This window comes from Camelus bactrianus, chromosome X (assembly GCF_048773025.1).
Source record: "Camelus bactrianus isolate YW-2024 breed Bactrian camel chromosome X, ASM4877302v1, whole genome shotgun sequence".
Taxonomy (NCBI): domain Eukaryota; kingdom Metazoa; phylum Chordata; class Mammalia; order Artiodactyla; family Camelidae; genus Camelus; species Camelus bactrianus.
In genome coordinates this window covers 80,994,264-81,066,352 of record NC_133575.1, presented here as the reverse complement: position 1 = coordinate 81,066,352, position 72,089 = coordinate 80,994,264, and the positions used below count along the sequence as shown (strand labels likewise).

Here is a 72,089-nt window from a genome sequence, read left to right as displayed (position 1 = left end):
AGACTAAGTGAGATGTGGCTGTTTATATTCTTACAGGGCACTATCACAGACACCTGGGATTTCCACAGGGGACAATTGTTGTATTTGATGTTTTCAACCATTTTCTTCTCATAGTCAATTAAGAGCTCAATATACTGTATGATGCGTACATTGTTCTTTCACCAGTACAAAGTCAATTTCCCTTCCACTGGGACTATTCACCTCTGCACTTTAAAATAACACCCTGTACTCATGCCTTTTGCCAAATCATTTCTTTTCCTAGCTCCTGAAAATGGATTTTCTCGATGGGAGGGCAAAGATTGCTTTGTATCCAACTGTATTTGTTTTGAGGAAGTAATGGACAATACTTAATCTGGGTTTTGGTGCATCATCAATTTAGTGAGATTCAAGGGTTTTGTTCAAAGTATCCATGAGTATGAATGATGGCATCCTAATTTTGACCTCAGTTTGTATAGCTTGTGTTACCCATTGGCAAACATCTAATAAAGCATATTTTAATTGCAATACTTTAAAATTAAACTCTTTAATTTAGAGAAAACAAATCCTTTTTGAGAAACACATATTATTCCTAGATTTTGTCAATGATATTCTTAAAATTGTTAATTTATTTTTATTGACAAATGATATATAGTTTTCCTTCTCTGATAAAAAATGGTATCTGAGTAATATGGCTTAAAACAATAGAAATAAAAACAAAGAGTGTCTCAAATCATCACTGTAAGTTGAAACCAGCTTTCACATAGTTTTCAAATGTCAGTAAGGTAACCCAAATAGTTTAACTGTGTTTGCCAGTGTTTTGTAGTTTGCCTGTTATTTGCATTTTTCCCTCCAACCATGAATCTATTTTCCACATTATTTAAAATGAGTGCAAATTCCTATTATGGACATACTTGAAGCTTCACTTTATTGTGCTTCACAGATATTATGTTCTTTACAAACTGAATGTTTATAGCAATCCCCTGTGTCAACAAATCTATCAGTACCATTTTTCCAACTGCATTTGCTCACTTTGTGTCTCTATGTCACATTTTGGCAATTCTCACAATATTTCAAATTTTTAATTATTATTTTATTTATTATGGTGATCTGTGATAGACAATCTTTTATGTTACTATTGTAATTGTTTTGGGGCACCATGAATCTTGCCCACATAAGATGGTGGACTTAATCCAGAAATATTGTCTATGTTCATGCTACTCCACTGACAGGCCATTCCCCAATCTCTCGCCCTCTGCTCGGACCTCTCTATTCCCTGAGACATAACAACATTGAAATCAGGCCAATTAACAACCATACAATGGCCGCTAAATGTTCAAGTGAAAGAAAGAGTAGCACATCTCTCACTTTAAATCAAAAGCTAGAAATGATTAAATTTAGTGAGGAAGGCACGTTAAAAGGCGAGATAGACCAAAATCTAGGCCTCTTGCACCACACAGTTAGTGAAGCTGTGAATTTAAAAGAAGAGTTCTTGAAGGAAATGAAAAGTGCTACTCCAGTGAACATAGAAAGGATAAGAAAACAAAACAGTTATCGTTTTTTTTTTTCAATGGGGGGCGGTTCATGTGTCTTTCTTTAAATTTTTATTGAAATATAGTCAATTTACAATGTTGTGTCAATTTCTGGTTTACAGTGTAATGTTTTAGTCATACACATACATACATATATTCGTTTTCATATTTTCCATTATACGTTACTACAAGATATTGAATTCCCTGTGCTATACAGGAGAAATTTGTTGTTTCTCTATTTTATATACAATAGTGAGTATCTGGAGATCTTGAGCTCCCAATTTATTCCTCTACCCCTTTCCCCACTTAGTAACCTAGTAACCATAAATTTGTTTTCTATGTCTGTGAGCCTCTCTCTGCTTTGTAAATAAGTTCATTTGTGTCATTTTTTTTAAAGAGTCTACATGTAAGAGAGATCATAAGGCAATTTTCTTTCTCTTTCTGGCTTACTTCACTTAGAATGAAGATCTCCAGGTGCATCCATGTTGCTGCAGATGGCATTATTTCTTTCTTTTTTATGGCTGAGTAGTATTTGTTCTAGTTCTATTAAAATGTCCTGGGTAATTTGATAGGGATCGCATTAAATCTGTCAATTGTTTTGGGTACTATGGCCATTTTAACAATATTAATTCTTCCAATCCAAGAGTATGGGTTATCTTTCCATTTCTTTAAGTCATCTTTAATTTCCTTAATCAGTGTTTTGTAGTTCTTCACATATAAATCTTTCACCTACTTGGTCAGATTTTTTCTAAGTATTTAATTTTTTTGGATGCGATTTTAAAAGGGATTGTTTCTTTACTGTCTTCTTCTGATAGTTCATTGTTAATGTAAAGAAATGCAACTGATTTCTGTATGTTAACCTTATATCCTGCTACCTTGCCAAATTCTTTTATCAGCTCTAGTACTTTTTGTGTGAAGCTTTTAGGGTTTTCTATATACAGTATCATGTCATTTGCATATAGTGACAGTTTTACCTCTTCTCTTCTAATTTGGATCCCTTTTGTTTCTTTTTCTTGCCTGATTGTGATGGCTAGGCTTCCAATAATATGCTGAATTAAAGTGGTGACAGTGGGCACCCTTGTCTTGTTCCAGATTATAGTGGGAAGGCTTTTAACTTTTCACCATTGAGTATGATGCTGGCTGTGGGTTTGTCATAAATAGCTTTTATTTTGTTGAGACATGTTCCCTCTATACTCACTTTGGTAAGAGTTCTTAACCATAAGTGGGTATTGAATTTTGTCAAATGCTTTTTCTGCATCTATTGAGATGATCATATGATGTTTGGCCTTTCTTTCATTGATGTGGTGTATCACATTGATTGATTTGCATATGTTGAGCTATCTTTGTGTCCCTGAGATGGATCCAACTTGATCATAATGTACAATCTTTTTCAGGTGTTGTTGGAGTCTGTTTGCTAATATTTAGTTGAGGATTTTTGCATCTATGTTCATCAATGATATTGGCCTGTAATTTTCCTTTTTGGTAGTGTCTTTGGCTTTGGTATCAGGGTGATGGTGGCTTCATAGAATGAGTTTGGGAGTATTACCTCCTCTTCAATCTTTTGGAAGAGTTTGAGAAGGATTGGTATGAGCTCTTCCTTATGCGTTTGATAGAATTCCCCAGTGAATCCATCTGGTCCTGGACTTTCATTTGCAGAGAGATCTTTTATTGCTGATTCTATTTCACTTCTAGTGATCAGTCTGTTCAAGTGATTTATTTCTTCTTGATTCAGTTTTGGTGGACTGTATGTTTATAGAAACTTGTCTATTTCTTCTAAGTTGTCCAATGTGTTGCATATAGTTGTTCATAGTAATCTCTTATGTTTTTTTGAATATCTGTGGTGTTCAGTTGCAATTTCTCCATTTTCTTTTCTTACTTTGTTTTATTTGTGTTCTCTCTCTTTTCTTCTTGGTGAGCCTGGCCAGAGGTTTGTCAATTTTGTTTACTCTTTCAAAAAACCAGCTGTTGGTTTGATTGTTTTTTCCTACTGTTTTTTAAATATCTATTTTATTTATCTCCTCCCTTATCTTTATTATTTCTTTCCTTCTGATGACTTTAGGTTTTGTTTGTTCTTCTTTTTCTAATTCTTTTAGGTGTTAGGCTGGATTGTTTTTTTGAGGTTGTTCTTGTTTTTTTGAGGAAGGCCTGAATTGCTGTGAACTTCCTTTTTAAGACTGCTTTTGCTGCATCCAGTAGATTTTGTGTGGTTGTGTTTTCATTGTTGTTTGTCTCAAGGTATTTTTTAATTTCTTCTTTGACTTCATCATTGACCCATTGGTTTTTTAGTAGCATGTTGTTTAGTCTCCAGCAGTTACTTTTTTTCTCGAGTTTTATTTTTCACATAGTTGATTTCTAGTTTCATTCCACTGTGGTCAGAAAAGATGCTTGAAATAATTTCTATACTCTTTCATTTGTTGAGGCTTCTTTTGTGTCTGAGAATCTGGACACAAAAGTCTATCTTAGAGAATGTTCCATGCACATTTGAAAAGAATATACATTTTGTTTTGGGGGGATCTAATGTCCTAAAAATATCAACCAAGTCCTATTGTTCTATTGCATCATTTAGTATCTCTGTTGCCTTATTGATGTTCTGTCTGGAAGATCTGTCCAGTGATGTTAGTTGGGTGTTAAAGTCTCTTACTATTATTGTGTTCCCATCAATTTCTCCCTTTATGTCTGTTAGTATTTTTTTTATATATTTATGTGCTCCTATATTGGGTGCATATATGCTAATGAGTGTAATATTGTCTTCTTGTATTACTCCTTTGATCATTATGTAGTGTCCTTCTTTATTTTTTATAGTCTTTGTTTTAAAGTCTATTTTGTCTGATATGAATATTGCTACTCCTGCTTTCTTGTCATTTCCATTTGCATGAAATATTTTTTCCATCCTCTTACTTTCAATCTATGTGTGTCCTAAAGTGGGTCTCTAATAGGCAGCATATTGTAGGCTTTTGTTTTATTACCCAATCTGTCACTCTGTCTTTTGATTGGAGCATTTAGTCCATTGACATTTATGGTAATTATTGATAGATGTGTGTTTATTGCCATGTCAAACTTTGTTTACCAGTTGATTTGGTATTTCTTCTTTGTTCCTTTAGTTTTCTTTTTGTGATTTGATTTTTTCTTTTTGTATTAGCTTGGTTTCTTTTTTTTGTGTGTATGTGACTCTATTGTATGCTTTTGATTTGTGGTTACCTTGTTTTTCCAAGTATGTTAACTCATTACTATATCTGTTTGCTTTGGACTGGTAGTCATATAGACTCAAACACATCCTAAGAAAAACAAAAAGAAAAAAATCTACATTTTCTTCCTCCCCACTCCCACATTTTATGATTCTGATTTCCTCTCTTATATCTTCATGTTTATTCTCTTGCTGTTCATTATAGTTATCACAGTTCCAATTGTGGTTTTCTATTTTCTATGGATTCCTCCTTCTTTTCTATTTAGAGAAGACCTTTCAATATTTCTTTTACAATAGGTTTAGTACTGCTGAATTCTTCTAGCTTTTGCTTGACTGTGATTCTTTATTTCTCCTTCTATTCTAAAATATAATCTTGCTGGGTAGAGTATCCTAGGTTGCAGATTTCTCTCATTCAGGGCTTTGAATATATCTTGCCACTCCCCTCTGGCCAGCAGTGTTTGTGTAGAGAAATCAGCTGAAAGCCTTATGGGGATTCCCTTGTAACTAATTCTTTGTTTTTCTGTTGCTGCCTTTAGAATCTTTTCTTCATCTTTAACTTTGGCCAATATGTCTTGGTATAGGTCTATCTGGGTTCATCTTGTTTGGGATCTTCTATGCTTCCTGTACTTGGATATCAGCCATTGAGTCTTCTGATTTTAATTGGCTCCTCTTTATAGTTTCTATTTCCTTTTATAGTATTCTGCATTTCTATTGATAGTCTCTCTCATTTCCTTTAGTGTTGTTATCACCTCCTTTTTGAAGTCAGGATCTAGTAGACTGTCAGGGTCTATTTTATTGTTCATTCTTTCAGGGGACTTCTCTTGTTCTTTTAATTGAGAGTGGTTCCTCTGCTTTCTCATTTATTTATATTTCTCTGATTCTATAAATTTAGGAGTAACAGTTATCTACTGTGGCCTTGAAGGGCTGTTTTTCAAGAAAAATTTTAAAATGGGAGCTTTCCTGCATAGTCTGTGTGCATCTAATAATTTTGTCATGAAGGTTGTTTTTAGTATAGATGATTGGCAAGTTTTTCTTCCATGTGTGTTGGCTATTATCCCCTTGATTGGGTGTGTGGTTGGTGTTGTGACCAGAGCTTGCCCTGGTTGTAGAGTAGGGCTTCCTCTTTGCTCTGTGGTTGTCACAGCCCTGACAGGTTCTGGATCTGTTTCCCTGTTATTGGAATAGAGGCTTCCAGACCCATTTCTGAACTGCAGTGTGCAGTAGGTGGGATTGGAGTGCTTCCACTGGAAGAGGTGCCACTGAGTATTCCTCCACAGGAGATATCCACCAGTGAGTGCCCTCTGTGGTGTTGTTTGTCACTTGTTATGCAGGCTTACAGAGTACACTTTGTTGATGCTGCCCTTATCCATGCCTCAACTGTGAGAATATTGGTGACCTGCTCTGGTGTCCCCCAGATTCTGTGCCTGCAGAGCCATCAGAGCAGATCTGCTGATGTCAAGCACTAGGACCTGTTGCAGTGAGGATGCAGTCACACACCTGGATTTATCATGCACCACAAAGTCAGCCAAGTTCCCAGCCCTGTGTCCATGTACAGTATGCAGGCTTGCTGTTAACACTAAACCTGCCCCTTCACGTGCCAGAACACTACTTATTTGTCTCAGATGCAGAGGTCCACAAAGGCACCAGTGGAGCAAACCAGTCACTTCTGCCTGGGGCTAGGATCAAGTCTCAGTCCCACTTGCCAAGCTGCAGGACCCATCAATATGGATTCAGGTTTCAGCCCTACCTCTGCCCAGGAGCTGTGCACCAGCGATTGTGCCCCCCCAGAGCAAGCCAAGAAGATGGCTGCATCTGAATCCCACCTCTCTTCTAGCGAGAATGTGTGCCAACAATAGTGCCAAGCAATGCCCTCTGGGCTAGTGGAGACAGCTGCTATGGCCAGACTGCATTGCACCTCTCCTCCCACATGCACCAACAGTGGTGCTCTCTATGGAGAGACCTAGCCTGATCTTCACTCTCCCAGCTTCAGCCTGTACCACACTCCAGCCACCTGAGGCTGCCTCTAGGCAGTCAGTCCCAGTATTCTCCATCCTCTCCTTGGGTTCATCCACTGAAACCTGAGCTCCAGCAGCCAGTCCCAGCCTGACACTGCTGGCTTGTGTCTGGACTAGGGATCACAGGGACCCTCTGTGCTGGTTTCTTTCAGTTCTGTCTGCCAAGTGGATTCTGCTTTCTCCTCTGAGCATCTGAAGCTCCCTTTCTGTCCCGGCTAACTTTCCCCACTGGAAAGGGGGCTTCCCAGGGTAAGGGTGCTTTTCCTTCTTTGCCACTCCCTCCCCAGGGACAGGTCCTGCACTGATCTTTAAAAAATAATTATTTATTTATTTATTTATTTATTTATTTATAATTGAAGTACAGTCAGTTACAATGTGTCAATTTCTGGTATACAGCACAATATTCCAGTCATGCATATATTTGTTTACATATTTTTTCCATTAGAGGTTATTACAAGGTATTGAACATAGTTCCTGTGCTACACAGAAGAAACTTTATAGAATCTATTTTTATATACAGTGGCTAACATTTGTAAATCTTAAACTCCAGAATTTATCCCTTCCCACCCCTTTCCCCAGCAGCCATAAGATTGTTTACTAAGTCTGCGAGTCTATTTCTGTTTTGTAGATGAATTCATTGTGTCCTTTTTTTTAGATTCCACATATGACTGATATCATGTGATATTTTTCTTTTTCTTTCTGGCTTACTTCACTTAGAATGACATTCTCCAGGTCTATCCATATTGTTGCAAATGGCATTATTTTATTCTTTTTTATGGCAGAGTAGTATTCCATTGTGTAGATATACCAGTACTTCTTCATCCAGTCATCTGTTGATGAATATTTAGGTTGCTTCCATGTCTTGGCTATTCTACCCATTTTTGTGAGAATTCTTATATTTTCAAAGTAAGAGATACTCTGCCAAAGTTCAGTAGGTATTCTGGATGAATTGTTCTGTATGTAGATGTAGTTTTTGGTGTATTCATGGGAGAGAGTGAGTTAGTCATTCTTCAAGTTCATTATCTTTGCAATCTTAGAACAACCTTATTGTTGATATGAGAAAAGTTTTAGTGGTCTGGATAGAAGATGAAACTAGCCACAACATTCCCTTGAGCCAAAAGGTTAATCCAGAGCATGGCTCTAATTCTCTTCAATTCTATGAAGAGGTGAGGATGCTGCAGAAGAAAAGTTTCAAGCTAGAATAGGTTGGTATGCGGGGTTGAAGGAAAGAAGCTGTCTCCATAACATCAAAGTGCAAGGTGAAGCAGCAAGTGGTTATGTAGAAGCTGTCACAAGCTATGCAGAAAATCTAGCTAAGATCATTAGCAAAGGTGGCTACACTAAATAACAGACTTTTCAATGTAAACATAACAGCCTTATATTGGAAGAAGATGCTATCTAGGACTTTCACAGCCAGAGAGGAGAAGTCAATGCTTGGCTTCAAAGCTTCAAAGAACAGGCTGACTGACTCTTGTTCAGGGCTAATGCTGCTTGTAGCTTTAAGTTGAAGCCAATACTGATTTACCATTCCAAAAGTCCTAGTGTCTTTAAGAATTATGCTAAATCTACTCTACACATACTCCATAAATGGAGCAACAAAGACTAAATGACAGCACATCTGTTTACAACATGGCTTACTGAATGTTCTATGCCCACTGTTGAGACATATTGCTCAGAAAAAAAAAAAATCCCTTTCAAAGTACTACTGCTCATTGACAATGCACCTGGTCACCCAAGAGCTCTGATAGAGATGTATAGCAAGATTAATGTTTTCATTATATAGAATAGCTAAACAGGATTATACTGTATAGCACAGGGAAATATACACAAGATCTTGTGGTAGCTCATAGTGAAAAAGAATGTGAAAATGAATATATGTATGTTCATGTATAACTGAAAAATTGTGCTCTACACTGGAAATTGACACAACATTGTAAACTGACTATAACTCAATAAAAATGTTAAAAAATGTTTTCATGCCTGCTAACATTACATCCATTCTGCAGCCCATAGATCAAGGAGTAATTTCAACATTCAAGTGTTGTTATACATTTTATAAGGCTATAACTGTCATAGATAGTGATTCCTCTGATGGATCTGGGCAAAGAAATTAAAAACCTCCTGGGAAGGATTTACCATTCTAGATGCCATTAAGAACATTCTTGATTCATTGGAAGAGGTTAAAATGTCAACACTAACAGGAGTTTGAAAGAAGTTGATTCCAACTTTCATGGGTGACTTTGAGAGGTTCAGGACTTCAGTGGAGGAAGTAACTGCAAGAGAACTAGAATTAGAGGTGGAGCCTGAAGATGTGACTGAATTCCTGCAATCTCATGACAAAACTAATGGATGAGGAATTGCTTCTTATGGATGGGCAAAGAAAGTTGTTTCTTGAGACAGAATCTCTTCCTGGGGAAGATGCTATGAAGATTGTTGAAATGACAATCAAGGATTTAGAATATTACATAAACTTACTTGATAAAATAGTGGCAGGTTTTGACAAGATAGACCTCAATTTTGAGTGAACTTCTACTGTGGGTAAAATGTTATCAAACAACATCACATGCTATGGAGGAATCATTTGTGAAAGGAAGAGTTGGTTGATGCAACAAATGTCATTGTTATCTTATTTTAAGAAATTGTCACAGCCACCCCAACCTTCAGCAACCACCACACTAATCAGTCAGCAGCCATAAAAATTGACACAAGAACCAGCAAAAAAGATTATGGTTCACTGAAGTTTCAGAAAATTGTTAGCAATTTTTAGCAATAAAGTATTTTTAATCAAGGTTTGTACATTTTTTTATGGGAAAGCTCAAACACAGTTCCCCCACTACCACAAATTATGCAGTTGTTTCTCACACTTGGGGAAATCGCAGGGGTCAGCACATCCAGAGTGCAATGGATGAGCCTTGCCCTGGGAAAACCACCTTCATGATCATGCTATCTCCCCTGCCAGGTAAGTATGGGGTTTGTACATTTTTAAGACATAATGCTATTACACACTTAATAGACTATGGTATAGTGTAAACATAACTTTTATTTGCACTGAGAAACCAAAAAATTCATGTGACTCACGTTATTATGATATTTGCTATATTGCACTGGTCTGCAACGAAACTTACAATATTTCCAAGGTATACCTGTACCCATAACTAAGGCAAAGCTGAGTGAATCAGGAGGAAAAGTAACAGTTTCAGGTTCAGAAGACATGGGTTCCAGTCCGGAATTAGCCAAGGAGTAGGAGCATGACATGGGGCAGCGTGTGACCTTAAGGTCCCAAGCCTCAAGTTCACCATTCAGGAAGTGAGGATCTCTTCCCCATAGGGTCCTTGTCAGGACTTATTGAAATCACAAGGCAGGGAAGTCCACACAAATGCTTTAGTCCCAGGCAGGCCTGAAATTTGAAGCTCAGTTTCCTCATCTGTAAAGAATGAATCACAATGTGGAGCGGAGTTATAGCAAAAGGATTAAATGTTATATGATTAAAAGACAACCCAGTGTCATATTATGCACATGATTAATGAGAATATTAAAATGATGATATCTTATCAGGGATTAGTGGAACATTTTTCTTCCTTCGGATTTTATTTTTTTTTACTGTTTTCCAAATTCATGTAAATATTTTGAAATATATCTAAGAGTATCCACAAAGCAAATTATTTAGAAATGTCCAAACCTGCAATTCTACCTCTGGAAGGTTCATTTGGTCTTTGCCATGCAGAACTATGCACTAAAAATCAGAGTGTTACTGTACTACTCTCCTAGGTTCTTTTAGACGAGGGAGCATCAATCTGCAGCCTCTACAGTTTCTCTGAAGTACACACTCCAACTGCTGTCTGTGGAAAAACTCTGCAGTTTCATTGCTGAACTGACTCGTATCCCCAGTGCCCTGCTCATAGGTGGAAGAGAGAATTTTAGATGAATATTCAGATAAGATATTTGAAAACTTCAGTGTCTTCAGTCCATTGTGCGATGCTACAGCCTATGAAAAATTTTGAGCTCCCAGTCTTTGGTCCCCTTTCCCATGAAAAGTGTATCTGGAGATGGTAAAGGTGGTGGAGTTACTAGATGCCCAGTGGTAGTCAAACCAGTAGCGTATGCCTGAGATTTCTCACATGAAGTGAAGTTTCAGCTGAGATCTGAGGCTAAGTCAGCAGAAGAGGAGAGGGTGGACACTAGCCAGATGTAACAGGAAGGAAATACCCTGTACCTGGTTCATCCTTTTAGAGAATCCAGAGTGGAAATCCCTTACCCAGCAGTTTGTCCTGCTGGGAAAAGCTTTGTGAAAGTTATTGGGACAATTGTAGAATGGACCTGAACCCCTTCTGCCCTTGTTACTCTCACCTCAGGCCTATAATATCCTCCAGCCCTCTTAAAGGAGTCTAATATTATTACTATGATTTCTGTCTGTGAAACCATAGACAAGAAGAAAATCCCTAGCTAAAGCAATTTGGGCTTGATTTTATTTTACATGTTCTTTCTTTCATCGCTCGTAGTGCAAAGAAACTTTTAATAGATTTTTCTTTCCTTTTCCCAACTAACATTTTTCATAGGAGGAAATTCAGAAATTGGAGGTCTGGGACATCTGGTGAGCAAAGCTCGAATGGCAGCTTGGATATCGCTCAGCAGGAAGTGTTTGAAGGAGGAAGTGAGCAAGATGCCCATCAGATGGAAATTTCTGAAAATTTTTGTGGCAAATGAAGCATTAAGGGTGAGATAGAGCCCAAGTACATTCAATCTAGTGGCAAGAACTTTTCCTTAGTGCCCTGCTTCAATTATGACAGTAAAATTATATGTGTGTGAGTAAGAGACAAGAGTAATGTGAAAAAAAATATAGATTTAGATATATAGAGTTAAGCCACATACACAGATATTATTTTTGTAATGAAATTCCCAACTAGGTATATACTATAATGTTGTAAAAATTGACATCATTTATTTTTCTGATTTCAAATTAATATCTTTCTTTCTAAAATGAAAGAAGTGCAAGAATGTGCATATGTTACAGAAAATATTTTTCTGTGTAATTTTTTGTTACATAGCAAGATGTGCATCCTTGGTAATTAGTTTATATTCCCCAGTTATATTTTTCTGTGCACAGTACTATATAAGTAGGTTTATATGAACATATATATTCTTCCAGATTTTGCTCACAGTATGTATATACTATTTTCCGTTTGTTATATATGTATATTTATGTATATATGCAAGTATAAATATATGTACACTCATACATACATGCATGTATAATTGATTTTGTATTTGTTTAATCTTTATATGTTTGTGATTCATAGTTCTTATTTAAATGATTTCAACAGACTTAAAACAATGCTCTTTACTAATCAGATTTATTTGTATAATATTAACCATTTGCTTATAAAATATGTTCCAAATGTTTTCCCAATAATTCACATTCCTTTACATGTGACATTTATGTTTGAGATAGACAAAGGTTTTTTTCTAACTTCCCTTCAATTTCTCTTATTATGTTTGTAATAGAGTTAAAAGCTTTTCTTGGGTCACATATCTAGTTTTGGTTCCCCCAGTGTCAATGCCATGCTAACAGGGTACTCAAACAACCCTCTCCCCAATATCTTGGTCTTAACGTTTATGGTGGAGATGAAATCCACTGTCTTAAGCCTGGAGGCCTAGATATAGGGCCGCAGGGATTGAACTGTCTGGGGGCGGTTAATGTGGGTCTCAGCTGAAGCAGAGGAAATTAACCTCCATGGAGGGACAGAAATGATCACTTACAGAATTGATTTAGGCCAGAGGCACTTTATACGGTATCTCTTGTAAGCAAACACATATTCAAATATTTTCCACATTACTCACAAATGTAGAATTTGGTCTAAAGCCCTTTTCTATTGTGCCCTGAAGCCATCAAGGCTTTGAATCTTGAATTCCAGGTGGACTAGTATTTGATGCAATCTTATACATTATTCATTTTTTGTCATAACTGTACTATTTTTAAATTAAAAATCCATGAAAACTAAAGCAATTTCTGTACTGTGCAAAGAAAAAAATTAAAAGGTTGAAAATCTGGGGGACAGTATTTCAAACAATGTTGCAGATTTTGTGCTTATGTGCAAGGACAAGAGATATTTTTGTTAATCAGTAGAGAAAGGGACAAAAGATAACCACAAATAGTTCACCTAAAAAGCAAAATGCTTCTTCAATAAAGATCTGAAAGATGTCAAACCATAAACTGAAGAAGTCATAATAAGTAAAAAAAAAAAAATCTGTCTACAGAAAATTACTTATATAATTGGAAATTTTAAAAAGAATATATCTAGAACTGCATACCTACAAAAATTCTTTAAGGTATTCTACACATTACCTAAAGAGAAACACATCTGGAAAATGTGCACCTGTCCTTTTACATTGGATTTCTTGGATACCTATGAGTCATGATGAGGTGATCATATAACTGGAAGGTGCAGAATAATTTCACTTTGTAAGTGTACATTTTAAGTTTAAAATTTTGTGATTAGAATAATTTGTTGAGAGGTACACTTGAAAATGTCTAATACCCCACTTACAAAAAAGTTCACGTATATTTACCATGTTATCAAAATGTTCACATGATATTCTTTTATAAAAAGTCAAAAATGTCAACTTTTGACTTGACAGTATATCTATGTATTTATGTGCGTTTCTGTCTTACATTTCCCTTACCTCTGATGTTCACTCCGTCATTTGCAGATATTTCTTCACCTCTTTCAGACATCGGACTTCCTCTCTCTGAGCATAGAGATCTAGGAAGGGAAGGTGAGCAACGAGTGGAAGATTCCAGAAAGTAGTGGAAAATTCCAGAAAGTTCTGGCTCATGAACTGGAGCTCAGTTTCCTCCCTCCTTCTTTCCTTGGAAAGCCCTCTAATCTAAGACTTTCAGAGCTACAGTTCTGCCTCTAACCACTAGGGGATATCTGCCAACATTGACCACATTTTTTTTTTTTTAAAGAAAGGCTATGATTTGTAGTTTCTACTGTCACTACAGTGAACCACCAAACTCTGTTCGCTATTTCCTTTATATTTTCAAAGGTTTGTTGTTGTTGTTGTTGTTGTTGTTGTTTTTTCTGTATTATCTCTCTGGAATGAATTGGAGTTAATTCCAGCCATTTGACTCTTTTCAGAACATTTGGTTATTCTGCACAAACTTAAGAAAATCCCCCATATTGCATGAAGAATTTAGTAAAGCTATGCTTGGAGAATTCACCCTCATTCCGTGAAGCTCAATTCCAGTCTCTGTTCCTCTAGGTAGCATCTGAATGACCCTAAACAAGCTCTAACACCTCATTAATTCTCATCAGCCTTGAAAACTGGTGATTCTTTTTTTTTTAAACATTTTTTTGAGCTATAGTCATTTTACAATGTTGTGTCAAATTCCAGTGTAGAGCACAATTTTTCAGTTATACATGGACATACATATATTCATTGTAACATTTTGTTTTCGCTGTGAGCTACCACGAAAACTGGTGATTCTGATAGCCGAACACCTCATGAGAAATACATGAAAGAATAGATGTAATGTAGCAAATTCAGAGTCTATCCTACAGCTGGCACTCAAAGTTCTCTGGGTTTGTGGAATGAAGGAACACGATGTAATGTAGCTGATGCAGAGTTTGGTATAAAGAGATCCCTCTGTTTGTAGTCACAAGTTCCAAGATCTCCTAAGCCTCCTGGCTCTAATTTGCCTTCTCTGCAAGCGTAGTTCATTTGGAAAGAGTTCTGTGAGTGTTAGGCTGATAGCAAACTCAGGGGGCACTAATTACAGGAAGGTAAGTCTCCCCTGGTCCCCAGGGGCTCTCTTTTCTATTCCCTTGGGAAAGGGAATTCTTCTAAGGACTGTATCTTGCTTGTGTGGTTCTGACAAGGTGGTTAGGGGCCTGCTCTCACCATCCTCGGAAGCCCTCCTTGATATTCTTGAAACCTCCAGTTCCAGACCCCAAGGATTCTCTTCACAAGCAGCCTGTGAGGACAGTGGTGACAGGTCACTGCCTTCAGGCCACACCATGGGTGAGTTGGTCAGCATGATGTCTTGTCCTGATCCCCACAGGGCACGAGGGGTTCTGGGTTCCCTCCCCGACCCAAACCCTCAAGACACCCACTTACCCACCTCCCTTTAGAGAAGGGGTGGAGAGGGCCCAGGCTGACTACTTTTCACTCCCTTGAAGAAATGGGTCAGGTGGGCTCTGACACATTTATGCTGGTTCCACAAACCCACCCCCCAACCCCGCCCATCCCCACCATGGAAGTGGTCATGGGTGAGGTGAATTTTTGTCCTTGGTTAAGAACAGGCCTGAGTTATGTGATCTTCTCTGGCCTAGTGTGTGGAGAGTGGGGAGGGTTACCTAGGTGAGGGGTGGAGTTGGTGTAAACTAACAGTTTTTGGATTTGTACTAGAGGTGGGGGAGGGGCAGGAAACCCACTGTTACCATTGACTCTTACAGTAACTAGTCAGGATAAATTGTATTAGTCCACAGAGGCTTCCTAAGGCTTGGTTTATTGCCCGGCATACAATCTATTCTCGAATGTTTGATGAATAGTTGTTATTGTGCATTGTTCTATGTCAAATACACTTGTTAATTTATTTAACTCACATTTAAAAATGTCCCTCTGAGTTTCTGTCTGCCATTTTATGTGTCACTCAGTGAGCTGTCTTAAAATTTCCCACTGTGACTGTGGATTTGTCCATTCTCAATTTATTTCTGTCAGTTTTTCTTTGCCTATTTTGGCTCTGTTTTAAGATATGCATACAAATTTACAATTTTGTATTAATATCTTCCTATTGCATTGATCTTTTATCATAAGGAAACCTCTCTCTCTCATAATTTTTTTTCTTTAAAGTGTACCTTTCTTTCACTAATATGGTTATACCAGCTTTCTGTAGGTTAGTGTGGAAAAGATAGACATTTTGTGATTTTTTTAATTTTCAAATTTTCTAGATGATTTAATTTTGTCTGTCTCTTATTTTAAGCAGCATTTGACGGAAGGTTTCTTGTCCATCTGATAATATCTTTCTATTTGGAATATTTAGTCTGAAACTTTTAAAGTAAAAATAGGTGTAATTAGATTTACATATACTATATTACTGTATGTTAATTTTTACCTCTCCTAATTCCTTTTCCTTTCCTTTCTTTTGAAATGATTAGTATTTTGTAACTATTAAATTCTTACTTCATGTGGATAGATATTTAAACATTCTTTGCCATTCTGGTAGTGTTTACCCTTCAGATTTCAATGTACCTTTGTTTTTTCTCCATCTACTGTAAATTAGTTATTTAAAACTACTCAAACCTTTTAAGGGACCTTGAAACACTTTGATTCCATATACTCTCTCCAAATTTATTGTCTTGCATTTTAATTCTATACATATATATTTAAACTCCCAGAAGAAATTGCTTTCACTGTGTTATATAGTCAATACACATTTAAATTTGCCTACATATTCATAAATATCATTAGTCTTTCTTTCCTGTATCTGTGTGCCTACACCTGGGATCCTGTTTCTTCCGCTCAAAGAAGAACCTGTAATAATTTTTCAGTTTGAGTCCTCTGGTCACAAATATTCCTCGTGTTTGTTACATGATGATGAAATGAATGTCTTTTCTTTAGGAATATTTTTCCTTCAAGTATATTTTTTCTCCTACTAATATTGTTATACCGACTTGATTTCTTTTACTTTTGGAAACTTCTCCACCACAATTTCTTCTAATACCTCTTCTCCACTGTTCCCTCTTCTTTCCTGGACTCACATTAACCACGTGTTAAGTATGTTCACTACATCTCCTTTAATTCTCTTCCCCTCACCTTTGGTATTCTCCATTTATGTCTCTCCAGGCTTCATTCTGCATCTTTTTGTCAGACTTCTCTTTCATTTCTGTAATTCTTTCATTAGGCAGGGAAATCACCTTTGACCCTTGAACTATCACACCAGGGTAGATTTCAGGGTAGATTTTATTGTCCTAGAACAAAGCAGAGAAGTGAAAGTTAAAGATGAAAAACGACTTGTCCCAGATCACCTAGCCTAAACAGGGCAGAGCAGGGATGAACATCACAGATTACACCCTAGATCTAAACCCTTTCCTCTATGCTTGTTTTCTTCTTGGCTGTGAATGCTCCCTTCCTCTCTTCTCCTGAGAAATGGAATCACAGTGGAGTCTCTCAGCCTTTTTAGCACTGTGATACATTTCTATTTATAGATTATAAAAATCAGTGACATTTCTTCATTAGCCATGTTATTATTTCCCCAGGGTTTCTTCTGGTTCTGAGACCACTGATGTGTTGTTCTCAATTTCAGGGCACAGTAACCAAATTACCTCCTTACAAAGAAAAGCAAGATGCTGGGGTACATACCGAAGGAGACATAACAATTTGTCTGAACAAGTTGGTTCCGGTATTCATCCTTCATCGCAGCAGCAGCAAGATGGAGCTCCAGCACCAAATGATGCTCACGTGAGCACTCAAGGAAGATAGTAAGTGACCAGTCAGCATGGCTGATGTGGACCAACCAAGGAAAAATAAAACCCTGTAGTTAAATATGTCATTCTTCTCTCCAATCTGGAAGAGTGAGGAATGACAGGATCAGGTTCATGATTAAGTAAACTTTATTGTAGCTCTGGTATCATTGGGGAAAATGTTTACAAGACTTTCTGAGCATATATGGACCACTTTCTTGTCTCCACTTCCCCACAGTGCTCCCTATGCCATTCCACCCTCTCATTGGAGAGGCAATTTTCAGGAAGGAGACCAAACTCATGTTAACATGGAGACAGAGGAGAAGCCTCCAGAGAGAAGAGTGGAGAGAAGCAGGCGGGCTGAGACCATGGGAAGCTGGTTCAAGATCACAGTGAGTGTCCTGACTAAATGGACCTAATACGTAGAAGAAGGTGAACAGAGGGAGTTGTGTTGGAATCGGGTAGAGATGGTATGAACTTTTCTGGGGCAGAGGAGTTGGTTATGTGTCTTGTTATTATTAGAAGTTAACATCCTAGGCCATGTAAGAGAAGATTCAGAGAAGCAATATGAATGAAGGGAACAGACTGACTGCAGGGAGCATGGGAGAGGTTGTCTAAAAGCAAAGGAGGAAACTACTGTCAAGATGGAGCAACTTCATACCACAAAGCTCAGTTTGGCTCAGGCTGAGTGTGGGAGGAGGCTGTGTCTCTGGGGTCCTTGTCAGAGGGGCAGGCCAGGTCTGCCTTAGGTAGGGTCTCTTGGAACTTTACAAAAAGAAGTACGTGTTAAGCATATTAAGTTGATTATTTCAAGAAAAGTGTTTGAGGGGAGAAACGTTATTTAGGAAATCCACATCTGGTACAAAATTTAGCAATAACAAATACCGACCTAGCGTAAAAAAATTATTTAAAGCTTGAAAAAAAAGTCTGAAAGGAAGACCTGGTTGGGTCTTATCTTAAACTTATATTCTATTGTATCAATTTCCTCTCCCATTTTTTTCTTTGCCCCCCAGATTCCATTTGGCATAAAATATGAGGAGAAGTGGCTGCTGAATTTGATTCAGAAGCACTGCAGTGTCCCCTTCACCCCAGTTGAAGTAAGAGAGGACGTCGAGGCCAATGAGAGGAAACGGGGTAGATGGATGGTCCAGATGAGAAATGACTCTGGTCTCATTTTCTCTTTCTCTTGTCACTCCCTGTAGTTTCATTATAAGAAAATGCAGGCCCAGTTCTTTGTTGAGAATGCCAACATTGCCTTTGCTCTGAAGAATGTCAGTGGCAAGATTTGCACTGACAACAATGAAAGGGTGTGTGTCAAGGGCACCTGGGAGCAAGAGGGCAGGGCAGGGGCATGGTCTTGCTTGATCCCAAGGCTCAGATTTCTGGTGCTTACCCAGACCCTCTTATGCTCTCTACAGATATCTGTCTTTGTTGACCCCTGTGATGCACCCTATTCTATGCGGAAGGAGCTGCAGTCAGAAAAGGTGGAGCAGATAAAGGTAATGCAGACTGAACGCAAGTTCTGCCCCACAGCCAGATCCACCTATTGCCCCCCAATCAACACCTCAGACTCAGAGCCACTGAACCCCGTCTTTAACTCTGCAGCTGACCATGAACAAACTGTTTGATGCCTCCCAGGCATTTCTTAACAGCCAGAGACTCTGCTTTGGATCTGGTATGGCTATAGCAGTAATTCTAGGGCAGGTGAGGGCAGAGGGGTCTGCCTGGGAAAGGCCTTCGGGATTGTAACTCTGGGAGGGGTTGGTGCAGGCAGGACCCTCTCAGCTTTCTGTTTCCCTCCTGTTGGCTTCCTGGAGGCTTGATGACCTGTAATGTTGAAATGCCACGGAATCCGAGATATCGCATGCCTGCCCCTCTGCAGATCCGTGGAGAGAACATGCCCAAGGTGAGGACTTAGGCCCAATGTTGGGACTGATGGTGAGGGTGGGACAGATTAGGCAGAAGAGGCAGATTGGCCTCGAACATCCCCTGTTGGGGTCCTCACTCTCTTCCTCCATCATAGATTTTGTCCTTGGATTTGAGCAACAAGAGACTCTGCCAGCTGGGTGGCCAGTCTGACGCTATACAGAATGCTTCTGACATCAAGAATTTGAACGTCTCCAGCAGTGAGGTGAGGTGTGGTACCCAGATCCCTCTTTGAAGAGGAGATGGGAGGGCTCATGGGAAGGTGACAGAAGAAGGGAAGTGGATTTGTTGGAAAAGGAAGGAACGACTGGGGGTGTAGTACCATCCTGGCTCTCTTTCTCTGGTTCATGTGGTTCCTCCACATAATTACAGGCAAAGCCTTCAGGGGAGTTGGACAAGGGCCAGAGGCTGGAACAGGATGGAACGTGTGCAGATAAAAACCCTCTGTGCACCACCTACCCTGATAAGTCAACCAACATAAGGTCAGATGTACCCTCTGTCACCTGAACTATTCCTGACAGTGTCTGTTTGCTAAAAACAGCAGTCTTGGTACTCTCGGAGGGCCACAGGCCCTATGCTCTCCTCTCTGTGTCACAAAGGTGACAAAGGTTCATATGGCATCCAGGAGGCCCCCAGCCCAACATATGCATAGTTTCCATTCCCACCACAGGTCCCTGGGACGAGCCGGTTCCCCTTCTCTCTTCTTCCCTGATCCACCTCCAAACCATGGGAGAGGTTCTTTCCCTTCCCTTCACTTTGCTTTCTCTCTCTCCCTTGTCGCTATGCCCCTATGTCTCTGTCTTCTCTTCTTCATCCTTCACTCCTTTTTTGTCTTAATCCCCCTCCATTTCCCTCCCTGCCTCACTAACCTCCTTGGCCCAGCATCCTGGGCCATCCCTGGTGGGTGTCCTTGTGTTGGCAGGATGCAGGACCCCCAGGAAGGATGAAGAGCCCCTGGCTCCAACCTCATTCCCTCTTCCCTCCAAAGCCTACAGTGGGGACCTGCAGGAAGGGAGGGAGGGGAAGGAAGCCTGCTTCCTTGTTGCTTCTTGTGGCACCTGGAGAACAGAGTCAGGGCAGTCTAGGTGGGAGGTACCCAGGAGGGAAAGAGTGGAAGGAGAGGGATGGAGGGAGGCAGGCAGGTAGGGAACACTCTTCTGGTGCATCAGTCCTTGGGGGCGGTGCCCAGGGCCGGGAAGTGTAGGTGGACACACTGGACTGTGTCTGCTGTAAGTGTACTTGCTCCCGTGAGAAGAGACCGCTTTCCAGTTTCACTGACTTTTCATCTTGGCAGCTCCATCCTGGAATTGTTCCCCAAGTTATTACGCTTGGTAAGTGTATTCCTCAATCACTGACTCCTCTAGCTGACACTGACACCGCCCACAAACTACTCTGAACCCTTTAGGTCTTGCCTGAGTTCCATTTTTGAACCTGACCCTTAAACGTTCTGGGGGCAGGGGGAGGGTACAGCTTCTGTGGGAAGCTCACAACAGCTCTGGGTCTTCTTCGACCACGTCTGCCACAGCCTTCAGGGATCTCGTGGTGATGACCCGAAGTGTACTCCAGCCCTCAGATTTTCCAGGGCCCTTCCGCACTTGACCTCTGACCCTCACCCTCCTGGGCCCGTCCTTTTCCTTGATCGTCCAGAAGTGCCTCTTGGTCTGCACCACTGACTTCCTCTTCCTTCTCACAGGATGACCAGGAGACACCCCCACCGGCTAAGTTAGGTGTGGACAAACATAAGAGCTTACCAGCCTGCAAGGTGAGCACGGAGAATCAAGCAGGGCTTTGGGTGGTGCGTGAGGAGAGGGTATCAGCCCTGGTGTTGAGGACTGTTTTGATTCCAGGAAAACAGTGAAGGATCTGATGAGCTGAAGAGTCTGATCCTGCAATTCCTGCAGCAGTGAGTACTGCTGGCAACCTGAGGAAGGGGAGGGCTGGGACAGCTGAGGCCACCCAAGCTCAGCTCTGCTCACGGGAGTTTCCAAGCCTCATTTGAGGTCCGGACCACAGAGACAGACTGTGCTCATGGCTCCCCGACAGGTATTACTTGATCCACGACTCTGGAGACCGACAGGATCTCCTGGGTGCTTATCACGACGAGGCCTGCTTCTCCCTGACCATTCCCTTCAACCCCGAGGACCCAGCCCCGTGAGTATCACAGCTCACACTCTGCTCCTGGGCCGTGTGGCTCCCCAGCAGACGCAGGGCAGCTCCTGCAAACCCCCACACTGGGGCCGGCCCACCTCCTCCTGCTTCTCTTTTTCTCCCAGGAACAGCTTGCAGGAGTACGTCAAGGACAGCAGGAATATGAAGAAGCTCAAGGACCCCTGTGAGTGTGTGATGAGGAGGCGGGGCGGGAAAGGGGGCGGGAAGGGGTCAGTCCTAGGGCCCAGGGCATGGCAGCCCCTGACCTTCCCTCGCTTCTCCTCCCCCCACAGACCTGCGGGTCCAGCTGCTGAAACACACAAAACGTGACATTGTGCGCTCCCTCTGCCTGTTGCCCAAAACTCAGCATGACCTCAGCTCCTTCGTGGTGGACATGTGGCTCCACACGGTGAGCGCCTGCTTCCATCTTGGGCAGGACCGGGAGCCGCAGGTGGGTAGGAGGTTTAGGTGGTGACTGAGCGCCTGGGCTCTTCCCTTTCAGAACACGATGCTCTGCTTCTCTGTCAACGGGGTGTTCAAGGAAGGTGAGTGTGTGTAGACCCCCGTCCCCAGATGCCCCACTGCTCCAACCCCCTGGCCGGGCTCCCTCTCAGCACCCTCCCAGCCACCCCGAACCCTCTTCTTCCCTTCCCGGCCCCTCTGTGTTCTCCAGCCCTCGCTCTTCCCACAAAGGACCCAGGTCTGACCTGCGTTCATGCCTGTCTGCCCCGCACACCCTGGGCGTTAGGGACACAGGCTGTGGAGTTTGATGGCTCTCATCCCAGAGCCTTCCTCTGAGATCCTGGGACCATTACTTAACCTCTCAGTTTCCTCATTTGCAAAATGAGGTATTAGCATCCATGTCTTGGGCAGCAGTGACAAATGCATCAATGAACTGGTGAAGTGGTTGTCACGGGCCCGCGCACAGTAGAGGTCCTGCCACCGGCAGCAGGTTGCTCCTATAGCTGCCCTCCGCATTCCCGACACCCTGGCCCCCAGTGAGCACCTGTCCCCTCAGCATGAGTATCCATCAGACTCTGTCTGCAGACCGCTGTGTGAGCGTGTAAAGCAGGTGGGGCTCTCGGGGTACTGAAGTTTGTTGTTTGTCATTGAAGTGGAAGGAAGGTCTCAGGGTTCTGTTCGTGCCTTCACCCGGACCTTCATCGCTATCCCTGCCAGCCCTTCCAGGTGAGTGCCGTGTGGTGGGTGGGAACCCCCGTCCCAGCCTGGGCTCAGGGGTGTGGGAATGTGGTGGTGCCCACCTTAGGTTTTCTCAATACTGTGGAAAGCCAGCAGGTAGATCCAAGGAGCAGTCTAGCCTAGTGGTTAAGAAGGGCATGGGCTCTGGAACTGGAATGTGGCTTCTCTCCTTGGTCCCAGCACTCATTGGCTATGTGACCTTGGTCAAGTCACGTGGCCTCTGTGCGACTCAGTGTCTTCCTATGACAGTGGATTTCAGATTGTCCACTCCTTGGGCTGTTGTAAAGGGTAAACGTGAAACTGTCCCTGAGTTGCAGGGAAACGTCCAAATGTCATGAAGATGGTGGATAATCTCCCCAAAGGTGGGCTTGTGGGAGGGGCATAGGTACCAGCCAAGGAACCTGGGGGACAGACACAGGAGGAAGGTGGAAGGAATCTGGTTGCTGAGTGGCAGTGGGAGCAGGATTGTTGTTGGGGGTGTGGGGTGGTCCATCTGTCCAGCTGTTGAGGGCCCATTTTTCCTCCAGTCTGTGCATCGTGAATGACGAGCTGTTTGTGAGGGATGCCTCCCCCAGTGAGCCTCAGAGTGCGTTCTCCATCCCAGTGCCTACACTCACCTCCAGCTCCGTGCACACCGGCTCCCGGGAGCAGCAGGAAATGGTGCAGGCTTTCTCCACCCAGTCTGGGATGAAACTTGAGTGGGCTCAGAAGTGAGTGCTGGGTGTGTGTGGGAATGAAGATGGGTTGGAACAGCGGGGGAGTGAATCATGGAAACTCGCAGGCAATTTGGAAAAGTGACTTTTTGGATATTTTGCTGCCAAAAAAGGGTGATCCCATGAAAAAGGTATCATACTATTAAATATGTAAAGTATTTTTAAGATAGGATAATGCTCAGTGACATCACCTTGTATATGGAAAATCCAAAAGAATCCACGAAAAATAAATAAATAAAACATAGAACTAATAACTAAGTTTAATGCAAGAACTATATACAAAACTCACTTGTATTTCTATGTAGTTGCAAAATGAACACTCCAAAAACGGAATGAAGAAAACAAGCCCAGTTAAAATAGCATCAAAATAGTAAAATATTTTGAAACCAATGTAACAGAAGAGGTGAAAATCTTAAACTCTGGAATCTGTAAAACATTGTTGAAGGAAATAACAAAGACCTAAATAAGTGGAAAGACACTCCATTTTCATGGGTTGGAAGATTTACTATTATTAAGATGGCAGTACTACCCAGAGCAATCTAGATTCAGTGCAGTCCCTATCAAAATCCTTCTTCGCAAAAAAAAAAAGAAGTTTAGGATAACCTAAACTTCACATGGAGATGCTCAAAAACAATCTTGAAAGAGAAAAACAAAGTTAGAGAACACACACTTCCCAATTTCAAATCCTGCTGCAGAGCTACAATACTCAAGACTATGTGGTGACTGGCATGTGGACAGTGTTAGGAATCAGTGGAGTAGAAACGAGAGTCCGTAAATAAACCCTCACATTTACGGTCAGTTGGTTGTCAACCAGAGTGCTGAAACAATATGGTGGGGGAAATAATAACCTTTTCAACAAATGGTCCTGGGACAACTTGATATCCACATGCAAGCCAATGAATTTTGACCCCTGGCTCACACACCATGTACAAGCATAGATTGAAAATGGAGCAAAGATCTAAAAGTAAGAGCTATCACTTTAAAATCTTGGGAAAAAATGTAGGTATAAGTCTTCATGAGTTAGGCAATCATTTCTTACATATGACACCAAAAGCACAGGCAACCAAAGGATAAAATGGATAAATCGGTCTTCATCAAAATTAAAAGCTTTTGAGCACCAATGCACACTATCAAAAAGGTGAAAAGCCCACCAGCAGCATGGGAGAAAATATTTGCAAATCACATATGTGGCAAGAATATATGAAGAACCCTTGCAGCTCAACAATAAAAAGGCAAACAACCCCATTTCTTTTTCACATGGGGAAAGGATCTGAATAGACATTTCTCCAAAGCAGATACATAAATGGCCAACAGGCAAATGAAAAACTTCTCAACATCGTTAGTCATTAAGGAAATGAAAATTGAAACCACAGTGAGTTACCACTTCACACCCACTAGGATGGCTTTAATCAATGAAGCGAAGGATAACAAGTGTCGGTGAGGATGTGGAAACATTGGAACTCTCACGTGTTACTGGTGGGAATATAAAATGGAGTGGTGGTTTGGGAAAACATTTTGGCAGTTCCTCAAAATGTTTAACATGCAGTTACCGTAAGACCCGGTAATCCCACGCCTAAGTATCTATCGGGAGAAGTGAAAACATATGTTGACTCTAAAACTTGCACAGGAACGTTCATAGCAGCATTATTCACGAGAACCAAAAAGTGGAAACAACCCAAATGTCCTTTAGCTGGTGAATGGATGTATAAATCTGGTACATCCATATAGTAGAATATTATTCAGTCATAAAAAGGAATACACTTCTGATATGTGTCATGACATGGATGAACTTTGAAAGCATTATGCTAAGTGAAAGAAGCCAGCCACAAACGCTGGCATATTGCATGATTCCATTTATATGAAATGTCCAGAGTCGGCAAATCCACAGGGACCAAAAATAGATTAGTGGTTGCCAGGGTCTGGGGGAAGGGGAGGAATAGGGAGTGATCGCTAATGGTTCAGGGGTTTCTTTTTGAGGTGATAAAATTTTTTTGAAATTAGATGGTTGTGATGATTGCACAATCTTGTGAATATACTAGAAGGCACTGAATTATATACTGTAAAATGCTGTGTGCATTATATCTCAATAAGAATGATAGGAATCCTGTACTTTAAAATTTTTCACTTGTCATTTTCTTGAACATCTTTCTTGATCAGTATATATTCAGTTTCCTTGTTCTTTGGCACAGCTCTACTTTTCTGTTTTGAATTCTAGTGGGCATGAATGCTAGTGGTAGATATTTTGGTTTTCACTGGGTCTTTCTTCGTCATTACACATAGTGCTCATACTGGTACATGTGTCCCAGCAAGACAGTGGCATAGATTTAGCGGTGGCGTTGCACGGTCAGCATGTCCGTACTGTGGCACCAATGGAGATCACCTGTTCTTCTCCCACTGCAGGTGCCTTCAGGACAATGACTGGAACTACACCAGAGCTGGTCAGGTCTTCACTACGCTCAAGGTGAGGTCTGGGAATCAGATGGGTTAAAGATGAACATTTCTGAGCCTTCAGGAAAGCCAAGAAGGTGGAGGCCAGTGGCCTGGGGATGAAACTCTGGGAGCTGGCTTTTCTAACATCCCGACTCCTTCTCTCCAGGCCGAGGGCAAGATCCCAGAGGAGGCCTTCAAACAAATCCCCTAAAAGGAGCCCTTGGATGACGTCTTTGTCTACATCCACATCATCTTTGTTTCTCTCTTCTCCAGCCTCAGGCCACGCCCATGGCTGGGGTTGGAGGCCTGGCTGCCCAAGAAGCCAACGTTACCTTGTAGACCAGGTGACATAACCACCTGAAGGGTCAGTTGTTCTGTGTATTTTCCCACCCACAATTGCTGTTTAATTTCATAATAAAGAGTGATGTTGCATGTTGTATGCTGTGTGTCCTGCATCTCTCTTCCCTGTCCCAACCATGAGCCAGTGGATCCAGGACTGAAAGACCCTGCCTTCCTCCCCTATGAGGAGGCACCTGCTAACCCAACAAGTCGAAGCACCTTCTAACCCAACAAGTGGGGTTTATATACACTTTTTTTCCATTTAAAAACATGAAGATTCTGTACAAAAATAGGATAATGGGATTTAAAGTGCACGCATCAAAACTCCATTATGTCCCACCACATTACTAGGTGGTTTACATATGTATATCATGGCTCAAGTTGTCTCCTCCAAGCCACTTCAGCTACATCCAGTAAAACACCTAAAGCCATTTCCCACCAAGTCAGGTTTATGCAAGAGTAAAATCCACTGTCTTCATTTACCACCACTGTTTTAACCAAACGTAATAAATGTAGTTTAACTAAATGTAGTATAATACACGTAACTAAATTCATTCTAACAAGAATCACTTCTTGTCTGTTACAGATAAAAATGCTGCTTTTGTTGATATCAGCTATATAGTGGTAATACAAATTGGTTTTTCCATGATGTGTAAGCATAAATTTAGAGCAAAATTTTCCTTTTATCACATGGTGCTTAGAAACCACTAGCACTTCCAACTCTGACTCACTTGCCTGGTTTCTCACACCAGGGCATTAGTGAATTTAATGCCATGTTGCCCGTGTGCCCTTAGATTTTGCCCATTCTTTTTGTGGTCACCCCTTCTGGAGCCACAAACCCCATCAAAGATCAATTCCTCGCTTCAAGTATAATCCTCACTATTGTAAACTCCTAGGCATTTTATTCTGGATATTTGGCAAAGCTTTTCTTTTTCTTTCTTTCCTTCTTTTTATATTAACCATAATACATTTCTGCATTAGTTTTGTACTGCTGCATAACAAATTACCACAAAGTTTGGTAGGCCAGAATTTTGCAACAGGGTTCTGTGTTCAAGGAACCGTTAAGTCTGGCATCAATGTGCCAACTGAACTGTGTCCTCACTGGAACATCTAGGGTGAAATATGCTTACAAACGCATTCTTTCTGTTGTGTTGGTAGAATTCATTTCCTTGTGGCCATAGGGTTGAGATCCCATTTCCTTGTTGACCGTCAGCCACAGGCCACTTCAGCTCCTAGAGGTAACTCGCATACTTTACCACTTCATCTACTCCATATTCAACCCAGCACCAATGTGTCAAATTCTCATGCTTTCAACCTCTGAACCTTCTGTATTTGACCTCTAGACCCAGATTTAAAGAGCTTATGTGATTAGATCAGGACCACCCAGATAATATTCCTTTCTTAAAGTCAACTGTGCCATAAAACATATCCTAATCATGGCAGTAAAATTCATCAGATTTATAATCCTGGGTATTATGCAGGATGTGTACACCAGGAGGAAGGGATATTTGGGCCATCTTATAATTTTACCTGCCAGAGAAGTTTACTTTCCACTAGGGTCATTAGTTTAAATTTCACTCATGTCATCGTCCAATGCATGAACCCTGCAGTGGTTCTGAGACCCAGACGCATTGGATCTAGGGACTCACTTCCCTGAGGTGTTGGAGTTTGCTACTGTATTCTTGTCATCCAGGAATCTGGCAAAGAGGGAAGAAAACATGTCTGTGGAATCGTGCTGCTTTTAGGGTCCAAGTCTGAAAGATGCATGTATTATTTAAATCCCCATCCCTTTGGACAGAAAAACTCGGTCATAAGGCTTCACCCCATAAATTTCTAAAATGTCTATGTGACAATGACAAAAAGAAGAGCTTGGGTGAACACATGACATTGTCTCTGCAACAACACTTAACCTCTTCTTGATTCCTCACGGTTGTGGTTTTAAACACATAATAGATTCTCACTAATTGTTGCTCATGGCATGAATGGATGAATAAGTCAGCCAACTATTACACAGTAATGTCACCAGGGATTTTTGAGGTGAGGAAAATCATTTCATGGCGTACAGTTTTAGTCTATTTTCCTTTTGATCATGATGCTCAGCTGTTACTTTTCAACCTGCCAGTATCTGAGTATACTGATCTTTCTTTTCAGTCTTACTTAACTCTTTTGTGAGTTGTGAAGAGAGAAAGATTCAGAACTCTGTGTTAAATAAGACAAAATCATTTCTAAGTTATGGCTTGAGGAATTCTTCTCTGAGCAAATCCGCTCAGATTTAATTGGTACCAAAGTGAGAAGAAAGAGCAAACTACAAATTATGAAACCTATAATACATGTCAGGAAATTTGTGTTTGGAATCTCATTATATCCTTTGTAGTTACAATTTGGTTACAGTCTTGTTAGGTATTTAGGGAATATTACAAATGAGGAAACAGAGACTCAAATGCATTATTGGTAATAGACAGATGCCTGTAAATACAAAAATATTTGATAACTAAACAACATACCTCTAATTATCCTATGGGAAGCTTTTGAGTTTTTCACCATTGGGTACTATGCTCGCTGTAGGTTTGTCATATATAGTTTTTATTATGTTGAGATATTTTCTGTCTATACCCTCTTTGGTGAGAGTTTTTATCATGAATGGGTGTTGAATTTTATCAAATGCTTTTTCTGCATCTATTGAGATGATCATGTGGTTCCATCTTCTTAAAATTGTTGAGGCTTCTTTTGTGCCCAAGTACATTATCAATTCTAGAAAATGTTACATGTGCACTTGAAAAGAATGTATATCCTATTTTTGGGGGGTGTAATCCTCTGAAAATATCCACCAAATCTAATTTTTCTATTGTGTCATTTAATTTCTCTGTTGCCTTATTTATTTTCTGTCTGGAAGATCTGTCTAGTGATGTTAATGTGGTGTTAAAATCTCTGACAATGATTGTATTCCCATCAATTTCCCCCTTTATCTCTGTTAGTAATTGTTTTATGTACTTAGGTGCTCCTATATTGGGTGCATATATATTAACGAGTGTAATGTCCTCATCTTGTATTACTCCTTTAATCATTATAAAATGTCCTTCTTTATCTTTCTTTATGGCCTTTGTTTTAAAGTCTATTTTGTCTGAAATCAATACTGCAACACCTGCTTTTTTGGCTTTTCCATTTGCATGGAATATCCTTTTCCATCCTTTCACTCTCAATCTACATGTGTCCTTCTCCCTAAATTGGGTCTCTTGTATGCAGCATATTGAAGGTTCTTGCTTTATTAGCAACTCTGCATCTTTTGATTGGAGCATTTAGTCCATTAACATTTACAGTAATTACTGACAGGTGTGTGTTTATTGCTATTTTTAACTTATTTTTTGCAGTTGAATTGGTATTTCCTCTTTGTTCCTTTCTTCTTCCTTTTGTGGTTTGGTAATTTTTGTTTGTATTATCTTGGATTTTACTTAGTTTTTGTGACTCCCTTGTAAGTTTTTGGCTTGTGGTTATCCTTTTTTGTAAGTCTATTAACCCATTACTATAACTGTTTGTATTAAACACATAGTAATTTAATCTCAAACCCATCCTACCAAGAACAAAAAAATTAAAAAAGAAAGAAAAAAATACTCTATATTTTCTGGCTTCCCTCTCCCACTCTTAATGATTTACATGTCTTCTTTTACAATTTTATGTTTATTCTATTTGTAATTCATGGTGGTTATCACCTTTCCAGTTATGAGTTTCTCATTTCTGTAGCATCCTGCTTCTTTTCTATTTAGAGAAGACCTTTAAATATTTCTTTTAGCATGGGTTTAGTATTGCTAAATGCTTCTAGTTTTTGCTTGTCTGTGAAATTCTTTATCTCAAGACCATCTTTTCAATAAGCAGTCTTGGGAGAACCGGACAACTACATGAATTTGGGAGTCTGAGATTTGCAAATATTAGCCATTATATATAAAAATAGATAAAAACCAAATTTGTTCTATAGAGCACCTGGATCTATATTCAATAACTTGTAGTAACCTTTAATGAAAAAGAATATGAAAATGAATATATGTATGTATATGCATGACTGAGACATTGTGCTGTGCATCAGAAATTGACACATTGTAACTGACTATACTTCAATTTAAAAAAAAGTAAGAAAAACTACAGTGAGAATGGTACACCTCACACCAGTCAGAATGGCTACCATTAAAAAGTCCATAACAATAAATGCTGGAGTTGGTGTGGAGAAAATGGAACCTTCTTACACACACACACACACACACACGCACACACACATATGTTTGTGTATATATATATACACATATAGGAATATTACTCAGCCATAAAAGCAAATGAAATAATGTCATTTGCAGCAATATGGATGGACTGAGATTATCACACTAAGTGAAGTAAGTCAGGCAGAGAAAGACAAATATTATATGATGCCACCTGTATGTGAAATCTAAAAAATAATACAAGTGAACTTATTTACAAGCCAGAAATAGACTCACATACCTAGAAATGAAACTATGGTTACCTAAGGGGAGTGTTTGGGGGGGGATAAATTAGGAGTTTGGGATTAACATTTACACACTACTATATATAAAATAGATAAACAACAAAGACCTATTTTACAGCAAAAGGAACCATATCCAATATCTTGTAATAATCTATAATGGAAAATTTGAATCTGAAAAAGAATATATATAAGTATATGTGTAATTGAATCACTTTGCTGTATATCTGAAACTAACACATTGTAAATAAACTGTACTTCAATTAAAAATAAAGAGATAGCCTCTCAAAAGAAACTATAAATTCCTCTGTATTTCACAAATTCTGACACATTGTATTTGCATTTTCATTTTAACTTTTTTATGATTTATTATTTAACCCATAGGATAATTAGAGGTATGTTGTTTAGTTATCAAATATTTTTGTATTTACAGGCATCTGTCTATTACCAATAATGCATTTGAGTCTCTGTTTCCTCATTTGTAATATTCCCTAAATACCTAACAAGACTGTAACCAAATTGTAACTACAAAGGATATAATGAGATTCCAAACACAAATTTCCTGACATGTATTATAGGTTTCATAATTTGTAGTTTGCTCTTTCTTCTCACTTTGGTACCAATTAAATCTGAGCGGATTTGCTCAGAGAAGAATTCCTCAAGCCATAACTTAGAAATGATTTTGTCTTATTTAACACAGAGTTCTGAATCTTTCTCTCTTCACAACTCACAAAAGAGTTAAGTAAGACTGAAAAGAAAGATCAGTATACTCAGATACTGGCAGGTTGAAAAGTAACAGCTGAGCATCATGATCAAAAGGAAAATAGACTAAAACTGTACGCCATGAAATGATTTTCCTCACCTCAAAAATCCCTGGTGACATTACTGTGTAATAGTTGGCTGACTTATTCATCCATTCATGCCATGAGCAACAATTAGTGAGAATCTATTATGTGTTTAAAACCACAACCGTGAGGAATCAAGAAGAGGTTAAGTGTTGTTGCAGAGACAATGTCATGTGTTCACCCAAGCTCTTCTTTTTGTCATTGTCACATAGACATTTTAGAAATTTATGGGGTGAAGCCTTATGACCGAGTTTTTCTGTCCAAAGGGATGGGGATTTAAATAATACATGCATCTTTCAGACTTGGACCCTAAAAGCAGCACGATTCCACAGACATGTTTTCTTCCCTCTTTGCCAGATTCCTGGATGACAAGAATACAGTAGCAAACTCCAACACCTCAGGGAAGTGAGTCCCTAGATCCAATGCGTCTGGGTCTCAGAACCACTGCAGGGTTCATGCATTGGACGATGACATGAGTGAAATTTAAACTAATGACCCTAGTGGAAAGTAAACTTCTCTGGCAGGTAAAATTATAAGATGGCCCAAATATCCCTTCCTCCTGGTGTACACATCCTGCATAATACCCAGGATTATAAATCTGATGAATTTTACTGCCATGATTAGGATATGTTTTATGGCACAGTTGACTTTAAGAAAGGAATATTATCTGGGTGGTCCTGATCTAATCACATAAGCTCTTTAAATCTGGGTCTAGAGGTCAAATACAGAAGGTTCAGAGGTTGAAAGCATGAGAATTTGACACATTGGTGCTGGGTTGAATATGGAGTAGATGAAGTGGTAAAGTATGCGAGTTACCTCTAGGAGCTGAAGTGGCCTGTGGCTGACGGTCAACAAGGAAATGGGATCTCAACCCTATGGCCACAAGGAAATGAATTCTACCAACACAACAGAAAGAATGCGTTTGTAAGCATATTTCACCCTAGATGTTCCAGTGAGGACACAGTTCAGTTGGCACATTGATGCCAGACTTAACGGTTCCTTGAACACAGAACCCTGTTGCAAAATTCTGGCCTACCAAACTTTGTGGTAATTTGTTATGCAGCAGTACAAAACTAATGCAGAAATGTATTATGGTTAATATAAAAAGAAGGAAAGAAAGAAAAAGAAAAGCTTTGCCAAATATCCAGAATAAAATGCCTAGGAGTTTACAATAGTGAGGATTATACTTGAAGCGAGGAATTGATCTTTGATGGGGTTTGTGGCTCCAGAAGGGGTGACCACAAAAAGAATGGGCAAAATCTAAGGGCACACGGGCAACATGGCATTAAATTCACTAATGCCCTGGTGTGAGAAACCAGGCAAGTGAGTCAGAGTTGGAAGTGCTAGTGGTTTCTAAGCACCATGTGATAAAAGGAAAATTTTGCTCTAAATTTATGCTTACACATCATGGAAAAACCAATTTGTATTACCACTATATAGCTGATATCAACAAAAGCAGCATTTTTATCTGTAACAGACAAGAAGTGATTCTTGTTAGAATGAATTTAGTTACGTGTATTATACTACATTTAGTTAAACTACATTTATTACGTTTGGTTAAAACAGTGGTGGTAAATGAAGACAGTGGATTTTACTCTTGCATAAACCTGACTTGGTGGGAAATGGCTTTAGGTGTTTTACTGGATGTAGCTGAAGTGGCTTGGAGGAGACAACTTGAGCCATGATATACATATGTAAACCACCTAGTAATGTGGTGGGACATAATGGAGTTTTGATGCGTGCACTTTAAATCCCATTATCCTATTTTTGTACAGAATCTTCATGTTTTTAAATGGAAAAAAAGTGTATATAAACCCCACTTGTTGGGTTAGAAGGTGCTTCGACTTGTTGGGTTAGCAGGTGCCTCCTCATAGGGGAGGAAGGCAGGGTCTTTCAGTCCTGGATCCACTGGCTCATGGTTGGGACAGGGAAGAGAGATGCAGGACACACAGCATACAACATGCAACATCACTCTTTATTATGAAATTAAACAGCAATTGTGGGTGGGAAAATACACAGAACAACTGACCCTTCAGGTGGTTATGTCACCTGGTCTACAAGGTAACGTTGGCTTCTTGGGCAGCCAGGCCTCCAACCCCAGCCATGGGCGTGGCCTGAGGCTGGAGAAGAGAGAAACAAAGATGATGTGGATGTAGACAAAGACGTCATCCAAGGGCTCCTTTTAGGGGATTTGTTTGAAGGCCTCCTCTGGGATCTTGCCCTCGGCCTGGAGAGAAGGAGTCGGGATGTTAGAAAAGCCAGCTCCCAGAGTTTCATCCCCAGGCCACTGGCCTCCACCTTCTTGGCTTTCCTGAAGGCTCAGAAATGTTCATCTTTAACCCATCTGATTCCCAGACCTCACCTTGAGCGTAGTGAAGACCTGACCAGCTCTGGTGTAGTTCCAGTCATTGTCCTGAAGGCACCTGCAGTGGGAGAAGAACAGGTGATCTCCATTGGTGCCACAGTACGGACATGCTGACCGTGCAACGCCACCGCTAAATCTATGCCACTGTCTTGCTGGGACACATGTACCAGTATGAGCACTATGTGTAATGACGAAGAAAGACCCAGTGAAAACCAAAATATCTACCACTAGCATTCATGCCCACTAGAATTCAAAACAGAAAAGTAGAGCTGTGCCAAAGAACAAGGAAACTGAATATATACTGATCAAGAAAGATGTTCAAGAAAATGACAAGTGAAAAATTTTAAAGTACAGGATTCCTATCATTCTTATTGAGATATAATGCACACAGCATTTTACAGTATATAATTCAGTGCCTTCTAGTATATTCACAAGATTGTGCAATCATCACAACCATCTAATTTCAAAAAAATTTTATCACCTCAAAAAGAAACCCCTGAACCATTAGCGATCACTCCCTATTCCTCCCCTTCCCCCAGACCCTGGCAACCACTAATCTATTTTTGGTCCCTGTGGATTTGCCGACTCTGGACATTTCATATAAATGGAATCATGCAATATGCCAGCGTTTGTGGCTGGCTTCTTTCACTTAGCATAATGCTTTCAAAGTTCATCCATGTCATGACACATATCAGAAGTGTATTCCTTTTTATGACTGAATAATATTCTACTATATGGATGTACCAGATTTATACATCCATTCACCAGCTAAAGGACATTTGGGTTGTTTCCACTTTTTGGTTCTCGTGAATAATGCTGCTATGAACGTTCCTGTGCAAGTTTTAGAGTCAACATATGTTTTCACTTCTCCCGATAGATACTTAGGCGTGGGATTACCGGGTCTTACGGTAACTGCATGTTAAACATTTTGAGGAACTGCCAAAATGTTTTCCCAAACCACCACTCCATTTTATATTCCCACCAGTAACACGTGAGAGTTCCAATGTTTCCACATCCTCACCGACACTTGTTATCCTTCGCTTCATTGATTAAAGCCATCCTAGTGGGTGTGAAGTGGTAACTCACTGTGGTTTCAATTTTCATTTCCTTAATGACTAACGATGTTGAGAAGTTTTTCATTTGCCTGTTGGCCATTTATGTATCTGCTTTGGAGAAATGTCTATTCAGATCCTTTCCCCATGTGAAAAAGAAATGGGGTTGTTTGCCTTTTTATTGTTGAGCTGCAAGGGTTCTTCATATATTCTTGCCACATATGTGATTTGCAAATATTTTCTCCCATGCTGCTGGTGGGCTTTTCACCTTTTTGATAGTGTGCATTGGTGCTCAAAAGCTTTTAATTTTGATGAAGACCGATTTATCCATTTTATCCTTTGGTTGCCTGTGCTTTTGGTGTCATATGTAAGAAATGATTGCCTAACTCATGAAGACTTATACCTACATTTTTTCCCAAGATTTTAAAGTGATAGCTCTTACTTTTAGATCTTTGCTCCATTTTCAATCTATGCTTGTACATGGTGTGTGAGCCAGGGGTCAAAATTCATTGGCTTGCATGTGGATATCAAGTTGTCCCAGGACCATTTGTTGAAAAGGTTATTATTTCCCCCACCATATTGTTTCAGCACTCTGGTTGACAACCAACTGACCGTAAATGTGAGGGTTTATTTACGGACTCTCGTTTCTACTCCACTGATTCCTAACACTGTCCACATGCCAGTCACCACATAGTCTTGAGTATTGTAGCTCTGCAGCAGGATTTGAAATTGGGAAGTGTGTGTTCTCTAACTTTGTTTTTCTCTTTCAAGATTGTTTTTGAGCATCTCCATGTGAAGTTTAGGTTATCCTAAACTTCTTTTTTTTTTTGCGAAGAAGGATTTTGATAGGGACTGCACTGAATCTAGATTGCTCTGGGTAGTACTGCCATCTTAATAATAGTAAATCTTCCAACCCATGAAAATGGAGTGTCTTTCCACTTATTTAGGTCTTTGTTATTTCCTTCAACAATGTTTTACAGATTCCAGAGTTTAAGATTTTCACCTCTTCTGTTACATTGGTTTCAAAATATTTTACTATTTTGATGCTATTTTAACTGGGCTTGTTTTCTTCATTCCGTTTTTGGAGTGTTCATTTTGCAACTACATAGAAATACAAGTGAGTTTTGTATATAGTTCTTGCATTAAACTTAGTTATTAGTTCTATGTTTTATTTATTTATTTTTCGTGGATTCTTTTGGATTTTCCATATACAAGGTGATGTCACTGAGCATTATCCTATCTTAAAAATACTTTACATATTTAATAGTATGATACCTTTTTCATGGGATCACCCTTTTTTGGCAGCAAAATATCCAAAAAGTCACTTTTCCAAATTGCCTGCGAGTTTCCATGATTCACTCCCCCGCTGTTCCAACCCATCTTCATTCCCACACACACCCAGCACTCACTTCTGAGCCCACTCAAGTTTCATCCCAGACTGGGTGGAGAAAGCCTGCACCATTTCCTGCTGCTCCCGGGAGCCGGTGTGCACGGAGCTGGAGGTGAGTGTAGGCACTGGGATGGAGAACGCACTCTGAGGCTCACTGGGGGAGGCATCCCTCACAAACAGCTCGTCATTCACGATGCACAGACTGGAGGAAAAATGGGCCCTCAACAGCTGGACAGATGGACCACCCCACACCCCCAACAACAATCCTGCTCCCACTGCCACTCAGCAACCAGATTCCTTCCACCTTCCTCCTGTGTCTGTCCCCCAGGTTCCTTGGCTGGTACCTATGCCCCTCCCACAAGCCCACCTTTGGGGAGATTATCCACCATCTTCATGACATTTGGACGTTTCCCTGCAACTCAGGGACAGTTTCACGTTTACCCTTTACAACAGCCCAAGGAGTGGACAATCTGAAATCCACTGTCATAGGAAGACACTGAGTCGCACAGAGGCCACGTGACTTGACCAAGGTCACATAGCCAATGAGTGCTGGGACCAAGGAGAGAAGCCACATTCCAGTTCCAGAGCCCATGCCCTTCTTAACCACTAGGCTAGACTGCTCCTTGGATCTACCTGCTGGCTTTCCACAGTATTGAGAAAACCTAAGGTGGGCACCACCACATTCCCACACCCCTGAGCCCAGGCTGGGACGGGGGTTCCCACCCACCACACGGCACTCACCTGGAAGGGCTGGCAGGGATAGCGATGAAGGTCCGGGTGAAGGCACGAACAGAACCCTGAGACCTTCCTTCCACTTCAATGACAAACAACAAACTTCAGTACCCCGAGAGCCCCACCTGCTTTACACGCTCACACAGCGGTCTGCAGACAGAGTCTGATGGATACTCATGCTGAGGGGACAGGTGCTCACTGGGGGCCAGGGTGTCGGGAATGCGGAGGGCAGCTATAGGAGCAACCTGCTGCCGGTGGCAGGACCTCTACTGTGCGCGGGCCCGTGACAACCACTTCACCAGTTCATTGATGCATTTGTCACTGCTGCCCAAGACATGGATGCTAATACCTCATTTTGCAAATGAGGAAACTGAGAGGTTAAGTAATGGTCCCAGGATCTCAGAGGAAGGCTCTGGGATGAGAGCCATCAAACTCCACAGCCTGTGTCCCTAACGCCCAGGGTGTGCGGGGCAGACAGGCATGAACGCAGGTCAGACCTGGGTCCTTTGTGGGAAGAGCGAGGGCTGGAGAACACAGAGGGGCCGGGAAGGGAAGAAGAGGGTTCGGGGTGGCTGGGAGGGTGCTGAGAGGGAGCCCGGCCAGGGGGTTGGAGCAGTGGGGCATCTGGGGACGGGGGTCTACACACACTCACCTTCCTTGAACACCCCGTTGACAGAGAAGCAGAGCATCGTGTTCTGAAAGGGAAGAGCCCAGGCGCTCAGTCACCACCTAAACCTCCTACCCACCTGCGGCTCCCGGTCCTGCCCAAGATGGAAGCAGGCGCTCACCGTGTGGAGCCACATGTCCACCACGAAGGAGCTGAGGTCATGCTGAGTTTTGGGCAACAGGCAGAGGGAGCGCACAATGTCACGTTTTGTGTGTTTCAGCAGCTGGACCCGCAGGTCTGTGGGGGGAGGAGAAGCGAGGGAAGGTCAGGGGCTGCCATGCCCTGGGCCCTAGGACTGACCCCTTCCCGCCCCCTTTCCCGCCCCGCCTCCTCATCACACACTCACAGGGGTCCTTGAGCTTCTTCATATTCCTGCTGTCCTTGACGTACTCCTGCAAGCTGTTCCTGGGAGAAAAAGAGAAGCAGGAGGAGGTGGGCCGGCCCCAGTGTGGGGGTTTGCAGGAGCTGCCCTGCGTCTGCTGGGGAGCCACACGGCCCAGGAGCAGAGTGTGAGCTGTGATACTCACGGGGCTGGGTCCTCGGGGTTGAAGGGAATGGTCAGGGAGAAGCAGGCCTCGTCGTGATAAGCACCCAGGAGATCCTGTCGGTCTCCAGAGTCGTGGATCAAGTAATACCTGTCGGGGAGCCATGAGCACAGTCTGTCTCTGTGGTCCGGACCTCAAATGAGGCTTGGAAACTCCCGTGAGCAGAGCTGAGCTTGGGTGGCCTCAGCTGTCCCAGCCCTCCCCTTCCTCAGGTTGCCAGCAGTACTCACTGCTGCAGGAATTGCAGGATCAGACTCTTCAGCTCATCAGATCCTTCACTGCTTTCCTGGAATGAAAAGGCCTTTTAGACTATGTGGCTGAAAAAGGCTTCCTTGCAACACCCAAAATGTTGTTTGATCTTTCTTCCTCACCTTGCAGGGCTTTATTAAGTAAGGGACATCAGTGTCAATCATAATTGGTGAGGGCAACTCTTGTCCATCCTGGGGAAAGGAAAAAGAAGTCAGCAGAGGTTCCCAGGGAGCTGGCCCTGGAAGATCAAGTAAAAGGACGGGTCCCGGATGGTGAGGGTCAGAGGTCAAGTGCGGAAGGGCCCTGGAAAATCTGAGGGCTGGAGTACACTTCGGGTCATCACCACGAGATCCCTGAAGGCTGTGGCAGACGTGGTCGAAGAAGACCCAGAGCTGTTGTGAGCTTCCCACAGAAGCTGTACCCTCCCCCTGCCCCCAGAACGTTTAAGGGTCAGGTTCAAAAATGGAACTCAGGCAAGACCTAAAGGGTTCAGAGTAGTTTGTGGGCGGTGTCAGTGTCAGCTAGAGGAGTCAGTGATTGAGGAATACACTTACCAAGCGTAATAACTTGGGGAACAATTCCAGGATGGAGCTGCCAAGATGAAAAGTCAGTGAAACTGGAAAGCGGTCTCTTCTCACGGGAGCAAGTACACTTACAGCAGACACAGTCCAGTGTGTCCACCTACACTTCCCGGCCCTGGGCACCGCCCCCAAGGACTGATGCACCAGAAGAGTGTTCCCTACCTGCCTGCCTCCCTCCATCCCTCTCCTTCCACTCTTTCCCTCCTGGGTACCTCCCACCTAGACTGCCCTGACTCTGTTCTCCAGGTGCCACAAGAAGCAACAAGGAAGCAGGCTTCCTTCCCCTCCCTCCCTTCCTGCAGGTCCCCACTGTAGGCTTTGGAGGGAAGAGGGAATGAGGTTGGAGCCAGGGGCTCTTCATCCTTCCTGGGGGTCCTGCATCCTGCCAACACAAGGACACCCACCAGGGATGGCCCAGGATGCTGGGCCAAGGAGGTTAGTGAGGCAGGGAGGGAAATGGAGGGGGATTAAGACAAAAAAGGAGTGAAGGATGAAGAAGAGAAGACAGAGACATAGGGGCATAGCGACAAGGGAGAGAGAGAAAGCAAAGTGAAGGGAAGGGAAAGAACCTCTCCCATGGTTTGGGGTGGGGGATCAGGGAAGAATAGAGAAGAAAGGGGAACCGTCTCCCCTGCTGCAGCCCTTTCCTTCACCTGCCCCCGAATGTCCCAGGCACCCGTGGTAGGGATGGTAACCATGCACATGTTGGGCTGGGGGCCTGCTGGATGCTGGTTGAGTCTCTGTCACCTGTGTGAGCTCAGTCTGAGCTGGGCATGGGAAACAGAGCAGCCACAGGGGCAGACCTTCCCCAGAAGGAGTAAAGGGTCAGCTCCCAGGTGAGTATGGGGCTGAGTGAGGGTCTATGCCCCCCTCTCACGAGCACCATCTTCTCTCACAGCGGTCCCTGCACCTATCTTAATTATTTCTTTACCTGAGGAATCATATCTGTCTCAGGCTACCCAGGGCTCCTCTGAAGGACCAGGCAAGATGATGTGATGTGTGTTCGGATGGAGGGGCAAGTGTCCCCGAGAGGCCTGTCTTTCTGTCTCCTCCACCACCTCTGCCCTCTGCCTTCCACTCCCCCTTGGGAAGCCCTCTGCTCACTCTCTGTGACCAACTTCTAGCCCCTTGACTCAAGGAACCCTGCTTTTTCCACAAGAAGGGCCCAGCTCCTGGTGTTGGGCCAGAGGAACGGATGTCATGACAGGAACCACCAGGGCTTTACCCTGAGTATGTGGCAGGAAAGCCCCCTTGTCAACCTGGGGTTGGAGGGAGGACCATCTTGGAGGAAGGGAAAGAGGACTTCTATCAGAATGGGGGATGGGAGCCCCATATCAGCATAGAGTTGGAAAGCCTGTCTCAGCCTGAGACCCTGAGCTGGAGGACCCTTCTCAGGCCAGGGAATCAGCATCTGGCTCCCCGTTCTGGTGATGGGGGGAGTCCCACTTTGTGGAGCACGCTCTTGGGAGGACTTGGTAGAGAATGCTGGGTGTAGAGTTTGGAAACAGACCCCAGCGCACCTGAAGAGGTGAGCAGGTCAGAGGAAGGACACTGCTCAAATGTGAGGGACACAAGAGAGAGCAGAAGGTGGGGTCTGTGCTCCTGGGGGAGGACCTGGGTTGTCCCTTCCTGCACACATGCACTCTCAGGGGCAGTTCAGGCTCCCAAGGGGGTAAAGGTCCCCGGAAAGGTGCCAGTGGTTATCACCAACCTTATGTAGGTGGAGTGGTCTGGGAAGGTGCCACACAGTGGGTTTCCTTGTAACCACAGCTCTTCGAGATCCAGCCCTTTCATCTTGCTCAACTCCCAGGCTGACTTCAGCTGAGAAATATGGGGAGGAAATTGGAAAACGAATCCCAGGGAAAGAGACACATCCGGATCCCTGCACCTCCACCCCCACCCTCCCCAGCAGGTACCTTCGCCAGCCTCCCGTCATCACTGTGATGACCACGACCCCCCAGCTCTCAACCCAACTTTGATCTGGCTCCCTCCTCTCACCTCATTTTTGCAGAGGTTCAGAATCTTGACTGTGGGGGCCATCTGTATAATGTCAGACAGGCCATCCAGATGGTACAGCTTGTTGCTGCTCAAGTTCAAGGACAACAGCTTTGCGGGGAGAAGAGTTAGAGTGACAGTTACTATCTAGGGCCTGGGAGACCAACCTGCCCTCCGCCCCATGTCTTCCACCCCTTACCATAATACCAGCACTAGCCTACAGCCTCACCTCAGGGAAATCCTTTTTGATGATCTGCAGGGTGGCAGCCATGCAGTTTCTTCGATTCAGAATTATATCAATATCATGACCCACCAAGTCTTCAGGAAGCCGAGGGAAGTGAATCAGAAGGCTGAGTGGGGTCTGGGGCCAGCACTAGCCAGCACCCACACCACACACGTTACCATCCCTAAGTCTCCCTCCAGGAAGACCCCTCTGCCCTCCCCTGTCCTAGAATTACTGCTGTCAGACATACCTGGGTCAAAGCGGAGATTCTGGAGGTCAAGGGCTTGCTGGGAGACATTATATCGTTTGTTCAAAGTCAGCTGCAGAGAGAGATGGAGAGAGCCACTCTGAAGCTGTGATGGTGACAGGAAATTTGGGGGCGAGGGGAACTGGGGGCTGGAGGAAGAAGAGGTGGGTCTGAGTGTTGGCACACAGCATGCCTTGAGTCTACACTACCTTTAGCTGCTCCATTTCTTTTGGCTCCAACTTATTCAGCACAGAGTAGGGAACAGTAGAGGGATTGACAAAGATAGCCACCTGCAGGAAGAAGAGGTAAGGTTAGTACCAGGAACTCTAGTTCCAAAGAAGAGGACCAGCCCCTGGACTGTCCTGTCCTGGGATAAGGTACAGGTAATGCCCCTGACACACACCTTTTCATTCTCCTCATCACAAATCTTGTAGCTGACATCCTTCAATGCAGAGGCAGTGCTAGCACCCTGGACAAAGAACCGAGCCCGGTTTTTCACATAGTGGAACTGCAGGATGGGGAGGTAACAGTAAGTTCACAGGACAAAGCCTTTCCCGTCAGTGGGCTCCCCATCCCCCCTCTTCCCTCTGCCCACTCATCTGGCTTCACCATCCTCTCTTACATCCACTGGAGTGAAAGGGACACTGCATTGGTTCTGGATTGAGTTCATTAGCCACATCTTGTCATAATTTATCCCATAAGGAATCTAAGGATGAAAAGCAGAGATGGGAAAGAAGCGAGACAACATGGAATTAAGACTGGAGAACAGACCCAACACAATGTTCTTTTCCGACCTTCTACTGAGCTTGAAAGGACTTTTAAAGAAGGGACCACTGGCATGATTTCTTATGTTTGTGCCTAATATGGATTTACTAAACACTCTTTCTCTCCATTCAGAGCTCTCCTCCAAATAATCAAGGTGTTAGAGATGATCTTCCTTAAAGTTCCAGGAGATCCTACCTAGTGCAGACACTGCCTGTCCCTCACACAAGGTCTACAGAGACTCGACACCCCATCTCCCACACTCAGCTTGCCAAGCTGAGACCTCCAGTGTGCAGTTGCTCCATATCCTTGGCAGTAGTTTCCATCTTTGCCCTGAGACAGTCTACTCCGTTCTCCTTATAGTCAGCCTGTTCTCTTTATACTGTTTCTTTGAATTTGCCCTTAGATGAACAAGATTGATAACTCTTAGCAATATACTACAGATTATAAACTGTCCCCAGAAAATAAACTAGTGTCTCTACATGAGACCAACACAATTCTCCCTGACTTTTCTCTCCTAAACATTCCATAAATTTTTCAGGACACTCACTGTGATCTTGAACCAGCTCCCTGGGGTTCCATCTTGTGTGTTCTCTCTCATTTCTCTCCGCAGAGGTTTTCTATCTCTCCACACAGTAACACGGATGCGGCCTTCACTATGACATCTCACTCTCCTCTTGTTCCGGTAGGTGGTATACAGAGTGCTGCAGGGGAATGTGGAGAGAAGGAGGGTGAGTGGCCATAAATGCTAAGAAAGTCTTCCGTACAGCCTTGCTTCTCTGACACCAGGACTATGATTAGGATTACTTAACCTCTATTCCACTTCTAGCACACTTCCGTTTTCCAGTGAGAGAAGAGAAAGAAGAGCATGGAGAGTGAAAGGGTTGCACAGTCCTAGGGGCTGCTGCATGCAGACCCTGCTGCCTGGTCACTTACTGTCTCCCTTGGGGGTCCTCCTGGACATCCCTCATCACCATGTTTCCATCATCCTCCTGGAGGTGTGAAGGCTGACGCTCACATCCACCACGCTCATAACGAGGGCTCCTCCTGCCAAAATTACCTCGGAAAGAACCCCAACCTTCATTTCTTCCTTGACATGAGCTACTACCATTATTGTATTCTGAAAGGGGAACAAAAATACAAATTTGAAGACACATCAGTGGTTCACTTACCATGTACCACATCTTAGGCTAAGATGATGGTAGGGAAAACAAAGTGCCAACCTGCCCTAAGGGACCAATCACACACAACCTGCCTTAAGGATCCAATCCCACAAATCCCAGAAAGGAAACTCTCTGCCTGTGCAGACAGGAGAGCCTTATCTGACAGATGGCACTATCGGGAGGAATCGAGGGGTAGCAGGAGGAGGAGGAGGAGAAAGAATTAGGAGAAGGGGGAAGAGGAAAACCATGTTGAACCCTTTAAAACAATGGAGCAGGATTTATGAAGAACAGAGGCATATGCATCCACAGGTTAGACTGGACACCAGTCATACACCAGGAAGGCACCTGAATCTTGCCTCCTCTCAGGACTTTCTAACAATCACACCAGTACTTGGGAAGCAACCTCTCTCATGCTTCCCAAGTCCATTCAGTCACCAAACTGATTCCACTAACAACCAGCAAGCTGTCCTTCCTTTGACAGTGCAGTACAAACATTAGTGTCAGGTAGAACTGATGTAATAGCCTCCTAAACTGTCTCCCTCTCTCCAGCTTTGCCCTCAGCAGTACCCTGTTTGAAATGCCCAGAATGAGCTCTCTTTTGGACCAGCCTGAAACGTCTTACAGCTCAGGAGGCAACTCTTCTAACCTCAGTTCTTCTATAACAAGTGTCTGAACGACAACGTGGAATGATGTGTCAAGTACCATTTCCAAGTGTTTAGGGATTCTTCTTTTTTCTATTACTGACTTCTAGTTTGATTCCATCATGGCCAGGGAACATACTCTGTATGATTTCAATTCTTTTGGAACTTACTGAGGTTGACGGTCCAGAAGATGGTTTAACTTGGTGAATGTTACATAGACCTTCAGGGGGAACAACTGTACTCTGCTGTTGTTGGGTGGATTGTTCTATTTATACCATGTAGATTCTGTCAGTTTATTGTGTTTTTCAGATCTCCTATATCCTTGCTGATTTTTCTCTCTAGCAATTGGATCACTTGCTAAGAGGAGAGTGGGTGTTGAAGGCCCCAAATATAATTATGGACCCGGCTACTTCTCCTTTCAGCTCCATCGGTTTTTGCTTTGTGTACTTTGAGGCTCTATTGTTTGGTGCATCAAATTTAGGATCGTTATGTCTCTGTGGTGGACTGATCCTTTTATCATTATGTAATGCCTCTATTTGTCTCATTAATTTCCCTTACTCTGACGTCTACTTTATTGGCTACTGAAGCCACAGGTATGCCCATAAAGTGTCTTGGTTATATCTCACCTTGTATTCATTCCTGGGACTTGTGTTGCTGTTTACCCCTCCACCCACAGTCTCTCCCTGCCAGCATATCTAATTCACCATGTGAAAAGATCTAGAAGCTTTTTGGCATCTGCAGAAATAAGACGGTGTCGATCCTCTCTCCTATAGGTGGATTCACTTAGGGTGTTTTATTTTTATCATATACTACTGAAACCGCGAATCAGCAGGTAATTATACTATTGGTTCGAGGGGAGGGAAGATTATGGTAATTACACTGTTAGAAACCAGCTTCCTTTTGGGTTCTAACACTTCAGGTGTTCTAGGCATGTGTGTTGTTCATTTTGTACATTAATTGTCTCAGGGCATGCTTATGAGGAAAAGTCCGTCCACTGATGATCACGCCATGGCGTAGTGATTATGACCAGGCCTCAGATGAACTCCTCTGAGGGGTCACTGCTTTCACTGTGTGGCCTGCTGGCAGGACGATCTTGCTACTCACAGCCTTGCAACTTTCCTTGTGTGGCACTGGAAGTGAAATTATACACGAATCGAGCATCTGACCCACAAATGCCACTTGTTCAGCCCCCAAAACTCCCACACTCCACATCCAACTGGTCAGGAAATTCTCTTGTCCCCTCTCTTAAGGTATGTCCAGAATCTATCCACTTCTCACCACCTCTATTACTACCCTCTGGCCAAGACTCCAACATCCAGCTCCTGCATTTATACTGTCCTCCAACTGGCCCCTCTGCTTTCATCCTGCCTCCCTTACCTGTGTTTTCAACCCAGAAGCAGAATATTAGTCAAATCATATCACTCCTCTGCTCAACATCATATACCAATGGTTCGAAGCCCATCAACTCATTAAAGAGCCATGAGTTCATAAGGATAGTCATCAATAATAACAATGACAAAGAGGAATCTTACTGGTGACCTTTGAAGAATGCCAGGCAACCAACTCATCTTTATGAAAATCCATCGAGGAAAGGAAAAAATTACTGAAGGGAGGAGGAAGGGCACGTATTCAATGTAAGGTATACAGGAAGGGTCAGAGTCATTTTCAAGAACCGACTTTACTTCATAAACAAGGTTTGCTGAGGGGAAAGTGTAAAAGTAAGCCAACAAACAGCTATGGTAATCTCCACGGTAACCAACTCTGTCAGTGCCTAAACATGGCCAGAGCCCTCCCTCAACAAGGTGATTCTGACACAAGCAATCTCAGGCATGGCCTCGTTTGGGGAGTCTCGCAGGAGAGTGGGCATGTGATAAAAAGACACAGAGGGGCCATCTTACACACACACACACACACACAAACACACGCATAATTCACTTACTGAACATTTGCATCTCAGTACAATTCCTGTCTCACAGTTGTGCTGCGGGAATAAAAGGTGATCACAGGAATATTTTAAGCAAATAGTGCCTCCACCCAAGCTGCCTGGGTTTCCCCTTCAGCCTCCACCAGGCATTAGCTGATCCACCCATGAAGAAATGGTCATTAGTATCCTTTATGACATCATGTGTGTTCAGATGGCTACTTCCTGTGTCAGTTTGGAATTCTGCCTACATCATTGCTATGCCGTTGAGTACATGGCAACAGCATCCCTGTTATGGTAGAAAAAGAACGGTGAGAAGTAAGCCAACACTTGCCCAGTGGCAACCAACATTTGCTCAGTGTTAGGCAGACTCACTAGATTTAATTGACCTACTCATGGAAACCCCACGACGACTGTATCCACAGTCCATTTCCAGGTCAGGAACATTAGGCTCAAAGTGCTTAGATACACTACCTAGGATTCTCAGCCAGGTAAATGGCAGAACAGGAATTGGGTCCTCACCTGTTGGTCTGCCTCCACATACCAAGTATTCCTCCAGTATTGCACTGGTTCTCCTTGAATGGTGAACTTTCAGGTTGCAATGCACAGATTTCTGTGGGCAGACCTGGGATGATGTTTTGTGACTGGTAGCTAGTTGCTCCTGCTTGGGTGGGTCCAGGTGTTCTTGGACCAAGTGGACATATCTTTCTTAAACCAGATGGAGAAATCTGTTTGGATCATGGGGTTTGCAGACTGGGAGTCCCTTTGGGCTTGCAACGTATGACACAGAATAACAACTAATATTTGTCAAATGAATATATGTAATGAAGATTTGAAATCTTCAACAAAACCACATTTGAGAATCCACACATCTCAACCATTTCTAAGCACATCTATTTATTTCAGAAAAGAAAAAATAAACTGGGCTGCAGAACTGTTTCATAACCTGCCTGTAAAACTAGCATGTGTGGGATCTTGTTTTTGCAAAATTCACATTTTTCATTAGTGTACAATGAGAAATAGAGCTAAGCTCCTCCCTGTTGACTAACGCCAAAACTACAGCTTTTCTGATTACAGGAAGGGAGGCTTTTGCAAACAGCGGTGACAGAAACCAGGAGAAGGTCTCCCTGAATCTAGGAGACACAGCTTCTTCCTGGCCATCAGGTGTGTGGGAAGAATCTTCTGGACTCACAGGCATATCTGTGGGCGCTCAGCTCTGTGACAGACAGTAAGTATGGCCACCGTCTCAGAGGAAGGGAAGAGTGTGCGTGTGCATGGTAATATTTTGCATTATGAGCTTTTATAATTAGGTTACAGATGCATGTATTCCAAATCATGTTGGTAAATGCATTGCCACACAAAACTGAATCCTACTGTACATTTTCTGTATCATATATGACCAATTTTTGCTCTTTGGTCTATGTTAATATGCTTCTTAATGATTTTTTTCATATTGGTGTTTGACTATTTGATTTTTTAAATTATGAAAGTAATAGTTATCCATACAAAAAAATAATAATGGAACAATACTGATTGATTGACCAGGGTTACAGAGCATCCCCAGTGATGGAGGCCAAAGGACATAGTAGAGCACAGCTTGGGCTTCAGGGTACTTCCAGAAGAACATAAACATTCTTTTTAATGTAAGAGATAGTTTCCTAAGGACATTTGATGATAGTTATAGCAATATACATTTCCACCAACAATGTATGAGAGCTTAATTCTCTACAGTAGCCTGGGTCACTTTGGCCCAGACATTTTCACTTTTTGAATTTATCATACAAAATATTCCCTGCCTAAATGTACACTTATAGTTACACGGATGTGCTTTACAGGCTCTTTGGCACAGAAGGACGACTGGACCAGAGAGTGGTTGCCATAGTCAGAAGAGGGGTAGAAGTGATTGTCTTTGGAGTCAAGGATACATAGGAAAGAAGGGACGTGCGTACCTGACATAGTGGGTGAAAAGGCCAAGGGATGGATGTATGGATCAGAAAGATGAGGGTGAGCATTGGGAAGAGAATGAAACACAAATGGAAAAAGCCCCCGAGGAAATGAATTCATCCCTGCGATACACACCCCTCTGGAAACCTCCCTTTCTTTCCGTGTATATTGTGTCTGTCTCTGTTACTCCACCTTCAAGTTGAACAACAGAGAAACACTTGCTAAGCCTAGGAAGAAGGTTTACTTTAGTTACTTGTGTCTTCATTGTACAGTCCTTCTCCAGTAGTCCATTCATTAATGGTGTCCTGTGTCAAGTGTGGGAACTGAATAAAGGACTACCAGCTGCCATCAAGATAGCTCAGGTCACCAGATCTAGAGTTTTATTTATATATATTTTGTGTTCTTTATTTTACTATGAATAAATATTTATTTATCTTTTATTCATTTTTACACTGATCAAATGCAACCTTAAAGGATGTTCATATATTTCAAGATCCAGAGGATCTGTTGATCAACTAGCCACCTTCAAAGGTTGGTATAGGTCAAACCAATGTGAAAATCCTTTTGTACTTGCTGCTTCTTAAGGTAAACAGAACTCACCTTAAGGCAGGAGGTTAAGTGCTCCTACTGGGCCTGCAACTCCAGGATCCCCACATCCATAATGAAATGAAGATGACCGTGTCAATGACAGGATCTCCCATCTTATCTGTGGTCTACACAAGTCAGCCACCTCAGAACACTTCAAGATGAAGATGCCCTCCTCACTAATATGTTTCTCAAAGCTGTGGGGAAGGGAGTGTCCTCTGAGTCCCTACAGCAGCTGCTTGGTCCACTGACTTACATTGACTTCAAAGGCATTTCCACTCAAATGACCGCAGGTGGTGACTCTTGCAACTGTTTCACCATTGCGTGCCATGGAACACCAAAACTTCATCCCCTCTTATCAGCTGGATCCTTGCTATCTTCAGATCCACCTTGGCCAGATAACTTTTCCCAGATCCCCACTTCCCTTAGGGCCTCTGGCTTGCAGCCAATTTTGCTGTCAAGTACTCTATTAATCACAGTCCCCACTTGCCTCTGCCAGGTATTCATTCCAGCTATTTTATCTTTAATAAAACATATTATATCACTTACAAAAACTCAGTGAACGTCAAAAACGTGGGCTTGGACGGTGCAAGGCAGGGGAAGCCCACTCATGCTATGGGACTGTTATAGCTGAAATACTATTGCTGTCTACATGCTAACCAATATGTACAACAGAGACTGAATTCCAGGCACTCTGCTGTGACTGCTCATAAAAACCAGAGGCCCCTCCCATCATACATAGTTCACCATATCATTGAGCCAAATGAGGCTCCCATGTCATTCAGTTACATCTCCAAGTCTCAGGATGGTATATGTGTTTGATACAACTGAGATCCCATTTAGAACCCTCCCTGTAAGGGGTTCTCGTTAATGTGTACACACATGCACACAAACATACACACACACTCATATAAGTCTACTTTCTTGGTTTTAGTCTTTTAGTCTCTATAGAAAAGAAAAGCATATGAGTGTTTCCATATGTTGGAACAGTTGCCAAGCGATCTGATTCACAATTGATTTCACCGAATGTTATAATTTTTGCCATTTTAAATGGTATATTCAGACTGAAAATTATATTTTCCATTTGTTACAATTAGTTTGTGTATATTAAACTTACACTCAACAGACTTATTGATCTCTATCACTAATTTTAATTTTCTGTAGCCTCTCTGGAATTTATATGATGATAAACATATACTGACAGCTTTATTTTCACTTGTACACATTTATTAATTCATGCATGTATAGCTGCATGGATATGTTTTGGCTTACTGGATTGCCCAGGAGAGGCTACAAAGCTGAAAAGAAGCGGTCATATAAGTCATTTTTGTCCCTTTTTTGACTTTAAAGGGAATGCACTTGATGTTTCACTATTAAGTATGATGTTTGATGTAGTTCATTCTTTTTTTTTAATATTCACTGTCAGTTTAAAGAAATGCCTTTCTATTTATTAATTGCTGAGAACTATTGTTATTGTCATTGTTTAATGCTAACTGGTTGTTTATTTTTTGTAGGCCTTTTTTATCACTCCTGGGCATATATCCAGAAGGAACCCTACTTCAAAAAGACACCTGCACCCCAATGTTCATAGCAGCACCATTTACAGTAGCCAAAACATGGAAACAGCCTAAATGTCCATCAACAGATGACTGGATAAGGAAGAGGTGGTATATTTATACAATGGAATACTATTCAGCCATAAAATCGACAACATAATGCCACTTGCAGCAACATGGATGTCCCTGGAGAATGTCATTCTAAGTGAAGTAAGCCAGAAAGAGACAGAAAAATATCATATGAGATTGCTCATATGCGGAATCTAAAAAAAAAAAAACCATAAATACAAAAAGGAAACAGACTCATAGACATAGAATACAAACTTGTGGTTGCCGGGGGGGGTGGTGGGAAGGGACAGACTGGGAGTTCAAAATTTGTAGATACTGACAGGCATATGCAGAATAGATAAACAAGATTATACTGTATAGAACAAGGAAATATATACAAGATCTTATGGTAGCTCACAGATAAAAAAAATGTGACAATGAATATATGTACATTCATGTATAACTGAAAAATTGTGCTCTACGCTGGAATTTGACACAACATTGTAAAATGACTATAACTCAATAAAAAATGTTTAAAAAAATACTGGATATTTTGTGATAATTGTCCTTTCCTCCTTCCTTTATTTCACTAAGGGGCTCAATTACATTACAGATCTTCTCATGTTAAACCAACATTGCATGCCTGGGATTAAACACAGCTCTGTCATACTGTATTTCCTGTTTTAGCCATGGCAGGACTTAGGTTGCTATTAATTTATTTATACCTTTTGCATTAATGTAACTAACTGAGATTGGCTAATAATTTTGCTTTCCCATATATTATTTGTCAAGAATACTTTTAACAATATATACGATTTTCTATTCCATTAGTATGGAAAGTCGTGGTTTTCTCTGGGATTTATCTGTTGAATCTAAATTTTAAATTTACCAGCGTATCTTTTTAATAACATTACTGTATCTTTTTAATCTTTGCTGAAACTGCAAGCATGACAGCTTTTTTCATTCCAAAAGTGGCTCATCTGTACCTGTCTCCAATTTTCTTGACCCCTGTTGCCAGAGATTTCTCTATTATCTTATCTCTTTAAAGTGCTGGCATGTAGGAGTTTTTGGTTGAACTCTTGTCATCTGTTATCAATTTCATCAATTTCTACTCTTATCCTTACTATTTTTCCTTGAAGATAGTGGAAAGACAAGAGATTGCATTTTATTAAGTAAATGACCAATGAACAATCTTTTCATCTACCATCGGGTTTTATTTTCTGATTTTTGTCCTTGAATATAACAGATACTCAAATATCCAATACACTCATCTGTTTGGAAGAGACCTGTGGCTCAGCAGTGCTGGTATTTTCAGCCAGTGCTACTGCTCTATTCAGTTCCACCATTGGCACATCAGACGATTAAGGAAGAGGAACTGGAGCAGTGAAGTAAGAGAGTCTACTCTAAATACACTTGACTCTTGAACAACACAGGTTTGAACTGCATGGGTCCGCTTATGCGTGGATTTTTTCCCCAACAAATACACAAAAAATATAAGTGTAGAATATCATGTACAAGACTTGTATTGAAGTAGATAGCCTATCCTTACCTGACATAGGCAGAAGGTAAGTGACATTTAATATCAAATTAATAATGTTTAGTTTCCTTATTGTTTTATAACTTTCCTTTCCAATAATTCCATGACTGTACAGTATGCCTCTCTCTCTCTCTCTTGTAATTGTAGAAACTGTATAGCTGTCTATTATCACCACAGGTAAGTGTTTTTAATATAACAATGCTCCCAATGCTGTATTATGAAGATGACTGTAATACTGTATGCCGTAGAAGTTTTAAAGTGATTCATCCATTAGCATATAGACTAGGCTACCATGAAGCAATGGTATTGATCACCACAGGCTAGTGTAAAACAATTATATTGCAGCTTCTTCCTTCTCAAATACCTGTAAATAAATATGAATTTCTTTCTCACATCATCTTTTTACTTTTGATGTCTAGTGTTAGTAATATGTATAACATCTACAGTGTTTTGTATCATATAAGACAGTATTGATGTAGTTACTGATAGACAGATGATTCATCTTGTAAATAGATGATGCAAACTTTCAGTATTGAGAAGTACAGTACAGTACTGTGAATATATTTTCTCTTCCTTATAACTTCTCAGTAACATTACCTTTTCTTGGCTTACTTTATAGCAAGAATACACTATATAATACATATAACACAAAATATGTGTTGATCGACTACTTGTGCTGTCAATAAGGCTTCCAGTCAACAGTAGACTATTAGTAGTTACATTTTGGGGGAGTCAAAAGTTCTGTGCAGATTTTCAACTGTGCAGGGGTCAGCACCCCTAATACCCATGCTGTTCATGGGTCAACTGTATTTATGTATTTCACTTAAGAGAGAGAATAGCATACAATATAGCAAAGTGTATGAAAGAACATCCACTTTGAAAACATCCCTGTCTAGACTCAAATCTGGGCTCTCTCACTTATTGCTCACATGATTTTACGAAAGTACTCCATCTCTCTGAGCTCTAGCTGCATCGCGCAGTAGTCAGGGGTGTTGTTTACCAAGTTGTTTCCATTTCTTCCCTGTTCCAGGCACCTGGCAGTACTGTACTTCTTGCTTTATCCTCTTTGTTTGGGCAGGGCCATATATGTGACTCATTCTGGCTAACGGGTTTGAGTGATATGTGTTATTTCTGGTTCAGAACATATGGTTTTTGGTTTGAGACCACCCCTTAACCCCAGGGCTCTCTTTTCCTCACAGCACAGTGATTGATAGCTTTTGAGATGGTGACTGCTCTGTCCATTTGGGTCTCTAAATTATTCCAATAAGAATAGATCAAATCTCCTACAACCACAATTCTGTAATGGGCATGCACCTGCCATAGACACGGCTTGGGAAGGAGGCATATGCCACACTGAGGTTTGGGGATTGTCTATGACCACAGCACAACCCAGTCTCTCCTGACTCCTGTATCTCATCTGTAAATTAAAATAACACCCTCTCAGGATTTTCCTGAGATTTAAATGAGTTAACTTACATAACGAGGTTATCACAGTGCTTGACATAAACAGGAATTCAAAACACAGCAGCTTTGATTATTAACTAATAATAACAAAACTACTTTGGAAGATTGTGGAATATCTGTTTAAAATAAGAGGTATTCCTAGGTTGTAAAGCTGAGCAGAAGCTTTTTTAGCCTTAAAAATATACTCATACCTTCAGAGAGACATAAATAATTTACAAGTTTTCTAAAGTAACTGCTTTAAGAAAAAGTGGGGGAAAATGGTCACACTGCCAAGGCAATCTACAGATTTGATGCAATCCCTATCAAATTACCCAGGACGTATTTCACAGAACTAGAACAAATCATAATAAAATTTGTATGGAACCGCAAAAGACCTAGAATTGCCAAAGCATTACTGAAGAAAAAGAAAGAGGCTGGAGGAATCACTCTCCCAGACTTCAGACAATACTATAGAACTACAGTCATCAAGACAGCATGCTATTGGTACAAAAACACACATATAGGCCAATGGAACAGAATAGAGAGCCCAGAAATGAACCCACAAACTTCTGGTCAACTCATCTTCGAAAAAGGAGGCAAGAATATACAATGGAATAAAGACAGTCTCTTCAGCAAATGGTGTTGGGAAAACTGGACAGCACCATGTAAAGCAATGAAGCTAGAACACTCCCTTACACCATACACAAAAATAAACTCTAAATGGATCAAAGACTTAAACATAAGACAAGATACAATAAACCTCCTAGAGGAAAACACAGGCAAAACATTATCTGACATACATCTCAAAAATGTTCTCCTAGAACAGTCTACCCAAGCAATAGAAATAAAAGCAAGAATAAACAAATGGGACCTAATGAAACTTACAAGCTTCTGCACAGCAAAGGAAACCTTAAGTAAAACAAAAAGACAACCTACGGAATGGGAAAAAATTTTTGCAAATGAAACCGACAAAGGCTTGATCTCCAGAATATATAAGCAGCCCATATGACTTAATAAGAAAAAAACAAACAACCCAATCCAAAAATGGGCAGAAGACCTAAACAAGCAATTCTCCAAGGAAGAAATACAAATGATCAATAGGCACATGAAAAAATGATCAATATCACTAACTATCAGAGAAATGCAAATCAAAACTACAATGAGGTATCACCTCACACCAATCAGAATGGCCATCATTCAAAAATCCACAAATGACAAATGCTGGAGAAGCTGTGGAGAAAAGGGGATCCTCCTTCACTGCTGGTGGGAATGCAGTTTGGTGCAACCACTGGGGAAAATGGTATAGAGATTCCTCAAAAGACTAGGAATAGACTTACCATATGACCCAGGAATCCCGCTCCTGGGCATATATCCAGAAAGAACCCTACTTCAAAATGACACCTGCACCCCAATGTTCATAGCAGCACTATTTACAATAGTCAAGACATGGAAACAGCCTAAATGTCCATCAACAGATAACTGGATAAAGAAGAATTGGTATATTTATACAATGGACTACTATTCAGCCATAAAAACCGACAATATAATGCCATTTGCAGCAACATGGATGTTCCTGGAGAATGTCATTCTAAGTGAAGTAAGCCAGAAAGAGAAAGAAAAATACCATATGAGATCGCTCATATGTGGAGTCTAAAAAACAAACAAACAAACAAAGCATAAATACAAAACAGAAACAGACTCATAGACTTAGAATGCAAACTTGTGGTTGCCAAGGGGGCGGGGGGGTGGGAAGGGATAGACTGGGATTTCAAAATGTAGAATAAATAAACAAGATTATACTGTATGGCACAGGGAAATATATACAAGATCTTGTGGTAGCTCACAGAGAAAAAGAATGTGACAATGAATTATATATATGTTCATGTGTAACTGAAAAATTGTGCTCTACACTGCAATTTGACACAACATTGTAAAATGATTATAAATCAATAAAAAATATTAAAAAAGTGGGGGGCACCTCATCCCTCATTTTCAACTGGGAGAATGAAATCTCATTTTTAATTTGTATGCATTCTTACAGTATGTCTGTCTAAAATGCAGTGTAACCAGCAAACTTGCTGAAGCCCTTAATTAGCCTGGTAGTTCTTTTGTAAAATCCATCGAATTTTCTACATAGGTGATCATGTCTGCAAATAAAGGCAGTTTTTCTTCTTCCTTCCCACCACCATCCCAAAAAAGGGGTATTGTGTCTGCTTATCCTGACAGGAAAGTTGCATCTTGCTTTCCCGAGAGGGCAGTATATTTGTCGTATAGATAAGACTTTCTAATGTTTTGCACTTATGCACTTATTTTTGCTACCACGCTATCAGAAACATGCTTAGAAATTGGAGTTATCTCTGAAGAATAAAAAAAGTGAAAAGATTTAAGCAGGAGAGACTAGAGGATGAGATAAGATAAAATGAATTAAAGAGCAATAATTAATTTCTTAATGAGAAGAAGAATAGAATATAATTATTATAAACATATATTACCTGGTTCTTTGTAAACAAAGGTACAAAGTTTTAAAGTGGTGAACGATTTAGTTTGGACAGAGTTTCCCAGAATATTTTCTGAGGAACACTATTTCCTCCAATGCTCTGTGAGAAAATATTTCATTCCCACGTAAGTTGGGGAAACTATCCCTTCCTTTGAGATTCATATTGCATATTACCATATTATCTAAAAAAAAAATCCTACAGTATGGAAATTAATTTACCTTCAGTCCTGTGTGTCCCAGACTTCGCTAACGTGGAGTACATTTTTGTCGTTGCTGTTTTTGCCCTAGTATTTTGCAGAACAAGCTTGGAAGTGCTGAAATGAGAGAAAAATAAAGGGGATTATTTAAGCTACGTGTAATATAAACTATCACAAGTGACAATATTCTTGAACTGCGTGTCAAAAAGTGTAAGCACGATTTCGCTATTTGCTCAACTTTACTCATTCAATACTACTTTAATGATGAACCAGGGCCCTGCTGCTGAGAGATGACATAAAATCCATGAACCACTGCCGCCCCTCCGCCGCCACCCCACCCTCAGAGGCAGGACATCGTCCTCCTCCACTTCACTCTCTGCCGACTCTGCGACAACAGCTTCCATGGCTCCAAGTTCAGGTCACACACACCCACAGGCTTTCTTTGCCAGATGTACGAGTTAAGCCACGCTCCGAAGCCACTCCCTACCTCCGTCCAGTCTCCTCTCCGGGCCCTCTGCTCTTCCGCCAGGCCTTGATCTGAGGTCGCTTGGGCGCCCCCAGAGGCCCAGTTCTCTGAGTAAACTTCTAGTACCGGCGGGAGCCCCTCCTACCCAAGTACCGCCCACCACGGAGGGATAGAATACTGGGTGCAAAGTTAGTACCCGAGCCGGAGTCTCGTCAGAGTTCCCCCCGAGCTAGAGCGCCCCCACAGGACTAACAGTCTTCTGCACCTATACGTCTGACTCCGCTGAAAGCCAAGCCGGGCTGTAGCTCAGTAGACTCTCCATACACGTCCACACTCAAGGGACGCACCCTAGTGCACGGCCATAGGCGGTCCCTCACCTCGGGAACCAGTGAGTTCAGGAGCCCTCGATCTTCATGTGCCTGAAAGGCCTGAGTCTCATGTAACCACATCCTGGCACCTGACCATAGGAGACACTTGACCAACAGCGATAGGGAAGCTGCTGTGCTCACGTGACTGCTAGGGCTTTGTCTGCCGCGTGTGGTGGGAGCCACATTGTTGCCTATATGTGGATCTACAGAGTTTCGTTGCCCACAACCTTCACAGGACAGAGATGGCTGAACTGGTCATGTACCCTGGAGAGAGGGGTACCAGACCATAGCATCCATGACCTAAGCAGTAGATCACCAATGTGACATCAAGGGCTGAAGCTTCCACATGCTGGTAGCTACTAGGGGTCACATGAGAGAAGGATCCACGTGACAGGCAGGGTTTAGGAGCCCACAGTACTCTAGTGACTTGAAGAGCTGGATCTACCTCATGATCATAGCAGCAACAGGGCCACATAACCTTTGGCTTGAGGAGTCCATGGTACTGACAGGAAAAGTAGGTCTGGGCCTGCCACATAACCATTGTCCACATGATGGCGGCACCCACATGGCCCGCAGCACCCACAAGGCCTGCAGTCTTTGGGACCCATGATGCTCCAGTGCCTGGGAGGACTGAGTCAGCTTCCAGAGAGTAGGGGCCAAAGATATGAGGGTTCTCTTTGATCTGCTTGTTTCAGGAGAACTTTATCTTCAGGAGAAGTAGTGATCTGAGATTGCCCACATTCCTGGTCCCCTCCACACTCCACATGACGTTAGTGGCTCCAGGTGGCCTTCTACAGCACACAGATTGGGCTTTATCTACTCCCATCCCTCTTTAATGTGTTAATTTTATCTCATTTTTCTCTAGATAACACATGAAATTAAATACATAACAAATTAATACATAATGATTAAATAAGTCCTCCCAAAACCCACAATCCTGGGCATACTGTAGAAACTACTGTAAGAGCCTAACTAGTGGGTACAGGCCAGCACTGTTGACTTCATGTAGGTCTAAAGGAAATTAAAGCAAATCTAATGAGTTTTAGTTGTTAATTTGGGAAGAACAAGTGTATAGTGATTACTACTTGCCACGCACTTTAAAAGGATAACTCACCTAGAGAGGTAACTGTATAGGTTAGGTATTGTTACAGAACTTTACAGTGAGAAGATTGAAGTATAGTGGTATTAAATCAATCAGTTGGCTAAGAGGTCACAGATACTGTAGGTGGCAAACCAAGAGTTGCCCACAGGCCATCTGGCTCCAGGCTCTGTGTTCTGGTCACTTGCCTGACTCCTCAATGGAAAGAAATATGGGGTTCAGCATCCCTGATTCAAAAAATGTGGCAAACAAGCCTCAGGTACTAAAAAGCTGAAATCTTGAGAAGTCTTTTTGAAATGCCAGGTAAATAATTTCAAATACTATGAGTAATTAGAGCCAGTCAAAGAGAAGTCCATTTAATGAACTCCATTTGAGGTTTATGTATAAATATAAACCTATCTCTAATATGTGAAATGTGTATATGAGAGTGTTGTATAAATTGCTTGATGTTAGATGAAAACATTTCCTTCTTATAAATAAACACTGAAAAGGAAACTATCCTAATGTTTAATCATTTTACTTGTCCCCTGGTCTGATTTACAACAGTTACAAATGAGTGGAATCTGAATTGATTAGATTTTACAGTATATATGCTGTCTGTGTTCCCCAGAAAGCACACAGAAAGGAGTAGAAGAATATATACTGCAGGGTTATTTTAATTGAACTTCCACAAACACTTCTTTTTCTGATTTGTTTGGGAAACTGCAGCTTTGTCAGTATGTCCAGGGTAAGTTTGATCTGATCATTCTGGTTTGCTGGCTTAGGCAAGCAATGCTCTATCTATGTTGGTGTTATTTCGCTAGGTCCCTGCAATGTGGCCTGGCTACGTAAATAAGCTGAGGAAAATGCAGCAGAACCAAGTTTCCACTGCTGTTAAAGTTGAGGAATTTAGAAAAGACAAGACTCTGTGGTTCTAGGCCTACCGATAGATGTCATAAGGTTTGGAGTGAAGAATGGTAAGAGAAGACAGTATTTGTACAGGTCGGTGTGTCTCATGTAACTAGGTGACAATTAGACTTATGATGATCATTGTGAAAGGTATAGAAATACAGAATCACTATGTTAAGTACCAGGAACTAATATAGTGTTGTGGATCCATTGCACTTCAAAACAAACTAGGAAATAAACAAGCTCATAGAAAAGGAAAGCAGATTTGTGGTTACAAGAGATGGGAGATGAGAGGAGGGGGAATTAGACAAAGTTAATCAGAAGATACAAACTTCCAGTTATAAATAAGTACTCGAGATGTAATATACAACATGATAAATATGCTTAAGACCACTGTATGTGTTTCATACCACATGTGTGTGATATATGAAAGCTGTTAAGAAGGTAAATCTTGAGAGTTTTCAACACACACAAAAAATACTTCTTTTCTATTTCTTAATGTTGAATCTATATGAGGTGATGGAAGTTCACTAAATTTTTTTTGTGGTGACCATTTCATGATGTATTAGGTCAAATCATTATGCTGTACACCTTCAACTTATACAGTGCTGTGTGTCAATTATATCTCCATAAAACTGGAAGACACATAGGTAGATAAATAGATAGATAACTAACTAACTAACTAACTAACTAACTAACTAACTAACTAACTAACTAACTAATGGAGTTCTAAGGCATTTGGTCTCCTGCAGGAAACAAAATGAATCTCTGAACTTCTCTAGTCTGCATTTGTGACCCAAAGTAGTAGAGGATTTTTTCCCCATAGAAACAGCAGTAAATTATTTGAATGTCTTGTTATCCTCCAAAATAATATTCAGTGATTCCCCATCTGACAAGTCATTTAGGTGATTCTTTCAGTCTTCTGAGAACAAAGAATTGGAAACCACCAGACTTCAAAAGGAATTTCTAATCATGTTATTCACATTGTCAACACCACAACAATAAAATTTTTATTCATCCCTTTGCTTAGTGGTCTAGAAATTGTCCCCTTTACTGTGGTTTCTAAGGGAAAGGCATGGCAAGGTAGGTTAAACAAGTTCAAGATGAGCTAATTTGAGTATTTTCCCTGGGCACTGAGAGGTAGAATTTTTCTCTAGGCGTTTGATATTTGTACGTGGGGTGACTAGGCTAAAGGGATAATGGCCCAGAATGTAACAGCCCTGTGAGAGCCCATAAACAAGGTGATTATTGTGAGGGGTAGAGCTCTGTACTGGTTGTTTTGCATAAGGAAAGCATGCTCACAGGCTCACAGGCAATAGTCTGCTATCTCTAGAAATTAGCTAGCCTTGGGAGGGGCAGTCTCTCCAGTGACAGCAAGGCCCCAGATGTCAAAACATCAGAAAATACAGAACATGAGAAGGCACGATTAATGCATAAATAAAACAGAAACAGCCTCTGCCTGCGTGGTCTAGTGCTATGTTGTCCAATAGAATATAGTATAAACCACATCAAAACAAGGAAAACCCAAAAAAGTTCCTCAAAAAAGTGAATTTACTTTTAAATAATTATTTCATTTAAAAGTTAAAAATATTTAATTTCAACATGGAAACAATATACATTAATGGTTAATTACTTTTAGGTGTTTTGGGGAAGGTCTTTGAAATGCAGTGCATTATTTCAATATGTAAGAAATATGAACAAATTATTAAATAATTTTTCATAGCTTTTTTATTGAAGTATAGTTGATTTACAATATTATATTAGTTTCAGGTGTATAGCATAGTGATTCAGTATTTTTGAAGATTATACTCTATTGTAAGTGGTTACAAGATAATGGCTATAATCCCCTGTGCTATGCAGTATATCCTGTTGCTTACCTATTTTATACATAGTAGTTTGTATCTCTTAATCCCATACCTCTAATTTGTCCTTCCTACCTTCCCTCTCCCCTTTGGTAACTACAAATTTGTTTTCTATATCTGAGAGTCTGTTTCTGTTTTGCATACACACTCATTTGTATTATTTTTACATTCCACATATAAATGATATCATACAGTAGTCATCTTTATCTGATTTATTTCACTAAGCAGTAATATTGTGTAGGTCCATCCACGTTGCAGCAAGTAGCAGAATTTCATACTTTTTTATGAAAAGAGTAATATCCTATTGTGTATATATGCCACATTTTCTTTATCCATTTGTCTGTTGATGGGTGCTTGGGTTGCCTCCATATCTTTTCTATTGTAAATAGTGCTGGGCTGCTATGAACCTTGGGATGCATGTATCTTTTTGAATCATTGTAAATATTTTCATTATTTTTCTGGATATACATCCAGAAGTGGAATTGCTGAGTCATATGGTAGCTCTTTTGAGGAACCTCCATACTGTTTTCCATAGTGGCTACACCAATTTACATTCCCACCAACAGTGTACAATTGTTCCCTTATCTCCATATCCTCTCCAGCATTTGTTATTTGTAGACATTTTGATGATAATCATTCTTGCCAGTGTGAAATAACTCGTTGTTTTGATTGGCATTTCTCTAATAATTAGCAATGTTGAGCATATTTTCATGTGCCTGTTGGCCATTTCTGTATCTTCTTTGGAAAAATGTCTGTTCAGGTCTTCTGCTTATTTTTGCTTGATGTATTTTTTCACTATTGAACTGTATGAGCTCTTTGTATATTTTGGATATTACCATTTGTCAGTAACATCATTTGAAAATACTTTATCCCAATCCATCAGTTGTCTTTTCATTTTCTTGATGGTTTCCTTTGCTGTCCAAAAACTTTTAAGTTTAATTAGGTTCTATTTGACTATTTTTGCTTTTATTTCTTTTCCTTAGGAGACTGATCCAAGTGAATACTGGTACAATTTATGTCCAAGAGTGTTCTGCCTATGTTCTCTTCCAGGAGTTTTATGGTTTCAGCTCTTACATTTAGGTCTTCAAGCCATTTTGAGTTAATTTTTGTATATGGTGTGAAGGAAAGTTTTAATCTCATTGTTTTACATGTAGCTGTCCATTTTCCCCAGCACCACTTCTTGAAGAGACTATCTTTTCTCCATTGTGTATTCTTGCCTCCTTTGTTAGAGATTAATTGATCATAGGTGCATGGGTTTATTTCGGGCTCTCTAATCTGTTCCATTGATCTGAAACTGTTTTTGTGCCAGTACTACGCTGTTTTGACTACTGTATCTTTGTAGTATAATCTGAGGTCTGGATGGGTGATACTTCCAGCTTTGTTCTTTTTTCTCAACATTACTTTGGCAATTTTGGGTCTTTTGTGATTCCACATGAATTATAAAATTGTGGGTTCCAGTTTTGTGAAAAATGTCATGGGTATTTTGATATGGATTGTATTGAATCTGGAGATGGCTTTGGGTAGTATGAACATTTTAATAATGTTAATTCTTCCAATCTAAGAGCATGGGCTATCTTTCTGTTTCTGAATATCATTTTCAGTTTCCTTCATAAAGGTTTAATAGTTTTCAGTGTATATGTCTTTCACCTCCTTGGTTAAGTTTTTTTTTTAAACATTTTTATTGATTTATAATCATTTTACAATGTTGTGTCAAATTCCAGTATAGAGCAAAATTTTTCAGTTATACATGAACATATATATATTCATTGTCACATTTTTTTCTCTGTGAGCTACCATAAGATCTTGTATGTATTTCCCTGTGCTATACAGTATAATCTTGTTTATCTATTTCTACAATTTTGATATCCCAGTCTATCCCTTCCCACCTCCCGCCACCTTGGCAACCACAAGTTTGTATTCTATGTCTGTGAGTCTATTTCTGTTTTGTATTTATGCTTTGTTTTTTTTTTTTTTTAGAGTCCACATATGAGCAATCTCATGTGGTATTTTTCTTTCTCTTTCTGGCTTACTTCACTTAGAATGACATTCTCCAGGAGCATCCATGTTGCTGCAAATGGCATTATGTTGTCGGTTTTTATGGTTGAGTAGTATTCCATTGTATAAATATACCACAGCTTCTTTATCCATCAACTGTCAATGGACATTTAGGCTGTTTCCATGTCTTGGCTATTGTAAATAAAGCTGCTATGAACATTGGGGTGCAGGTGTCATCCTGAAGTAGGGTTCCTTCTGGATATATGCCCTGGAGCAGGATTCCTGGGTCATATGGTAAGTCTATTCCTAGTCTTCTGAGGAATCTCCATACTGTTTTCCACAGTGGTTGCACCAAACTGCATTCCCACCAGCAGTGAAGGAGGATTCCCCTTTTTCCACAGCCTTTCCAGCATTTGTTAATTGTGGATTTTTGAATGATGGCCATTCTGATTTGTGTGAGGTGATACCTCATTGTAGTTTTGATTTGCATTTCTCTGATAGTTAGTGATATTGATCATTTTTTCATGTGCCTATTGATCATTTGTATTTCTTCCTTGGAGAATTGCTTGTTTAGGTCTTCTGCCCATTTTTGGATTGGGTTGTTTGTTTTTTTCTTATTAAGTCATATGGGCTGCTTATATATTCTGGAGATCAAGCCTTTGTCGGTTTCATTTGCAAAAATTTTTTCCCATTCCGTAGGTTGTCTTTTTGTTTTACTTAAGGTTTCCTTTGCTGTGCAGAAGCTTGTAAGTTTCATTAGGTCCCATTTGTTTATTCTTGCTTTTATTTCTATTGCTTGGGTAGACTGTTCTAGGAGAACATTTTTGAGATGTATGTCAGATAATGTTTTGCCTGTGTTTTCCTCTAGGAGGTTTATTGTATCTTGTCTTATGTTTAAGTCTTTGATCCATTTAGAGTTTATTTTTGTGTATGGTGTAAGGGAGTGTTCTAGCTTCATTGCTTTACATGGTGCTGTCCAGTTTTCCCAACACCATTTGCTGAAGAGACTGTCTTTATTCCATTGTATATTCTTGCCTCCTTTTTCGAAGATGAGTTGACCAGAAGTTTGTGGGTTCATTTCTGGGCTCTCTATTCTGCTCCATTGGCCTATATGTGTGTTTTTGTACCAATAGCATGCTGTCTTGATGACTGTAGTTCTATAGTATTGTCTGAAGTCTGGGAGAGTGATTCCTCCAGCCTCTTTCTTTTTCTTCAGTAATGCTTTGGCAATTCTAGGTCTTTTGTGGTTCCATATAAATTTTATTATGATTTGTTCTAGTTCTGTGAAATATGTCCTGGATAATTTGATAGGGATTGCTTTAAATCTGTAGATTGCCTTGGGCAATGTGACCATTTTAACAATATTGATTCTTCCAATCCAGGAGCATGGGATATCTTTCCATTTTTAAAATTCTTCTTTAATTTTCTCCTTCAATGGTTTATAGTTTTCTGTGTATAATTCTTTCACTCCTTGGTTAGATTTATTCCTAGGTATTTTATTACTTTGGGTGCTATTTTAAAGGGGATTGTTTCTTTACTTTCTTTTTCTGTTGATACATCATTAGTGTAAAGAAATGCAACTGATTTTTGAACGTTAATCTTGTAACCTGCTACCTTGCTGAATTCTTCGATCAGCTCTAGTAGTTTTTGTGTGGACCTTTTAGGGTTTTCTACATATAATAACATGTCGTCGGCATATAGGGATACTTTTACCTCTTCTTTTCCAATTTGGATCCCTTTTATTTCTCTCTCTTGCCTGATTGCTGTGGCTAGGACTTCCAAGACTATGTTGAATAGGAGTGGTGATAGTGAGCATCCTTGTCTTGTCCCAGATTTTAGTGGGAAGCTTTTGAGTTTTTCACCATTGAGTACTATGCTGGCTGTAGGTTTGTCATATATAGCTTTTATTATGTTGAGATATGTTCCCTCTTTACCCACTTTGGTGAGAGTTTTTATCATAAATGGGTGTTGAATTTTATCAAATGCTTTTTCTGCATCTATTGAGATGATCATGTGGTTTTTGTCCTTTCTCTTGTTGATGTGATGTATTACATTGATTGATTTGCATATGTTGAAGCACCCTTGTGTCCCTGGGATGAACCCCACTTGGTCATGATGTATGATGTTTTTTATGTGTTGTTGGATTCTATTTGCTGATATTTTGATGAGATTTTTGGCGTCTATGTTCATCAGCGATATTGGCCTAAAATTCTCTTTTTCGATAGTGTCTTTGCCTGGTTTTGGTATCAGGGTGATGGTGGCTTCATAGAATGAGTTTGGGAGTATTCCCTCCTTTTCAATCTTCTGAAAGAGTTTGAGAAGGACTGGTATGAATTCTTCTTTGTATGTTTGGTAGAATTCCCTGGTGAAGCCGTCTGGTCCTGGACTTTTATTTGTAGGGAGGTTTTTTATTGCTATTTCGATTTCATTTCTAGTGATCAGTTTGTTCAAGTGGTCAGTATCGTCTTGATTCACTCTTGGTGGACAGTATATTTCCAGAAACTTGTCCATCTCCTCTAGTTATCCAGTTTGGTTCCATATAGTTTTTCATAATATTCTCGTATGATATTCTGTATTTCTATTTTGTTTGTTGTAATTTCTCCATTTTCCTTTCTTATTTTGTTAATTTGTGCTCTCTCTTTTTTCTTCTTTGTGAGTTTGGCCAGAGGTTTGTCGATTTTATTTACTTTTTCAAAAAACCAGCTTTTGGTTTGGTTGATTTTTTCTATGGTCTTGTTTATCTCTATTGTATTTAATTCCTCTCTGATCTTTATTATTTCCTTCCTTCTGCTGCTTTTTGGGGCTTTTTGTTCTTCTTTTTCTAATTCATTCAGGCAGTGGGTTAAATTGTTTATTTGAGATTGTTCTTCTTTTTTGAGGAAGGCCTGTATCGCTATAAACTTCCCTCTTAGCACTGCCTTTGCTGTGTCCCATAGGTTTTGAGTGGTTGTGCTTTCATTATCATTTGTCTCAAGGTATTTTTTAATTTCAGCTTTGATTTCCTCATTGATCCATTGTTTTTTCAATAACATATTGTTTAATCTCCATGCTTTCCTTTTTTTCTCCTTTGTTTCTCTGTTGTTGATTTCTACTTTCATGGCATTGTGGTCAGTAAAGATGCTTGAGATAATTTCTATCTTCTTAAAATTGTTGAGGTTTCTTTTGTGCCCAAGTACATGATCGATCCTGGAAAATGTTCCATGTGCACTTGAAAAGAATGTATATCCTATTTTTGGGGGGTGTAATGCTCTGAAAATATCCACCAAATCTAGTTTTTCTATTGTAGTATTTAATTTCTCTGTTGCCTTGTTTATTTTCTGTCTGGAAGATCTGTCTAGTGATGTTAATGCAGTGTTAAAATCTCCAACTATGATTGTATTCCCATCAGTATCCCCCTTTATCTCTGTTAGTAATCCTTGTAAGTACTTAGGTGCTCCTATATTGGGTGCATATATATTAACGAGTGTAATATCCTCATCTTGTATCACTCCTTTAATCATTATAAAATGTCCTTCTTTATCTTTCTTTATGGCCTTTGTTTTAAAGTCTATTTTGTCTGAAATCAGTACTGCAACACCTGCTTTTTTGGCTTTTCCATTTGCATGGAATATCCTTTTCCATCCTTTCACTCTCAATCTATAAGTGTCCTTCTCCCTAAAGTGGGTCTCTTGTATGCAGCATATTGAAGGTTCTTGCTTTATTATCCAGTCTGCCACTCTGTGTCTTTTGACTGGAGCATTTAGTCCATTAACATTTACAGTAATTAATGATAGATGTGTGTTTATTGCCATTTTGAACTTATCTTTGCAGTTGAATTGGTATATCCTCTTTGTTCCTTTCTTCTTCCTTTTGTGGTTTGGTAATTTTCCTTTGTATTATCATGGATTTTATTTAATTTTTGTGACTCCTTTGTAAATTTTTGGCTTGTGGTTACCTTTTTTTGTAAATCTATCAACCCATTACTATAACTGTTTTTATTAAACTGATAGGAACATAATCTCAAACCCATCCTACTGTTAAAAAAATTTAAAAAAGAAAGAAAAAAATATTCTATATTTCCCTGCCTCCCTCTCCCACTCTCAGTGATTTGTATGTCTTCTTTTATAATTTCATGTTTACTTTATTTGTAATTCATGAATTATCACCTTTCCAGTTGTGTGTTTCTCATTTCTGTAGCATCCTGCTGCTTTTATATTTAGAATAGACCTTTCAATATTTCTTTTAGCATGGGTTTAGTGTTGCTAAACTCCTGCAGCTTTTTTTTTTTTTTTTTTTGTCTGTGAAACTCTTTATTTCTCCTTCTATCCTCAAGGATAGCCTTGCTGGATAAAGGATCCTAGGCTGCATCTTTTTTTCATTCAGGACTTTGAATATATCTTGCCACTCCCTTCTGGCCTGTAGTGTTTGTGTAGAGAAATCAGCTGAGAGCCTTATGGGGGTTCCTTTGTAACTCACTCCTTGCTTTTCTCTTGCTGCCTTTAGGATCATTTCTTTATCCTTGACTCTGGCCATCGTGATTATGATATGTCTTGGTGTGGGTCTATTTGGGTTCTTCCTGTTTGGGGCCCTCTGAGCTTCCTGTACTTGGATATCTGATTCCTTCTTTAAGTTTGGGAAGTTTTCAGTCATGATTTCTTCAAGAACCTTTTCAATCCCCTTTGATCTTTCTTCCCCTTCTGGGACCCCTATTATGGAAGATTGGCATGTTTTTTATTATCCCATAGGTCCCTTATGCTATTTTAATTTGTTTTTATTTGTTTATCTTGTAGCTTTTCTGATTGTCTGCTTTCTATTGTCCTGTCTTCTAGGTCACTAATTCGTTCCTCTGCATTATCTAGTCTGCTTTGCACAGCCTTTAGATCATTCCTCATCTCAGCCAATGAGTTTACCAATTCTACTTGGCTCTTCTTTATAGCTTCAATTTCATTTTTGACGTATTTTATATCTCTAAACACTATCTCTTTTAGTTCCTTCAGTACTTTGATCATCCTTTTTTGAAATCTTGATCTAGTAGGCTATCGATGTCTATTTCGTTGATCATTCTTTCAGGGGATTTCTCTTGTTCTTTTAATTAGGAATGGTTTCTCTGCTTCTTCATCTTGCTCATACCTCTCTGGCACTGTGGTTTATGGAGTATCAGTTATGATAGTGGTCCTTAAGGAGTTTATCTATCTAATGCCTATTTAGGAATAAGACTTAGGAAAAAGAGAAAAAATAAGAGAGAAAGAGAAAGAATTTTAAAAGAAGGGAGAAAAAAGGTTTGAAAACAGTGTATAATGAATAATAGAAGAGCAAGTTGAAGCAGAATTTTAAAAAATAATAGTAATAAAAATAATTTTTAATAATTTAAAAGGGAGTAAAATTGGGGGTATATATAATTGTTTAAGAAGTAAAAATTAAAAGTGTAATAGAAAATAGAAGAGGTAAAAACAGATTTAAAAAAAAGGGGGGGGTTTCGGTGTTCTCCTGGAGACTGTGTGCTTTTAATGTGAAGTCTTTCTATCTTCGTCCTGTTCTGGAAGCTCAGCTTGCTGTTTCCAGAGGCCCTCCATTGGCGCCCTCGTCTGTGCTGCTCCCAGTGCCTGTCAGCAAGCCGATCGCACCTCTGCCCAACACTGGGTCAGGTGCAGCTCTCCTTTGTTGTGGGCGGGCGGGTCACTGCCCCTCCTGATGCCACAGTCAGATGTTGCAGACTGGCCAGATGGGAGGGGGGCCGCGCCCCCTCCCATCACCACAGTCAGGAGCTGCATTCCTGCCAGGAAGGCGGGGGGCCGCCCGCCCTCTCCCAGCACCGGTCGCTCTGCTGCTCTCTGCCACTGTGTGCTCCGCCTCGGGTTGGCGCTCCACAGGCAGGCTCCGGGAAGACCGAGGAACAGCCCTGTCCCTGCTCCGAGCCAAAATCCAGCTCCTTGTTTGTCTTTGTGGAGCAAGTTCTCTGAGGGACCAGGACGGAAGGATCCTATCTGCCTCGGGCTGTAGACAAGTCTCCGTCTGGCCCTTGAGGCTGCTAAGTCCTTAGGTGCGGATGCAGGTTTCGCCCCCGCCCCCACCTGGGCGCTAAGCACCGGAGGATATGGCGGCTGTGCCTGAGCTCCACCTCTCTTCACCCGAAAACTTTCCACAGGTTTTCAGAGATGGGGGTATGCACCCTTCCCCCCAGGGCACATCAGCCGTGTTGTTTTATGGATGGCCCGGGTTGTTCTGCCCTGTGCACCCACAGCCACGGCACGCAGCCCCCTGCAGTCCCCCGGGGCTGCCTCAGTGCAGCCCTCCCGGTCCTCCTCCAATCTCGGGCAGCCTGGCCCTGCCCCCAGCTGCCGGGCTGCGTCTCGGGCTGGGTGTTGCGGGGACCCTCTGTGCCTGTTTAACTTAGTTTTGTCGGTCAAGGACTGCTCAGTACAGATCCGAGCCTCGGAGGCTCCCCCTCCATCCCGCTGGCCCCTCGGTCCCGCTGGCCTCTCAGTTGGAGAGGGGAGACCCCGTGAAACGTGTGCCAGTTCTCCTTTGCCGCTCCCTCCCTGCGGAACCCGTCCCGGTCTGTTTTGCCTTTTCTTCTTTCTTTTCTCCTACCAGATTTTTGGCGTCTCTATCTTTTGAAGAGGACGATGTTCTGTTGGAGTTCCACAGGTGCTCTGGTTGGCTGAGTGGTTCTGTGGATGTGAGTCTTGGTGTATTTATGGGAGAGGGTGAGCTACGAGCGTCCTTCTACTCTGCCATCTTGGCCTCTGCCTCCCTCCCTGGTTAAGTTTATTCCTAGGTATCTTATTCTTTTTGATGGGATTTTAATAGGATTTCCTTTTTAACATTGTGTTTGTGATATTTCATTATTGGTGTATAGAAATGCAACAGGTTTCTGCATATTAATCTTGTGTCCTGAAATTTTGCTGAATTCATTCATCAGTTTTAAGTTTTTGGGTGGAGGCTTTATGGTTTTCTATACAAAGTATCATGTCATCTGCAGAGTGACAGTTTTATCTCTTCCCTTCCAACTTGGGTATGTTTTATTTCTTATTCCATCTGATTGCTGTGTCTAGGATACCCAATATAATATTAAATGGGAGTTGTGAGACTGGGCATCCTTTTCTTATTCCTGAATTCTGCGGGAAGGCTTTTAACTTTTCACCTCTGAGTATGTTGGCCATGAGTGTTGGTAAGTGGCCTTCACTATGCCGAGACATGTTCCCTCTTTATGCACTTCGATGAGTTTTCATCATGAATGGATGTTGAATTGTATCAAATGCTTCTCCTGTGTCTATTAAGATAGTCATGGGATTTTTATCTTTCCTTTTGTTAATGTGGTATGTCACATTGATTTGAGTTGTAAATAATGAACCATCCTTGTGACCCTGAAATAAATGGAACTTGATCATGGTTTATGACCCTTTTATGTATTGCTGCATTTACTTTGGTAATGTTTCATTGAGGATTTCTGCATTTATGTTCATCAAAGATATTGGCCTGTAATTTTCTTTTTTTGGTAGTGTTTTGGTCTGGTTTTGGTATCAGGGTAATGGTGGCCTTGAGGCACTCTGATTTTCTTATGATGTCTTTGAAATGCCATGTGTTATCATATCAACAAAGAAACACTATATACAATTCACTTATTAGTTACCTTAACATGTTTTTCTAAGTCAGAAATGCAGGAGTAAAATGGAAATCATAAAAAAATTATTAACTATTTTTATTAATTATTGATTGTTACATTTTCTCTAAGTCTTTGAAATGCAGTTTATCATTTAAACCCCTAAGTAATAAGAAAAACAATTTTTAAAACTTTTACTACGTCTTTGAAATGTGTATGTTATGATTTCAATATGGAAATGATATAAACATCATTAATTACCTTTACATTCTTCTTTCTTACTAAGTCTTTAAAATGCAATCTGTTTTCATTTCAACAAGGAAACACTATACACAAACTACTGACATTTCCATTCTTTTCTTGTACCAAATCGCTGACATTTTCTATTTTACTATTTCAACATGTAAACAAGAGGAACAATCTATTAATTAACTTTACATTATTTTTCTCAATAAGTTTTAAAATGCAAAGGTTTACCAGTTTGACATGTAAACATATAATCAGGTAATTATTTTAACATATTTTCTTACTAAATCTTTGAAATACAATGCTATCGTTTCAACTTTAACAATATAAACAGCTTAATTGACATTCTTTTTCCTTTACTGTCTTGGATATGCAGCACGTTATTACATTACATAAGCAGTACAAGTAAATTATCAATTAGTTATTCTACATCCTTTGTTTCTTACTAACTCTTGGATATACAGTGTGCATTTAACATTCAGGGTACATCACTTTGGAAAGTTGCCAAATTTCTAGAGCTCAGTAGCCACAGATGGTTAGTGTGTACCATACTCAACAATGCAATTCTAGTGGAAGAGAAGAGGGAGCAAATGCATGTGGAATAATGTGTACCATGAAGGTAATGTACCTGGTACATTAAGAGAGAGCAATGGTAGAATAAACCTACTTTAATAGGGAAATAAGAGAAAACCTATCTGAGGAGGTAACATTTAAGCCATGACCTGAGGACTAAGCAGTTATCCAACAGCATGAAGAGGTCAATATGGCTTAAGAGGAGTATGTGAGGGAAAGAGTGGGGAAAAATTGGGCTATGAGGGGATAAATAATTTTCCAAATGCTCCAGGAAAGAGTGGAGAAACTGATAAACCACAGAAACATCTTACACTCTGACCAAGATCAGGGACTTTTTCTTAGCATCTGGAACAGTGCCTAAATCGTAACAGATGCTTGATGAATGCATGTAGAATAAGGAAAGACTGAGCCAGGGGTCTGAGACCTGGGAAACCAGGCAGCAACATGTTGATGAAGGTACCAGTAGATAGTGGACATAGTGTGTTTCCTTTGCTTGCACATGGTTTCTTTGAAGCAACCTGAGGCAATCAGAAATACAAGTTTGCATGGTAAACATATTGGCTTCAACAACTACCACATCTAGAGTTTCAACTGATCTGACTTGTGTCAAGTGCCCATAAATGGATAAATGGACCAATCAGTGTGGAGAAGGAAATGACGTGCCATGACTGGCTTAGCTTATTTCACATACTTAACACTGTGGTTAGTAACCAGAAGATGTAGACAGCAGTGGGCAAGACATCCAGAGGACCTTTCAAACCTATTTCCTTTTTAAAGTTCCTCTTTTATAGAGGTCAGTTACATATCCAGTGTTCCTAACCCCAGTTTCCTGGAACAGTAGAACTTTATCTATGTGTCTCTACAAATTCGGGCTTCAGGCATAACAATGAATGCTTAAATGGCCACACGTCAGTGTTGAAACAACACCTTGTACTGTGGAAATCAATCACAACAAGAGGCCCATTTCATATCCTCCCGCTGTACTTCCTTCAGCATCATGTTCACCTGGGCCTGAGCTTCAGCAAGTTTGCGCCGGTCCAAAGTCTCAAGAAAATTCCATTCGTTGTAGCAATGGACAGGGACAGGATAAATCACATGCTTCAGCCTCCTCAAGGGTGCCAAGTGCTGCAGAAGGCTTTTGAGTGCAGGCATCGTAATGGGGTTGAAGGCAAAGCTAAGGAAATAGAGCTTGGAACAGAGACTTAGGGCTGGGAGGATAGCAGAAAGAGTTGAATCAGTAATGAAGCAATTATTTACCTCCAGATGTTCCAGAGTGCCTGAGACCTTCTCCAACAGAGTCAGGAAGGGCTCATCAACTTCTGAGAATATCTGGTTGTTACTGAGATTCAATACCCTTAGATGGGTGGCCTGAGAGCTCTGGGACAGGACAATGACATCTCTGTTAGAAAGGCC

General features: G+C 41.0%; 2 protein-coding genes and 1 non-coding gene across 3 annotated transcripts; 1 reads left to right on the top strand and 2 right to left on the bottom strand.

Moving 5' to 3' along the window:
- Positions 1-9,511: 9,511 nt before the first annotated feature.
- LOC123614740 (U1 spliceosomal RNA) lies at positions 9,512-9,674 on the bottom strand. Its single transcript, XR_006722209.1, has one exon. It is a non-coding gene; the product is annotated as a U1 spliceosomal RNA (small nuclear RNA).
- Positions 9,675-14,572: 4,898 nt separating this feature from the next.
- On the top strand, positions 14,573-26,015 carry LOC123613073 (nuclear RNA export factor 3-like). The gene is made up of 21 exons (XM_074358697.1): positions 14,573-14,729; positions 17,014-17,188; positions 17,409-17,562; positions 18,184-18,267; positions 18,373-18,477; positions 18,589-18,669; positions 18,776-18,845; positions 18,988-19,076; positions 19,194-19,301; positions 19,469-19,578; positions 20,391-20,427; positions 20,790-20,858; positions 20,944-20,999; positions 21,140-21,247; positions 21,370-21,428; positions 21,538-21,653; positions 21,747-21,789; positions 22,360-22,432; positions 22,972-23,154; positions 25,558-25,618; positions 25,754-26,015. The coding sequence occupies exons 1-21, from the start codon at positions 14,726-14,728 to the stop codon at positions 25,796-25,798; spliced, it is 1,830 nt and encodes a 609-aa protein (XP_074214798.1). The 5' UTR covers positions 14,573-14,725; the 3' UTR covers positions 25,799-26,015.
- Positions 26,016-33,222: 7,207 nt separating this feature from the next.
- LOC105080900 (nuclear RNA export factor 2) lies at positions 33,223-43,057 on the bottom strand. The gene is made up of 20 exons (XM_074358696.1): positions 43,002-43,057; positions 42,616-42,769; positions 41,926-42,009; positions 41,707-41,811; positions 41,513-41,593; positions 41,307-41,376; positions 41,063-41,151; positions 40,837-40,944; positions 40,550-40,659; positions 38,812-38,848; positions 38,380-38,448; positions 38,239-38,294; positions 37,991-38,098; positions 37,810-37,868; positions 37,585-37,700; positions 37,449-37,491; positions 36,806-36,878; positions 36,084-36,266; positions 33,620-33,680; positions 33,223-33,484 (listed from the first exon to the last, which is right to left on the bottom strand). The coding sequence occupies exons 1-20, from the start codon at positions 43,040-43,042 to the stop codon at positions 33,440-33,442; spliced, it is 1,692 nt and encodes a 563-aa protein (XP_074214797.1). The 5' UTR covers positions 43,043-43,057; the 3' UTR covers positions 33,223-33,439.
- Positions 43,058-72,089: the final 29,032 nt, after the last annotated feature.

Coding starts and splice junctions, on each gene's coding strand:
- LOC123613073 (XM_074358697.1), top strand. Junction 20,428..20,789: donor TCCCCAAGTTATTACGCTTG/GTAAGTGTATTC, acceptor TCCTTCTCACAG/GATGACCAGGAGACACCCCC. Junction 25,619..25,753: donor AGGTCTTCACTACGCTCAAG/GTGAGGTCTGGG, acceptor CCTTCTCTCCAG/GCCGAGGGCAAGATCCCAGA.
- LOC105080900 (XM_074358696.1), bottom strand. CDS start 43,042: ATGGTGATGAGGGATGTCCAGGAGGACCCCCAAGGGAGACA. Junction 38,849..40,549: donor GACCACTCCACCTACATAAG/GTTGGTGATAAC, acceptor TCATCTTGGCAG/CTCCATCCTGGAATTGTTCC. Junction 36,879..37,448: donor CAACGGGGTGTTCAAGGAAG/GTGAGTGTGTGT, acceptor TTGTCATTGAAG/TGGAAGGAAGGTCTCAGGGT.